The 72,089-nt window shown below is 35.2% G+C and overlaps 1 long non-coding RNA gene and 11 other non-coding genes across 12 annotated transcripts; 4 read left to right on the top strand and 8 right to left on the bottom strand.

Annotated features, from left to right (window-relative positions):
- Positions 1–13,924: 13,924 nt before the first annotated feature.
- Trnap-cgg (transfer RNA proline (anticodon CGG)) lies at positions 13,925–13,996 on the bottom strand. The gene has a single exon. It is a non-coding gene; the product is annotated as a tRNA-Pro (tRNA).
- A 1,145-nt stretch (positions 13,997–15,141) lies between these two features.
- Positions 15,142–15,213, bottom strand: Trnap-cgg (transfer RNA proline (anticodon CGG)). Its single transcript has one exon. It is a non-coding gene; the product is annotated as a tRNA-Pro (tRNA).
- A 4,762-nt stretch (positions 15,214–19,975) lies between these two features.
- Positions 19,976–20,047, bottom strand: Trnap-ugg (transfer RNA proline (anticodon UGG)). Its single transcript has one exon. It is a non-coding gene; the product is annotated as a tRNA-Pro (tRNA).
- A 127-nt stretch (positions 20,048–20,174) lies between these two features.
- On the top strand, positions 20,175–20,246 carry Trnap-ugg (transfer RNA proline (anticodon UGG)). Its single transcript has one exon. It is a non-coding gene; the product is annotated as a tRNA-Pro (tRNA).
- Positions 20,247–21,687: 1,441 nt separating this feature from the next.
- On the bottom strand, positions 21,688–21,759 carry Trnap-ugg (transfer RNA proline (anticodon UGG)). The gene has a single exon. It is a non-coding gene; the product is annotated as a tRNA-Pro (tRNA).
- A 129-nt stretch (positions 21,760–21,888) lies between these two features.
- On the top strand, positions 21,889–21,960 carry Trnap-ugg (transfer RNA proline (anticodon UGG)). The gene has a single exon. It is a non-coding gene; the product is annotated as a tRNA-Pro (tRNA).
- A 1,170-nt stretch (positions 21,961–23,130) lies between these two features.
- Trnap-ugg (transfer RNA proline (anticodon UGG)) lies at positions 23,131–23,202 on the top strand. The gene has a single exon. It is a non-coding gene; the product is annotated as a tRNA-Pro (tRNA).
- Positions 23,203–26,646: 3,444 nt separating this feature from the next.
- On the bottom strand, positions 26,647–26,718 carry Trnap-ugg (transfer RNA proline (anticodon UGG)). Its single transcript has one exon. It is a non-coding gene; the product is annotated as a tRNA-Pro (tRNA).
- Positions 26,719–27,555: 837 nt separating this feature from the next.
- On the bottom strand, positions 27,556–27,627 carry Trnap-ugg (transfer RNA proline (anticodon UGG)). Its single transcript has one exon. It is a non-coding gene; the product is annotated as a tRNA-Pro (tRNA).
- A 541-nt stretch (positions 27,628–28,168) lies between these two features.
- Positions 28,169–28,240, bottom strand: Trnap-ugg (transfer RNA proline (anticodon UGG)). Its single transcript has one exon. It is a non-coding gene; the product is annotated as a tRNA-Pro (tRNA).
- A 700-nt stretch (positions 28,241–28,940) lies between these two features.
- On the top strand, positions 28,941–29,012 carry Trnap-ugg (transfer RNA proline (anticodon UGG)). Its single transcript has one exon. It is a non-coding gene; the product is annotated as a tRNA-Pro (tRNA).
- A 17,575-nt stretch (positions 29,013–46,587) lies between these two features.
- LOC133518848 (uncharacterized) lies at positions 46,588–51,339 on the bottom strand. Its single transcript, XR_009799543.1, has 4 exons — positions 49,310–51,339; positions 48,955–49,014; positions 48,275–48,345; positions 46,588–47,029 (listed from the first exon to the last, which is right to left on the bottom strand). It is a non-coding gene; the product is annotated as an uncharacterized LOC133518848 (long non-coding RNA).
- Positions 51,340–72,089: the final 20,750 nt, after the last annotated feature.

The raw sequence follows: 72,089 nt of genomic DNA, 5'->3' as shown, positions 1-72,089 counted from the left end.
TTCATCGGAATATTGTTTATCGCCTCCATATTGTTTGTAGCTTTACTTCAGGCTCATGAGCATATTTAGGCACAGTACATTAAAATACAAATTTGACACTAAGTAAATAAAAAAAAACTCTGTAGCAGACGGATAGTTGGATACAGAGCTGATTCAATAATTGTTCCATTTTTAGGGTTCCGTAGCCAAATGGCAAAAAACGGAACCCTTATAGATTCGTCATGTCCGTCTGTCTGTCCGATTATGTCACAGCTACTTTTTTCCGAAACTACATATAAGAGCTACACTGTTCAAACTTGGTAAGTAAATGTATTCTATGAACCGCATTAAGATGTTTACACAAAAATAGAAAAAAACCGATAAATTTTGGGGGTTCCCCATACTTAGAACTGAAACTCAAAAAATCTTTTTTCATCAAACCCATACGTGTGGGGTATCTAAAATGGATAGGTCTTTAAAAATGATATTTAGGTTTCTAATATCATTTTTTTCTAAAATGAATAGTTTGCGCGAAAGACACTTCCAAAGTGAAAAAATGTGTGTCCCCCCCCCCCTGTAACTTCTAAAATAACAGAATGAAAAATCTAAAAAAAATATATGATATACATTACCATGCAAACTTCCACCGAAAATTGGTTTGAACGAGATCTAGTAAGTAGTTTTTTTTTAATACGTCATAAATGGTACGGAACCCTTCATGGGCGAGTCCGACTCGCACTTGGCCGCTTTTACTTTATTGTGCGGAATACCGGATATGGGATGGGATGGGAGGAGGTTACCCAAGCTGCCTAGGATCGGAGTCAGGGGAAGAAAATGGTTCGAGCCCTACACCCCAGCAGGGGGTAACAGGATGGAAAGAAGAAGAACAAGAATGCGGAATACCAAAAAAATCATAAGTATATCAAAACAATTCTAAACCTAAATAGAATAGAACAAACATTATTAGTAAAAAAGAGAGGACTCTTAACTCTTATGGACATGGGCCTCTGGGCTGCACAAATATGGACGTTTCATAAAGAATTTGGGAGGTATTTTCTCTACCTACCTACTATATACATTTAAGAAAACTAGTAAGTAATTTTCATATTTTTTTTTTACTTTTTTTTCATATAAATTAATTATATGCTGCTTAAAGCGTTATTGTAACATGGGCATGTTATTTAACTTAACCAAACAATCGAAAACTTTGACGTACTCGTACTATTTATATCATTTCGAACATCGGTCGTCTGAGATACTTCTTGCGTTAAGTGATAAATGCGTAAACAACCTCTAAGGCAAGTGTACATGTTTACAGGGCCCTTATTAGGTAAAAACACATTTTTTTTATTGAAATTAGAATACCGATGTCTTTGAGAAATTAACTTAACTTAAGCTAGGGAATGCGCCCTTAAAATTAAAGGAGATAAATAAATAAAACACCGTGAGATTAGATTGTCAACTGGACCCTAGGCTCGTTTAGGATGCAACCCGAAAACCGCTATGTTGCGGAGGAATACTACCTTGTTTAATACTTATCTAACATCTATCGATTTATACCGAATAAAATCTTTCGTGTTTTTAGCCAATTCCCAAAACTATATTTAAATCGGAACTGAAACAGACTTCAGTTAGTTTTATATACAGGTACTTCAGTAATAAAATACAACCAGAACGATAATTAATCCCATCATTGTGCCAAATTATTAAAACTAGATCAAAACGTACTTAAATAATTATTGGAAACTCGAAATTATTTGAACGGACGGAAATAACGGAATGGATAATAGAAACATAGTCACTCTATTATAGTGTGTGTGACGTGTTAAATGAACTAACAGCAACACTTTTAGCTGACGTTCGATGGACCTTATATCTTTTCATTAAAGTTTATGAGTTGTCACTTAACTGTGTAGACGATTGAACGTGTAGATGCTCTAACTGTTACCACTTAACGCCGTGACCAAATCTTTTATCTTTTTAGCGCCACGGCTTCCTAATTTACTCAGAACTAGATTTAAAACAAAGGTGCTAAGGACTACTGCTCGCGTCTTCGTTTGTGTTTTATATCTTCTTCCATCTCTGTCGCAAACATTGAAACAGACCAGTGAGGTATTTTCCTAACTTATATTATATTAAGCCACATTAAAGACGTAAACAGCCCGTGGTACGAGCTGATATCCTTGAATAGTTTCCAATTATCGCATATGCAGCGTTCCTCTAAGCAATCTGCTGATTGAGAATAATAGTTCAAAACGCTTTACGAGGCGCTAATGTGGGAGTTTACATCATTTGTAACTCGCTCACTGTGTTTCAGAGAGCAAATTGATTCAGAAACTTTTTAGAGACATTAAACTAAACTGCAATGGTAACAGAAACCATACACTATAAATAAAATCGTATAAATACACCCTTAACTGAGCAATGAGCATCAATCCTGTCTTTGCATTATGATTTTCGAATTGTCAGTTAACGGTATGGGCGATGGTACTGTCATGTCGATATGCAGGGTGGGGGTGCATCTAATGTCAGCTAGAATTATTCGTTTTAAAAACACTATACTTAAAACTTTAATTGCAATATTGGTTGTTCTTATGTTAGAGAAACCAAGCACACCACCATGTTTGTTATAATTTTATTGTTTAATTCTATTTTCGTTATTCTATTTTTTTTACATTCATAGGTGCATCATGTTAATGCCTATGTTGAAGAATAAAAAAATGAATTGAATTGACGTAACCATAGCAGTAAAGTAGGTAATTATGCCAGAATGTAAAAAATGTACGCGTAAATAAAATCGTCGCTTGTGTGTCGTCTGAGTGACTATTACTTTAGCGTACAAGTAAATAATCAAAACCAAATGTGAGTAGACGCTGATAAATCAATTATAGGCGGACAAAGTGGCGAGCAGAGACTTCGTTGCAAATAATAATAGGTACAGTACCTACTTAGTATCAATAGTAGTGGATGGGACTATGCGTCAAAAATATCTATTAACTGTACCTACTAATGCTAAACAATCACGATACTTTTGGACGCAAGTCGCAAATTATAGAGATAAAATCTCTATTTCTAAAATATTGGATGGAGGCATATACCCACATTTGGGTAATTATTCTATCCGCTACTATTGATGCTTATTCTACACGAAATTCAAAATATCAAGTAGATAAAATTATTATTCCTAATGCTTAGGTAAGCTTTAACCTAAAACGCCCAGAGATACGCGAATCACGAGACGATCTTTTGTCTCCAATTCATCCTTAATTTGTTTCAAGGAGACGCCATTTCCGTCAATCTTGTTACGGTTTTGTTCTATTCCACTTCCAATTGAAACTCGACCTTAATAACGAACGCATAAGGTCTTAAGTTAACTAAAGTAGGTGGAATAGTGAGGTTCATATCGAAGTGAATCTTAAGCAAGAAATGGAATAGAGAAAGCTAGGTAAGTATTTGATGTGTAACAAGTGTGAATGTGAATGGATTCATATACGCAATACTAATTTATTAATAGGGATCAATACTGAAGTGATGTATATACAAATTGTTGTGAATTTAACGAATCAGTATATGTTTTAGAATAATTTAGATACTAATATGTAGTTAGTATTTCATAATCTGTAACTAATTTGGTTTTATGCAATAAACTTTAAATATTATTTTACTTTATGAAACAATACAAAATGAGGAACAATTCAATGCCAATGGCATATCTACCATGAAGCTATATAGCTAAGGATGTTTTAAGGTTGAATCTTCGAGGATTTACTTCGGCACCGTTATGTAGCCTCCTGAAGTTCGGATACGGCCTTCCTCACATAACCGCTCATCCTTATATCCTAATCCATACCAATAGGCGGCTAGGCGTTGACATTCGCACACCTCCCCGCGGGTGTGTTAGGGTTATCCGTTATCCGAGATTAGGCCCTCTCTGTCTGGGGGCGGGGCCGCGCCACGCCCACCGGTCGATGGTGGCGCGCTCATTGTGCGCTTATCTATCCGAGAGGAGATCCGGCGCGCACAGATAAGCGGCGTGACGTCATTGCACAGGTGACAGCTCGGACTCGACCGCCACGAGCGAGATACGCGTGTTCGTCTTTTGTTTGTAAGAATTTTATAATTGGAACACACCTCACGGTTATTTTCTTTTCGTGCGATCATCATTGTTGCTATATATAGATAGGTAGGCACTCGCGAGAACAAGCTTGGCTAGCGCGTGGTATAGATTGATTTTTTTAAGAAGAATTGTTTATGAAATTGAACATTTTTTTTCAGGTGGATGACGTCACATCATCATGCAATAGCTTGATCTAACGGACAGTTTGGAATTATTATGTTCTTATTGAGTTCTATAGTAAATGCGTACATGTTACCATTTTAGATCGTCTTTTGTTTGTTAACCGACTTCAAAAAAGGAGGAGGTTCTCAATTCGACTGTTTTTTTTGTATGTATGTTACTCGATATCTCCGAGAATCGTGAACCGATTTTCAAATTTTTTTTTAATCGAACGGATCCCGATCGGTCGAATGGTCCTGTTGGCACCAAGTCGGGTTCTGATGATGGGATCTTGGAGAAATCGAGGGAACTCTTCAAATGTTATAGGTACATGTATGGCGCTTTTGGTAATTTCTGAAGTCATGGGTGTTTACTATGTTTAAGTATTATATTATATTTATCGGTGTCTAAGTACCCACAACACAAGCCTTCTTGAGCTTACCGTGGGACTTAGTCAATTTGTGTAAGAATATCCTTATGTCCTTATAATATTTATTTAAATAAATAAATAGAGGTTAATGCGCATCCTAATTTTCATAAATTAAATAATTTAGGTTATCTCATCTTCGAACCTACTTTATGCTGCTACTAAGGAACCAAGACAAAGGTGGGTGGCGGGCGGACCCCCCGATATGAATTTGTTATCTCCTCCGTAAAGCGATGGAGATTAATTCCTTTAACATGCGAATTTGTCTATTAATTTGTAGCAAGATGGTAAAGTTTAGCTGTATGAATACGGGGTTGTTAGAGATAGTTTCTTACACGTGTTTGTATACCTTACACGTGTGTGTGTACCCTATATAATTCCCTACGTTCAAATAAGTTCAGATAGAGAGATTTAATGTTATTGTTTCAATAACAGTTACTAAAAATGTTAATCAAGATCCTTTTAATTGTGTTACAAGCCTAGTCGGTAGTGACCCTGTGCACGAAGTAGGAAGTCCCAGGTTCGAATCCCAGTAAGCGTATTTATTTGTGTGCTTATCACGAATATTTGTTTCTGAGTTATGGATGTTATCTATTTATCTAAATAGATATTTATCTATATCGTCGCCTATTACCCAACGCAAGCTCTGCTTAGTTTGGGACTAGGTAGACCTGTGTAAAATCATCAAAAAAGTACCTAATCTTTCTTTTAAACTATCATTTATAAGACCTTTTGTCGTGTTGTTTGCAGATGCAGACTACCTATATAGACCGTCACCTTCATGGTGATGCGTAGTTCTGCTATCGGCACCTCAAAGAGAGTCTCAATGTTCCTTATTATGATATTAAGGCATACAAATACACTTATGGTTCATGAATGTTAAAAACCTAATCATCTTACTGGTTTGGAATAAAAAGGATGTTTTTCAACGGCGAAAAAGACTTAGCAAGGTTTCCGTTTGAAAACAACAGGTAGGTACTATACTTTCGTAAAATATACTAGAATCGTGATCATTGGCCACAGCATCTTTGCAGATGATTAGTTTATTAGAAGGAGGTATTTTGAGGAAGTAGTCTACAGCCTACACCGACTGCGATGACTGTATAGACCAAACTTTAATCTGTGAATGTTTACCATGCAATGTCTACACGTGACTACCATCAATTAATCATCAATGGTGTAAATACATTTGGAAAAAAACTCTATTTTTACTCTGCCTTTGATACTTTTGTATACATAAACGATTATCGGTTTATCAAGTAACCTACACATGTACTCTTCAGAATATGTTAAGAGGTTTAACTTTGTCTAGACGTAGTATTATGATTATTATGAATAAAGGCATCAATAGATACTGAATTTTAGTAAAGGGTGAAATTGGGTGGATACACTTTTTCTATGTACATATTCTGTAAATGGCTATGAAATAGTAAATAACTGAATTTTAGTAAAGGGTGAAATTGGGTGGATACACTTTTTCTATGTACATATTATGTAAATGGCTATGAAATAGTAAATAAATATAATTCAATTTTAGAGTTACCTCATCACTTTCCACGCCTATTATAGTACATTGCGGTACAAGTGCGAAAAATAGAAAATTCCTATTCGCACATATATCGTACTTGTACAGTCAGCATCAAAGGTAGCGGATGGAACAACGCGCCAAAATTATCTGATATTCCGGATATTTTTTCCAAATATAGATAAATTTCTAAAATTCGCCGTCAAAAGTATATCTTTTACAGTTTTAGTTGTTCTATATTAAAGACATCACTTTTTGTTAAGCTGTTACAGAATGGTAGATACTTATGAAACGTTATTTGATCCGCTACTTTTGATGCTGACTGTACGACCATAGCCATATATACTAGAAAACCTTTTTTACAGTATATATGGCCCTTTAAATTATCGACATATTAACGTAATGTGCTAATTATCGCACTAGTGCGGTAACGTACCATCTGCACTATAATAGTACATTACGATACAAGTGCGAAAAATAGGAAATTCGAAACGAGTGGCGATAAATTAAAACACGACCGAAGGGAGTGTTTTAAATCGACACGAGTTGCGAATTACCTATTCGCACATGTATCGTACAACGTTTTACAATACATATGGCCTTTTAAATGTTCGACACAGTAACGTAATATGCTAATTTTCGCACTAGTGCGGTAAAGTAGCACCATATGTATTGTAAAATAATTTAAATAACATTTCCAAAGGCAATTCAATCCTTGATTTAAATCTTCTATTGTTATACATATATTCACAAATCTTTGAAAAATTAAACGTAAAGGAGAAACTTAGAAAGGCTAGACTAGTCATCAGTGCCGGCGCGTCAAAAATATGGCGAAACCGGAAAAAGGAATAATTGGCCCACACTGCGAAGGTAATACTTATTCTAAATCAACAAACTCAACAATACCTTGGAGATTTTTAGTTACGATGTTGCCCCAAAACAGTCACAATTGAAATTATTTTGCTACTTGTTAGCCCACTATTCCAACCTAGAATACAAAACACAACAGTCAAGCAAGTTAAGAAGTCACCAAAACACGCCGCCTCAAACGCATCGTAATCCTATAATCATCAATAAACCTTAGTCACACAAAAAAGGACAGATACGGATTTCTATCGCAATACACAAAAGGATATTCATACAATCAATCAAAACTCAAGCAATCTTCGTATTAAAAGCAAGCAACATAAAGGTAAAAGTTGTTCGAATGTTTTTATGCGGCAAAACGACAGCCGCTTGGGCAGTTGCAAATCGCTGATCAACGTAAGGATTTTGAGATTAAAATTAATGGAACGTCAGTAATGGTGGCCTTTGGTTTGAGATTTTCATAAATCCTGATTACTTAGATATTTCATACATTTTAATTCATATTCCAAATCATGAAATTCTGCTATTTCGTATATGATTAAGTACTTTTACATAAATAATGTAAGCATGTACTAGTTTAGGCGGGAAAGTACTTGTCTTCAACATCATAGAGGTCCTGGTTCCTGACTCGAGCAACTTGTCAGGTTGTGCTGTTATTTTATATTTTAACACATGGTTATAACAATATTCAGCCGTTATATGACATATATATAGGTAATTAAACCTTTACCTTGACAAGTGATTTCGTTACGATACGAATATATTTACAATTATAGTAAAACCTAAATAAGAAAAAAAAATACTAAGTAGTACGGTGGATACCACAGTTAGTAGTAAATCTTTTTTTAGACCATTAGACAGCATTAGTAGCAGGGTTCTAACCCCAGCTCGTACCAATGAGTTTTTTGGAACTTATGTATGAAATATCATTGTTATTTACCAGTCGCTTTTAGGTGAAGGGAAACATCGTGAGGACACTGGTTACTCGCCTTTGCTCCACCATGTTTCGCTCCATAACGAGGAGCTTCAAATTCAACGATATTCAAAACGTCTGTCCAATCTTAGAAACTTATGATAATCATTTGCTCTTATCTGTCATTTTGATATTTCTGTTTGTTACGAAGAAACAAAATTTAAAAGAACTTTGTAAGAGGTTGCTTGCTAAGTAAAGTGTGTTAATTCCATTTAATAAGTTTGTTTAAAGTTGTCAAATCCCAATACATATGAAAAGGAGCGGCTCTACCTTTCGTTCGGTTACTTTAGTGAAAGCTACTAATGCCAATTAAGTACGTTATTTAAATAATATTTATGATTGTTTCCTCCAAATCCAATAAATCAAACAATAGGTTTAGGCGGCCAAGGTATGAGACGGCGTTCTTTACCTGCATTATTTTTTAAACATAATTTACTGGATTAGGTTGTTACATACAAACCTTACAATTGTTAGCTGTGGATAAAATTACCATACTACGTACTAACACTCGAATGTTTCCCCTTATTATGTATTATAAAAAATACAAGTGTAAATTCAGATGATGGCTATTAACCCTTAAATGCATAATGATGTATATATGCATCGTATATTTGATGGTCCGTGGCTCAATATGCATATATTTTACTCATTTTTCCCTCAATCTATACAACATGACACATCTATTTCAATTTATTAAAAAGTTATACAAAAAATCATGCATTTAAGGGTTAATTAATTAATTTTCATCTATCAATATAGTAGTTCTTATGGTATACAAATCATTAAGGATTTGTGTAAATTGGTTATCCCAGTACTACCACCATCTAATGCAAACAGTCGCTCACAGAAACGTGTAAAAATGCTTAAATCATATTATGAACTAATCTTTGAATTTACCTAATTTTATTTCATTATTTTTCTACAATTAATCAAACTGAAATTGCTTGCAATCACAACAGCTTCGAAAACTGGACTCCATCTAGATACAGTTTCTAATAAAAAGATTATTTTTCATTGCTCTCCAGTTCTCGAATGAATACATATTTTTTAAAACGTACACCAAAATACCTCAGTATTAAATCTATGTCTCGTTTGTTAATCTAATCCTTTAACTAACACCCCAACTAAACGAATAAAAAAATCTAAACCTAATAAATTCCAATTTTCTATCCCATAAAATCCATTTATACGAACCGAAACCGAAAGATCGGCGGTCAATCCGTAGTTTAGAATGCGACGAATTTGACAAGTCACTGATTTTTTACCCCGGACCCAGATAATCTGTTCTCTTTACCCCACTCGATCAATCTTATCGAGGCAACTATGAAGCTCGCCAACTACAAAACACCTTAACCGCTAATAACCATATCAGGTAAATATGAAACTTGTTAGTTCGAGATAAAGTACAATTTTGCATGTGGCAGGATAATGGAGATGCTTGAGCATTGTCGAATGCGCCGGATCATCGCCGGATTCCGGGAAATTCGCCCCGCATGAATACCTGCCCTTACAGGTAAGCAATAGCCAAAATAAATGTTAGATATGGCAGGACCAAAAACCATAACAACTATATTAAATATGTTTAAACATGTAACTCACATTTATTAAAGAGAAAACCAGACCCAGAGAGATTTGAGAATCCTGAATGAGTGACCCGTTGAAATACATTAAACGTTTACTCAATAGATATACGATATTGATTAGATGTCAGTGTCAAAAGTGACGGTTCTTCAAATAAAAACGTCTCTTTTGACACTGACATATCCAATCCTTATTAGAATATTTTTGACGTATCTTAAAGTTCGAATGGGGCCGTTACGTTAGTATATTTAATATGTCTGAATCTCACGAACGTTTTGTTATTAAAACATGTATGTACTTGGTAAATAATCAACAATTTTTTCTGACTTTTTTTATTTAAAAGTGACCATTGCATTAGATATGTCTTTATAGTCGATTCTGCTCATAGTAGAACTTGACAAGTTTATATAAATCAGATCAATTAAGAAAAAAATAATCAAAATGTCAAGTCGGAACTTCATCCGGACAATTAAGAAGAGACAAAATAGAGTCAGGCAAAGACAAGTCTGCAACGAATTTGATAGCACACGCAACACAAGTGTTATTGTAAACGTCCAACTTCGGCAACTTCTATGAAATGATGACGTATAAATAACATTTGCACTGGGTGTGCTATCAAAATTGCAACAGACTTATCTTGGTCTAACTGTAACCCCAACCATGAACTGGACCAACTTTTTAATAAGGCAACCTATTACAATTAGATTATATCTAACATAAGTTTTCGTTTCATATAATATACGATTAAATAATAATAAAAAAAGTACAAAAGAACTGTCCTTACGCAATTTTACAAGGCAACCTATTTGCAATGTGTTTCTTATCACAAATAAATAACAGATGAGGGTAGATATTCCCTATAACGTATCTTAGACCATTACTAATGCAGTGATATTAAAGTTGAATCCAAAGTAATATATATTCAGTTATATGTAGTGCCATTTCTCAATATTTCTATATTCTATGCAACACCTACAATAGTTATGACTTGCTGTTTGTGCATCCTCTGTTATTGTTGACCCCGCCATTTCTCAACGTAACAAAAAGCTGTACATGATAACAATATTACAGTCATTTTAGACTCTAACAACAGGCAGTAAGATTTAATTTGCTGTGAATTGAAATATGTAGATAGTGTATTAGAGTTTAAGAGGTGATATTTCTTGCCTCCATATAAACAGACATGCGAATATCTCGAAACGTGAAATTATTGCGTGTTTACTTAGCGCCCTTAGTTCTAAGAAATGCATCAAGATCACTTTGCTTTAAAGGTGTTAACATTGAAATAATATACTTCTATAATTATTTTTGATGTTCACAATTAATAATTAAAGAAAATGATTTGATTCTAGTACGATTTAAGATTTTATAACTACCACAAAATAAAAACTGTAGGGGAGTGTCGGCCATATTCTACCGCCCGTATAATAGTACCATCTCTAGATTTCTCATTAAACGAAAAGTTATGTTATTATTTACGACGTTTTATTATTATTTATAACGACAAACAATTTATTTAAATCTGACGCATTTCATCCAAAAGCGTTTCGCTCTGTTTCGGGTGACTGAATAACAAACACCCAAAAAGACCAAAATATAATTACATAAAGAGGAATTCAATAGAAATGGGAAATAATGTAAAAAAATAAGACATATTTTGTTAGCATTTGACGTATAACGTAAAAGTCTTACGATCGTTGTTCATATTCATACTCATATTACTTTATTGATAAAATTACAAATTTTACATGTCAAAAGGGTAAATACGAGTACATATAATTAGATCAGTGTCAATTGAAGTTCGATTCAGTAATGAAACAATATTAAAATAATCATAACAATTCAAATTTTCAATAAATGAAATTAAATCATTATTGGGACATGTCAAAAAAGTCATAATTATAATTATTATTACTAATAATCAAATTCAAGAAAAATAAAATAAAAAACAAAAATAATCAACCAATTCAAATGTCCAATAAATTAAACTAAATTAAAATTAAATCATTATTATATTATTCTGAGAGTTTAAGCTGCGCTTTGTTTGTAAATATTTATATAATGAAACTATTTTATATGTATTAGATACTACTGTAGGTATTCTATTCTTAGTCCAAAGACCGATCAAGTCAAACTAGAAGGCATTAGGAGCAGCTCAGTACAAATGCATATACAAATGTATATTGTAATATGCAAAGCATGGATACCCCGTATAATATTATAAAAAGTTCCGTTAGGAGCTAACATGCGTTTTAAGTAAAAAACCGGACAAGTGCGAGTTAGCCTCGTCCAACGAGGGTTCCGTAAAAAAATTACTTATTTTTTATTATTTACAAATTTTTAATTTTCAGATTTGAAGATTTCAAATTAAAGCAACAACAAAGAAAAGAATCAAAGGTTTGAAGATGACCCTGTACTTGAGTGTAAGACGATATTACTTGCCAAATTTGATACTTCGAGGTCAACGGAAAGTACCCTAATATAAATTTCGATTCCCTGTCAATGTACCTAAGTTTTTTGCGGCCTAAACGACCGTATGTATTTTTTTTAAGTGAACTTAGAACATTTTATTTTACGACTTTAAGGGACTATAGACTGAAATGAGCGTAGACTATAGATGAAATTTAAACCTTATACTCAGTATGGTTTTAATTTCAACTAGATACCTCCTCGCGTTCCCGAGATAAAAGACTTGACAGACAGACAGACGGACGGACGGACAACAAAGTGTCCTATAAGGGTTCCGTTTTTACCTTTTGAGATACGGAACCCCTAAGACGAGCATGAATATGTTCACACTGATTAATAATCTGCTAATCTACATACTTCATTTCCATATAAGCCGCATAAGAATCCATTAACTTTCTACGTATGAAACGAATGTGCCAATAAAATTCTCATATGTACATTTGTGCCTTTAATAGAATATTACGTTATCTGCAATTGTGGTACTGCTCTCTGCTTTCTTGTATCTACTTATATATGGTAGTCTTGGCGTTTGTGGCCCTTAAAGAAATCTAGGCACATTGTGCAGGTACCATACTTTTCACAAAAAACACTGCCAAGTGCCTGCTAAGTGGGGAAAGTAGTGGTTATTTAGAATTGGGAAATGGGTTAAGATGCGTAAGACTAGAAGCTCTGTAAACTGTGGGCCTCCACGAATCCCCATGACTGCTCTGCTGAAAGATTTCCAGAAACAGAATCAATCATATAATTATCGGCCCCATTCAGCAAATTTTACGGGAATCGGTCGAGCAATGTAATTCATAGAGGAGAACAGGCGAACACACGAAAACGTTTTTGTTTTTTTCAAGCTGAAATGGGGACGCTTCACTGAGACGTTGGTCGCCAGTGTGCCCGCACCCTACGGTATCAAAGTGTGTGTTTTTATTAGGTTTTTAGATATTTTATGATATGTAATATGCTTTAAAAATACGTACTTACCTATCTATAAAGAATTTTCATTTAAATTCAAAAATGCTTTTCATATATAAACAGGGCAGGGCACAGCCAGGAATCACACCCAGGACCTCTCACCCCAACCCATTGTACCACAGGGTGGTTTTATTCAATTGTATCATGAATTAGGATTTTATCCGGACTGGCGGGAATGTACAAATGACAGGGTTGAGTGGAAGAAGCAAGTGGAGGCCTTTGCCCACCAGTGGATTCGGATTCAATCTAGTCAATTATTATTGCTCATTTAATAACACATATTGAAAAAGTAAGTAATCAATTTCGGTAAGTAGCTCGTGATGTCATACTTTACTTCATTTAAATTTTTCAATTATCTGGGTTAACCACTTTTAGCTTCAATACATCTTAGAAACACAAATATTAACTGTGCCAAAGGAAACCTTTGGTTCAGGGAAAGCCGTATTTGACCTTTGTATGTCGCGTAAAAACGCAACTAAGTATATCGCTTAAGTAAATACGCAAGTGATAGAGAGGCAGATAACAAAATTTCCGATTTCGCGGTAGGCTCTCTGTCACGACAGTTTCTGACATTTTTGAAAAGTATTTAAAAGATTTTACGAAGACAATGATAAGTAACAAAAACAGGGTATGAAATGGATTCGAATCGGGAACTCTCGAACCTGAAGCAAGAATCATGTCTCTAGATCATCATGCCACCCGAGGGAGGTTTCATTGATTTACTTTATAATATAATTATATTATATTAATTAAGCCTATATACGTCCCCCTGCTGAACACAGGCCTCCTTTTATGCGTGAGATAGCTTGGACTAAATTACTATTATGAATCCAAAATTGTTTAAAATACAGCAAAACAACTGGGCACGACCGGGAATCGAACCCGGGACCTCTCGCACCCGAAGCGAGAATCATACCTCTAGACCATCATGCCACTCAGGATCTGCAACTAATTCGATCTAGCCACTTATTTGATATATATACAAGTGTTCTCGGAATAACACTTGTATATACGAGTATATTAAATAAGTAATAAATGATGTAACAAAGCAATAGTTGTACTCGTGATGTCACGCACTTTCCCATGTTTAAATGTATGATTAATACAGTAAATACCTCGGCAATAAAAACAAATTTGTCTCACAAAGAAGTACATAATAACACTAACCCCTGTCTCAGATACAGTCTGTGCGCACTACCACGACCTGTTGACTTGTGTATGAGTTCTACATTTGCAGAGTCCTGCAACCCAAAGTTTGTGTGGAAGAGACCGCTTTTTATCGATAAGCCTGCCTGTTGTTACCTGGTTCTATTTTCCTTTAAAATTAATTTGTCGTTTTACATGTACGTAACATTCAATTATTGGTGCAATAAAGGAAATGTACTAAGTTACTTAAAATGGCTGTGACATACATACCCACAGACAGACAGGATGAAACTATAAGGGTTTAGTTTTGTCATTTTAGCTATGGCACCCTAAAATGGGGCACGAAAGGGAGTTAAACCCTTAAACACAGATTAATGCCTCTAGACCTTCATTTCTCCTGTCCTGTGGAAAGTTTCATTGTTTTATTTTCATCATCATCATCATGGTGGCCTTTTGGTGATCCAATCTTGGATTTAGGCGTCTTCCCTCTTCTTCCACTCCTGTCAATCTTGTGCCAGATTCATCCAGTTCCAGTATCCGTGTCGTCGGATGTCGACCATCCAGCGTTGCGGTGGTCTACCGCTCCCTCGGTGTCAGGTGTTTTGGTTTATGAATCCAATTTTTTTTATATTAATATACGTTGGGATAAGATGAAATGTTTCTTTAATGGCATGAGCAGTGTTGCATTTGGACCATCGTAAAACGAAATAAAAAAAGTCTATAATAGACTTTCCATTCCATTGCTAATACTCTAGTAATACGGCATAAAAGAGTTCAAGTGGGGGTTGACCACTGAGCGACGGGGCACAACTAAATGGCAATTAGAACAATGATGCCAGCACTACAAATATTATACGTGCTTCAAAACTACGGTAAGTTGAAAACAGGGGAAGACTTTATCCCGATGCACCTTAAAGTTAAAAAAAAAAACTGGGCACGACCGGGAATCGAACCCGGGACCTCTCGCACCCGAAGCGAGAATCATACCTCTAGACCATCATGCCACTCAGGATCTGCTGTTAATTAGATGTAGTCCATTATTCGGTTCGACCTATTAACACTTGTATACATAAAATTTCGAATAAAATAATCAATTATAACAGACAAAGAAAAGTGACATGACACCGACATGTTGTGCAGTTTAGCTGTTTATGTTTTAATATCAGGTAATCGTGATCATTTTCAACGTTCAACGGCGAGGTAAGTCTTTCCTAATATTATTATTATGTGTAATCATTCACGAGGCTGTACCTAACCTAAGTAAGAAGTAAGGTTTAAAGCAAAGGTAGGTACTCTAGAAAGGGTCTACCAGGATAAGCTAACAAGAGTGGCCCCCTCGAGGGATTTGGATATACTTTAAGGTGGAGTAGTAGTTAAACTTAAAGACACTGTATGCCTAATAGCAGCCTTCGATCTTCTTATGTTTCCGAGTTATTTACAATAATGTTAAAAAAATCAAGGTAGTTTTTAAACTTTTATATTAGCTTAACTAAGCATGCGAGTGAAACCAAATAAATTCATAGCACTCTGAGCCAAGCCAGCTCTGCGGCGTATGCTCGTATCTCGGCGATGCAACCACCGGCACTGGTTATTAACCCGAGATATACAAACTAGCTCGCTTTTTTGTAATGTAGAGTGCGTCGGTAACTGAGAATATGTTGGCCCTGTATACTACCACTACCATTACTTTGGTCTTGGAATGGTTGATCTTTAGACCTCTCTAGAACTTTCATCTTCAATTTTCTTAAGAAAAGCCGCCATTTCGATATATCTCTTGTTATTATTCCCGTCAGGCAGGCGACAATATAGTAGCACAATTGGTTACAAGAACTTTTGTTCCAAGTCATATTAGCCCCAGCAGTGATCCAGGTGATTGTAAGCATAGCAACAAGTGACAAGAAAATTTTGCTTTACCCATTTACAGCTTGCACATATCCGCGGGGCAAGCGTTTCCGCGGTTCGCCACATTGCCAGTGGATCTCTGTTGCTCTCTCTCTCTCTTTCTATTTCTGGACATTTTTGGCACACGACATTTTTCAGGGTCTCGAGGTATTCGCACATCAATGTTCTCAGATTTATGCTGGCCTCCACTACATTTTGAGACGCAAGCAAATAAGTACTGAGCGGTTCAAGAGGAATTTCCTTCCGCGGACGCTCCGGCTGTGGAATGAGCTCCCTTCCGAGGTTTTTCCGAGGGTCTACAGTATGGGGTTCTTCAAAAAAGGAGTGTACAGGTTTTTAAAGGGTCGGAAACGCGCATGTAACACCTCTGGAGTTGCAGGCGTCCATAGGCTGCGGTGACTGCTTACCATCAGGCGTGCCGTATGATTGTTTGCCACCGTCATGGTATTAAAAAAAAAAGCAAAGATGATGGTCGCAACATTATCCAGTTATTTTCCTTTTCTCTTCCACCTTGAGGCCCCATGGTCATAGGCCCTGTGTTTTCGTTGATTAGTTAATTGTAAGTATTTCCATGACTGAGCATGCTGCCTTCGTATATGAGGCAATGTGAATTCACAATTAACAGGAATAAATCCTACTTCATATATCGCTCCCTCATCTTTCTTGACGCTGAATACTGAGGGTTACTCAGTTTCTTAAATCGGTGTGTCAAATAGTTTGTAAAACTGGCAATTCAGTTTCATTGAATTAATTGATATATATTTGCCAACTGTAACACATGTAATACAAAAAAATCCAGATTGTGATTCTAACACCAACTTGGAATAGTTAATTGTTAACACTCAAGGTGACCTTGAGTGTGAAATTCACGCCGATCATTTATCGGCGGCGGCGGCGTAGCAAAAAAGTCCGGCGCGACGCACACGTCTAAAATGAATCTTATAGTTGTGTTGTGTGGGAGCCACTGACATAAATGTATTAGACAGGCTATTGAGAACAAATTTTGTCCGTTGTTTTCGGCGTTTGACGTCTGTCACTAAGCTAAAGAATAGCGTAGCTAGCCAGAGGCGAAACTGTTATGACAACTGTTCATTTTCTGCCTACATACACACTGTAAAGAATCTAGATAAAATGTATTTATTTCCTTACAAGTATATTTTTTTTACATAAGTGACACTGGCGACATAAAAAATTATAAAAATAATCGACACGAGTTGCGAATTACCTATTCGCACATGTATCGTACAACGTTTTACAGTACATATGGCCCTTTAAATGTTCGGCACAATAACGTAATATGCAAATTTTCGCAGTAGTGCGATAAAGTAGCACCATATAAAATATTTAAAAAAAAGATATTAAATTATCCTTAGAGATGTAGAGGGTCTCCAAGGCTTGAATTCTTATATAAATAGTTAAAAGACAAAAAATTTAATCAGACAAGAACCGAATGAAGTGTCTCACGTTATAATGCCACTCAAAAGTAAAGTTACATACTTATAACATAACATGTAGCCCGTGTAAGCTTAAACAGACCGGTCTCCACAAGCAGCACCCGTTCACGAGTATGACGTGTATTTCAGCCATCGCCTCCCTCAACCTTCATTCGGGAAAGTGGCGACCCGATCAACGACGCCACCGTAAGTAAAGACTTTTAAGCGAGCATGACATGTTCAAGCTGCCGGATTGTATTAATATAAATATAATAAAAAAATTGTGAGATACAACATTTGTGCTTGTAAGTTACATTAAAGACGGCATAGCGCCACATAAAGCGTCGCGCTCTTTAAAGTTTCGACATATGCACGGAAAGTGCACATACCTGCACGCGTGCGGGAAAGTAGCACCATGTGTACTTTAAATACTATTATAGACTAATTAACGAGTCCTATACTACGAGTAGTTACTTACTGCGTTTGTATAAAAATCCATTAATAGACCGACTAATTGTAAGCTAACTCTGCTCCGAGTTTGAAGCGACAAAGACAAAGCGTGAAGTGTTTCTATCAACGTCAAATTTCCATAGGAATTTGGTGATTGGCGTGCATCTCGACAGTGCACGACTTTCACTTCATTTCGCATGCACCAACCAGCGTGAGCAATCTTCAAGGTCGTATCAAAATGTGATCGAAACCATAACAAATTTTATTCTGAATCGGGCTCCTGGCAGAGTCCAGGGTGCATAGCCAACGTGCCAATCGTTAATGCTCCGTAGCGAATGAAACGCAACTATCACTGTCGCACAAATATGTAAGAGTGATAGAGAGAGATGACTACGCTACGCTACGGAGCGTTAACAATTATAACGTTGGCCACGCGGCCAGGTATCGCCAATACCAGGCGTCAATTTCCACTGGTAAAAAATAAAATAATTTGACGAAGAAAATATAAGGTTGAATTATTTGCGCATGATTAGAATATTTTACACCAAGTGTATATCCACATAACACACATGTGCTTTTAAACAGTGTGTATATACACATGACGCGTGTAAGATATATAATTTATTGAGTAGCCTAAAAATACTAAATATATCTTAGGTTTTCTCCGAAAACTGACGCAGAAACCACCAGCCAAACACGATGTAGGCGTAATTTCCGTGATATACTCACTTAAGCCTTTTTCTATTTGCAATTCATTTTTCCTAATACGTTTTATTACGCCTCATTCGCTGTACTTCACATACGAATTGCGTTTAAAAGAAACTTTATTATTTTCCAAAGCGAGCTTCAGAAGCGAGACGCAGATGTGCCCGCGTATAATTTTCAGATACGGCGCTATGAAGCGATGTAGGAGAGAATCTAACGTATTTTATGTGTGTAAATACGCGACTGAAATTTTAAAATAAATTCTCATCACGAGCAGCAATAACTACAAATTGAAAGACTTAGACTACATTTCTTTAAGCTCTGCTAAAGTTTACTATATTAGCAATTTAGCAATAAGAATAAAACCGAATACCAGACGGAGGAACAAAATTTTTAGTGGCCACAAAGCAATGGTAAGGATTTCAAGGATAAGTCGGGGACACGGTCGTGGTACTGAAGTCACGTTGGTAATCTATTAAACCTACTTATATATATTTTTTAATATATACTGTATATTTTTATAGAAATATATCATGTACCCATATATACCCTTAAAGCCCCGTAAGTTCGTATTCTTCTCACTCTTACTTAGCGTAAACGTGAGCAAAATTTTGAATTCTAGTTAGTACCCGTACTATGAGTCACTGACAGTGTCAGAATTGACATATACACTATCGAGAACGTAATTTACTTTCTATACATCTCGCACTTATATGCGAGTACGAGCGAGATGCATACAAAGTAAGTTACCTTCTCGAGAGCGTTAATGTCACTGCCGAACTGGTGGTAGCCACATAGTTGTATAGGTAAAAAACTTAAGTAAGTCACCTGTTGTATGTAGTTGTGACGTGTTCGAATATACAATACATTTTTAAAAGACACACACTACAAAACAAATGTCTATTCGAACACGTCACAACTACATACAACAGGTGACTTACTTAAGTTTTTTACCTATAACTGTTTTAAGTTAAAAAAAGTTATCGCTGTTCCCTCCGACATTAAAATTTCAGAATCAACTATAATTACTTTTAGCTTGTGTGCATAATTGTAACAATTTTTAAAGTGCGTTTTAGACTGTTTTTCGTGATTTTTTCCATCAAGCCTAAGTAAAAAAGCCAGGATTCAAATAAATAAAGTCCCTCGAGGAAATCCTCAAGTTTGCTTATTAAAATTTCGGCAACAGTATTGTTATCTAAAAAAGCAGTAAGAATTTTCAAAAACTTCGCTCTCTGAACCTACGGCACCATTATAAGCCGTCACAGAGACAAAAACAGGGCACGACCGGGATTTGAACCCGGGACCTCTCACACCCAAAGCGAGAATCATACCGCTAGACCATCATGCCACTTGAACAAGGCTTCCTTAAAAGCCTTTATGAAAGAAAATTTGTGACGTGTTCATTTGTTTACCCAGTTGGTATTATTTTGATCACTGAACACGTTTCTCCATGTATTTGGTAGGATCTTACATGCGGCATGATGGTCTAGCGGTATGATTCTCGCTTTGGGTGTGAGAGGTCCCGGGTTCAAATCCCGGTCGTGCCCTGTTTTGCCCTAAAGACTTTTGACGTGCATAAAATATGTAAGTATCTATATGTAAGTATAACAGATATAAAATGAGATACGCATTCACATTTCAGAATTTCTGACATGAAGTTTAATTTCACCTAGCCTGTATACTCCATATACAGGAAGAACGGTTTCAAAAACTAAGTATTTAACAAATACTAAGTATATATTTTGTATATATATATATATATAAATTTAAACTCCTCGATTGAAATCGAACCAATATTCTCACGAAGCTTCTTCTTGCTAAGTAATAGTTACTTTAAAATACTTATAGTGCAATAAAAATACTTACTTTTTAATAAAATATCTCGGAGAACATACCTTGCTCATAAAACATATAAAAACTCAAAAATGCGCGTTTGCCTAGAAATAAGACCTAGCTAAAGCGGTTTTTCGCCCCCGAAAACCCCCATATAGCAAATTTATATATATGCAAGAATTGCTCGCTCTGTTAAAAGTTGTAAGGATAAATGTTATGAGTTATGTTAATATTAAAAATTAATTTATATTATCCAGGTATCACTGTTTCCTATAATTGCATACCAATGTCTTAAATTAATAATTATTCAATAACACTCAATTGAAAGTAAAAAACATTATAACGACAATTCAGTCTTTTAAGTGTCATAAAATACATCGTTATTTCGAAAATATGTTTTTAACATTAAAACGAAGTCGTAAGAACCCAGTCACAGATCTTGATCGGCCCTTCAAAGGAAATAATCTGTGACTGAGATGCATTAAAATATAAATATCGTCGTTAGCAAATCATTAGCCGGTACATTTGCCTCAGACCACGACGGTTCCTATCAATCGAGGGCAAACAGAGGGATGGTACTGCGAACTTTTTTTGGAAATGGAATCGACAAATGAACTTACTAAAACACATATAGGTGCTACACTCGTAAATACCTTATTTAATAAATATAACAATACTAATGGCGTTATTCATATTCGTCTGTCAAATCTAACAAATGGTTGATAATCGGTTGTCCCTATCCGTCATTCTGACATTTTAGCTTGTTGGAAAGAGACAACATTTTAAAAAGGTTTGTGAGAGGTTGCTTAATTTAATGCTTCGGGGGGTAAATATTTATCTTCATATTTATTTTTTCTTCTCTTGCTTTTATTTAAATATGTACTATAAATAACAAATAATATTAATCAAACAGACATTAGTCAACTATTGATTCTTTTTAGAGATACTTGCTTACAAGCACTGATATGCCGTTGGAAACATTCCAAAACTGCGAAATTTCCACATAGAATAATTTTGGAAACTTATCATATTTTGTATGGGGATTGAAATGTTTCTATCCAAAATTAAAGTTTCCTTTATTTCTTATTAAATTTTCCTGATATAACTTACGTGTGTTTTTGTGGCTAATTATATAACGTTTAATTGATAAAAACAGGGCACGACCGGGATTTGAACCCGGGACCTCTCACACCCAAAGCGAGAATCATACCGCTAGACCATCATGCCACCTGAAGAGAACATAAATATAGGCCATTTTATTTATACCAAAATGACGCAATCTGATTTGTTTGTTCAATTGTTTTCAAGGAAATGAGTAATTTCAAGAGAAAAGGTTTTTAATAAATACTTACAAGCGGCATGATAGTCTAGCGGTATGATTCTCGCTTTGGGTGTGAGAGGTCCCGGATTCAAATCCCGGTCGTGCCCTGTTTTTGTTGCTTTGTGATTAACAAAGAGAAAATAAAAAATTAATATCTTTTCTGTTATAATTAACCCTTTAACGGGCAAGACTGGTAAATCCTCAGTTTAAGCCTCATCGCCAATCCTAAAAATTCTGTACAAGAAAAAAATACAAAAAGATGGTGTTATAGTGTACCCTATAAAGAAGTAATTGATGCGATTTACGGTACCTTTACGACTACTATTTTGTGTTTGGAAGGTCGCCTTTTTGTTTATTTAAGGCATGATCATTTAAATGTAAATACGATTCCTGCATATTTCTTTGACTCAAATACTCCTCCCGAATAATCGTACATGACAAACCCATAAAGTGATATAACGCAACTCTAGTCACAAATTAGCCAAATAAAATAATAATTAATAGTGATAACAGGGTATAAAAATTGCCTTTTTGTTTCAAACTCGAGGGAACCCTGCACATCTCATTTTGTCATCTCCAATAGCTATACGTACCACGATTAATATACCGTCCCCACAGATAATTTAATAACCAAACCTCTCAATGGGCCCAGATGTCGATTGGGTTTATTATTGGCCCCCACTCGTTTGGAACGCACTTTACCTGATTAAATGCTTTGATATCAGTTGCGGTTTTTTCATAAGGTCGGCTAATAGAGAGTAATGACTTCTGAAGAGGTTTTGAGGGAATCTTGTAACCATCGCACATGATTACTATGTAGTAAGTACGTATGAATGTATATGGAAATTAACACCACACTCACTACAATACAAAATGTTATTTATACAGTTGGGGGGCTACTCACTTTTCTTGGTAAGAAATAGCATGTTTTTTGCTCTTAATAATTTATATCTTTGTGGTTTAGGATAAAGTGATTAGAGTTATGTAATTATCTTGATTATATAGACAATTTGGGAACGTTAAAACTAGTATGTACTATGCCTTATTGCAATGCATCACGGTGAAAACTGTATACGTATTTATGAACTCAACTGTACAAAAATAACTGAATTGCTTTGCATAAGTCGAATAGGATCATATAATGTTTATTATGTTTTCAGTTGTATTTACTTAATAACATTACACACGGTGAACGATCGAAACAACTGTTTAAATGCTTTATAAGTTGAATTTCAGCCACAAGTTTTAATAAACATTTTATGGAGCCTCAATTACGCGGCATGATGGTCTAGCGGTATGATTCTCGCTTTGGGTGTGAGAGGTCCCGGGTTCAAATCCCGGTCGTGCCCTGTTTTTAACATAAAATAAACTTAATTAGCCACATACGTTATTCTTATAAAGGCCCTAACAACTCTTCGATATGTATTTATGAGGTTTTTGAAACAGCGATTCCCACTGCAACGTGGTTCCATATTTACACTACATGCTGCGTTTTCACAGCCTGCAAGTCGCGCTATAAAATAGCCATTCTGCTAAGGCTCTAAGGGCCACTTGCTCGGACGAGGGTTAGCCAACTAACTCGGAGATACAAGGTTAAACTGCACTGTATAAACGCGTATAAACTCCAAGTTAGTTGTTAGTTAATTCATTTAGGGATTAAATAAAATATGAACGTTGTAAGTCATGAAGGTCATAACTCTTAATATCAGTACTGACAGATCATACCTTCTGACGACAGGTATATTTACAGTAGCGCAACTTCGGTCAAGAGGTCACGCCCGCCGTTACGCTTTCAAAAACCAATTTATTCACTTGGCAAAATTCTAATCTCCCGAAACAGACAGAGCAAATTTATAACCGCAACTTTAAAACTCACTCCGGACATTTAAATGTTCAGCATCAGGCGAGTTCGTTGTTGGAGGGAGCGAGAATCATCTTAATGCCGGTAATTATACGGATTCACCGAATTACTTGGTCATAAGTAAATAAACGGAATGCCCTATTTACAATCGTAAATTTCTGGGGGCGTAGGCGCTGGTCGTTGTGTGATAGCGCTAGCATGCTGAGTGTCTCATCCTGTTTTTTTAGTTAGTTGTGTTGTGCACAAGAAGCGTAATAATATTTACAGATTATATTTTATTAAGGACTGATACTCGTATAATCCGCTATTTTTATACTTATGTAATTTAGCTATTATAAATACTTAAATACATAGTAACACCCATGACTCGGGAACAAATATTTGTGCTCATCACACCTTACCAGGATTTCAACTCGGGACCATCGTCCGACAGGTCGTAGATAACGCGATAAAGGACAAAAAAGGATACGAATTATTTTCTTCATTATAAACGTACTATAATAAAGCGAACATACATTAATAGGATGTAATAAATAAAATAAAACTAATAACATATTCTTTCCTCATTTTAAAAAGAAGACAGGTATCGTGCTAGCGGCCCGCAGGCGGGTTGTAGCTTCCATTCTTCTGTATTGTGTTCCTGCCCGGCAAAGCCTTCTTTGCAATTCTTAAGTCAACTTCACTCCATGGAAATAATCACACTCTTCTTAAGGGATTCCTATGGCACTTTTAGGTTGTACTTGATTTAGAATTTTAATTAACCTTTTTGGCTTAATTTAGGTACTTTGCGATTTTGGTTTAGTTTTTCATTTAATTTTGAATTAGAGTCTGTTCGGAAAAAGAAGAGTCGTAGAATGTATTAGGCCCCATATATTCCACGACTCTTCTCTTTCCACACAGACTCTACAATAAGAATTGAGAATAAAACTTGAAATTTAAGAAAGGTAAAATTAAAAATTATTGGAAAAAATCCCCCAAAAGGAGAAATTTTGTAATGAAACGTGTTTATATTAATACGATAAATTTTATCGATTATAAGCTATAGGGGTTTACGTAAAACAAAACTTTTTATTTATTGTAATACCCATTTGATTTATATTTTTAGTCCACATTGTCATAAAATGCTCAATTTAGCTGAAACGTTTAGAAAGCATCATTGTTTGCACCCAGAATTAAGTGACACACAAAACAATTAATGGAATTCAAAACCACTTCTTTCTCATTCAATTTAATAACCACGAAGATTAATGGATTGTTGACATTAAAAATATAATTAAAGTGATATCAATCAGAACTGACAGTGGGTTTGCGGCACAATGGTTTCTTAAGCCTCCTTTTTCCGTGCTTTGATGAGGAAAATATTAATTTAAAAATATAGTATGTATTGCGAAAAACGTAATGATTGCATTGTCAATACAGCTGAAGAGAAAAGTGAGAGAAAAAATAGAGAAAAGCTATTTCAAATGGAAGTGTTTTTGTATAAATAATTGGATAATGAAAATAAGTTACATAACTTTATAGGTACAGTAAAATCCGTAAACATGTATACGCATTTTCCCGGAAACAATTGGGTTATACCCATAAAATCTTTCTGGCTTGATTGATTGAATTTTTCGGTAAAGTTTCCTTCAGTTGTTCTTTTATTGACTAAAACGAAGAATTTCAAAAGCAACAAGAAGCTTCTGCGATGGCATCTCAACATAAAAATGGACAGATCAAGGCAAGTATTCTATTAACTGTGCTATTACGACGTAACTTGGTACCAAAACAGTAAAGGACGGATTTCAATAACGAGTGGAGCGTATTAATAAAACTGATTCTAATTATTATATAATATATTTTTCTTTTAAATCTAATATTACATACTCCTAAACCTATTATAACAACTTTTATTAAATTTGATCTGACATTTTTAACAAAAACCTACGGAAAGTAATAAGTTACCTATTCAATGAAACGAACAGTGCAAATCAACGTGTAGAATATACTTCACAGAAGTATTGGCTGGGATCCTGCATCCATTAAAATACCGAAACTGGGTTTTTTGTATGAGAAGGATCCTAACCGAATTTTTCGGTTTTTTTTCCTGATCTATACAGCACAACCGGGGTTTGAACCCAAGATTTTTAACCACCACACACAAAGGTTAATACGCTCCTATTTCATAACCGCGGTTTTTCGCTAACCGCTTCGCTCGTACCCGCGCCCGCAGCCGACAATACAGCTTGTGAGCTAAATGGCATCGCGCTCGCGACCGGCTAATGAAATAAGATCCCGGCTCTGAACTAAGGAATAGCGGAATTAAAACTACATAAATGAGCGACCGCACCGAACGGAGAAATTTAAACGACCCTTGCCAAATGGATTCAGCAGTAGCAATGTTAAACGCTCGGGCAATAACTGTAACGTTTATAATTAAGTTTTTATAGATTTGAAGAAGTCATACAGGGTATCTATTTAGTCACCTGCAGTAATTTATGGCGTGAATGTATAGGTCATGTTGAGCGACTTTACTATGAGACCAACACCGAAATCGCGAAAAAAAAAATTACTCTCCCATACAAAATTAAACAGCCAAAATGTATGAAAAAATCAATTTTTTTTTTCGCGATTTCGGGGTTGGTCCCAGAGTAAAAGCTAAGTTGGTCCTATATATTCACCACGTAAATTATTCCAGTGACTAAATAACCTGTATATAAACCTAAAAGGTTAAAAATAAAACCAGGTAAAAGATACTCTTATTGGGATATAATGATTTTTCTTTTTCAGCATTTTGCTTTTAAGAATATTTATATATATTTATAACAAAGTACGTAACCAAGTCCATTCCCTTCCAAGCGAGAATCATTCAGTCAGAAAATCACATCACGTTACTATTTACAAATGCGAGTGTTAATAAGTTCCTGAATTAAAAACTACTGAAACAAAAACAGGGCACGACCGGGATTTGGACCCGGGACCTCTCACACCCAAAGCGAGAATCATACCGCTAGACCATCATGCCGCTTGTGTAGTTCCATCAAAATTATTTTCTCGTACAATAATGTTATTTGAAAAACTTGAATACATATATTTATTTCGAGTCATATTCAAAATTGCGAATTCAAGTACGAGGTATGATGGTCTAGCGGTATGATTCTCGGTTTGGGTGTAAGAGGTCTCGGGTACAAATCCCGGTCGTGCCCTGTTTTTGTATTAATTAAAATTAGCCTCACAAGCTGTTAAAAGTGCGCCTCGACAGTACACTACCCGTCTCATTCTAATTTTAACATTTTGAAAAATAAGTTATGATTGCAAATCTCGCGTTCGAGATACTGTTGCAGCGCACTTGTGATCAGAACTATACATTACCCTTAAAATATACGAAGCGCGCTTACAGTGCTCTGCGTGTCCAGTTCAATAACGGCTTCAGGATGCTGTTGGGGCTACCACGCTTTTGCAGTGCCTCGGGCATGTTTGCGCAAGCACGAATGGACGATTTTCATGCAATTATGAGAAAAAGAATCGCCTCTCAAATGCATCGCTTGCGGGGTAGCACCAACAGCTTGCTGGTAGATATAGCGGAGAGATGGGACTGTCCATTTTTTTGTCACTGGGCGTCAGCTCATCGTCCTGTGTACCAAGACCCCAAATGAAGCCGTGAGACCTAGGTTAAGATGTACTAACACTAGTATTGAAAGTCTGTATATAACTAACAATCTATGGGCAAATTGGCCTGAAATAAAGAAATAAATTAAAATTAAATTAAAATTAAATTAAAATTAAAATGCAAGCACACTTTCGTATTAAATTTCAAACTTTACAAAAATTGATATTTATAAAATAAAAATACTATAAAACAGGGCACGACCGGGATTTGAACCCGGGACCTCTCACACCCAAAGCGAGAATCATACCACTAGACCATCATGCCACATGAAATGCTTCCTCATAAACCTACTTTGTCGAAATTATTAAGTTTAAAACACTTGAACAAACATTAGTTATGCATAGAAGTTTTTATCCACAATTCTATCTATAACCAAAATATAAGACTGAGCGAATATGCATGATGGTTCCCGGTGCGGTTTGATCCCGATTATATATAATGAATGTTGTTATTAGCAATGAGCTTGTGATACATGTATAGGTTATGTTAGTTATAAGTTTGTAAAATCCACTATATTATGTTAAATAACTTTGTAAGTTACTTAAATTGTTTTGTATTTGCTACACCCTATTCAGGGTCCATGTGATACCGTAAGAAATGTGTAACTACTACCTAAAAATGTACCATGGAAGCAAGAAATAAATGAATACTGAATACTGAATACTGAATACTGGAATAGATTAATGAAATCGATGTAATTAAAACACATAAGGGGCAAAAACAAGATTACGACAAGAACAAGACACGATCATGATATTTATGAATATATTATGAAGCTAATTAATAATACTTCACCTTAAAAACAGGGCACGACCGGGATTTGAACCCGGGACCTCTCACACCCAAAGCGAGAATCATACCGCTAGACCATCATGCAGCATGAAATGCTTCCTCAAAAGTCTATTTTCCTGAAATTTGAAGCACTTGAATAAACATTTTTATATAATATCATATAAATTGCTGAACAATTCATAATCAATTGGTGTCTACTGAGAACTTAATTAAGCATGAGGCATAATGACCATCAAGGTAGGTGTGAAAGGGTCCTGGGTTTCAATCCCGATTGTGTTCTGATTCTGTTGTTCGTCAAAATATAACTATCTAAACTATAACTAACAAACTATCACAAAAGGACAAGTTCCAGATAGATACCAGATACCTCCCAGACCACATACCTTACTACTTATTCATTAGCATATGTAATTGTGGCATATTTAGGAGCCTAATAAACATTTAATTTTAGTTTCCAGTTTCCAAGTCCTACATTTTTTTTTACATTAATTCATTATTTTGTCGGTAAAACAATAATTAAAGCGCTCCGTCACAGGTTATTATTATTGCGAAGGGAAAGATGAAAGTGAGGGCTTACGAAGCCCTTTAAAAGAAGTCGCCTGTGATTGATGATGGACACAGATTTAGTATGTTAATTCACCGACCACCAATAATGAAGGTGAGATGACAATTGCAAAGATTTGTTCTAGAACATGAAAGAAAATATGACGTGATGTTACACGTTTGTTTATTTAGCTGTTTTAGATACGTGTTGAGAAATGTAGTTTTAAGGTGACTTTGCCAGTGGCATGATGGTCTAGCGGTATGATTCTCGCTTTGGGTGTGAGAGGTCCCGGGTTCAAATCCCGGTCGTGCCCTTTTTTTTATTTCAATTTTGTTAAGGACATTTATTTCAGTTTTGTTTATTTAACTTTTGGTTTGTAAAAGCGGGTGTAGAACCCCCCACTAAACATTCACGATAGCCAGTCAAAATCCAAGCTTAGGATTCACGATTTTTAAGTAAAATTTTACGGTGTTCGCTAGAATGTACGAGCTTACACCGTTAACATGCGTCTTATATGTAGTTGCTCATGTAAGCGTATTTAGACGTTTAGACTTCAGGTGTGAAGGGTCGCCGCCAACTCGCCGCTGCCAATCCAGCGTGAACACAAAGCGGCCCGGAACGGCCAGCTCTACAATAGACCGATATCGACGCCGATACCTAGTTGTCGATAAACTTGGGACAGCCTTTGTTGGCAAGAAACTGACGTGGGCTACATTTGCGAGATAAACCTGCTGATTTTATAGATAGGCGGCGATGGTAAATAGGTCGAAGTTGCCATATATGCAAATTTGTGCTTTTTACTTATATTTATTTTAATACTTTTAGTCCTTCGTGCGGAAAATAAATGAAATTGATACTTATCATTTTAGACATTCGTGCGATGAGAATCCTAAAACATTGACGATCAAGAGGATTACCTTATAAACTTTAGCAGATCTTTATAGGACAAATAAAAACTTTTCTAGATATTTTATTCCGGAAAATTGTTTTAATGAGAGTACAGTACTTAAATGTATAATATACAGCGTGTATTTTTGATACGAACACATAATCAGAGGGCAGTTAGTTAAGGCTGTAATTAACACACTTTCATAGGTTTTATAAAAAATGGACATTTATTTTTCATACAAAATTATTAAAAAGCAATGTATCACTACTTTGTTTTAACTAAAAACATCTCATTATTGACGCAACGTCACCACTGTCACAATTCACAAGTGATCATGATGTACGAAATACATTGCAGCTCGAATAAAATGCAAAAATTAATTATGCTCTAGTAGTGAAGACTAAACAAAAAAAAACTTTCAGAATTGTTTTATAGCACTAGACGTAGGTTGTCTAGTTTAAGTTTGAGGTTATATCAAAAATACGCAATGTACAGTCGGCGTCAAATACTTAGTAACAACCAAAGTAGCCAAATAGTTCGGTATACCATATATTTAGTATGGTGTACCGAACTATTTGGCCACGTTGACTGCTACGGAGTATTTGACGCTGACTGTACATAGATGTAATCCTTAATTTTCATATTATGTACGGACAGAAGCCAAATCATTTCAGGTACCAAAACAAAATCTCACAAGTATTTGTATATTGCCCAAATTGCTCAGTCGAGCTAACTGGATTACTGTAGCAAAAATGTACTCAGACACAATTAGGTTGGTTTCGTAACGGCATGCGAGACGCGACACGAGCTTCCTGTGCGTTCAAAAACTCGGCAAATAACCCTATTAGCGGAACAGTGAGGCCTGATCTAGTTAGCTCCCGCTTCACCCGGCCCACCTGACAATTACCTTGCCTCTAAATGATTCCAACCCTTGCCCAACACAGATAAGTTTATTTTGAGCCGCCCGAGTGTTCGTTCCTCATTCATTTAAGTGCTTCTTTTGTGACGAACATTCCGCTGCGCCGCTCTCAATTAACCCCACTGGAAGCTCAAAAATTAAGTTAAATACACCGACTTTGCCTCCGTATTTACTTATTGGCAATCGACGTGGTTGCCTGTAACTTCGTAAATTAAAACTCTGCTGGTACTAATGTAGCCTTCAAGTTTTACGGCGGCGGCGCTTTCGTTTTATTACGCTGATGCCTCGCCAAAATCGATACGGTGACATACAGCACTTATGAAAAGTAATGCAAACAAATAGGTATTGCGTGATGGCACTGCAATATACTGTGCAAATACTTAAGCGACAAGATATTAATGGTATTACTGATTTAACATTAACATGAATATGACAATAACTAAATATTAAAGAAAGCAGAATTACGATCTATGTATATTTCTATCAATAGTATTTCATATGATAAAGTACTATTTTTATTAACATCAATAAACTTGTATTTTTAGGCATTTTTTAATAACACGATTCATATAATTTTTTTAAACATACATAATATTAACTTTTCTTAAACTACTTCAGAGTATTTAAAATTAATCTTTTTCTTATATGTATGCTCAACAACAAAATACAATAATGCTTACATACAAATATGAACAGCAACTTATCTCACATGTAAGTAGTAAAACTGTCGAGTTTAACTAGGCTTTAACACTAAGTAGCGACATATTTCACACGGGCTCAGCTACCTGAGATATCTTTCCAATCGCATAACAGGTGCTACTCGACAAAAACCACTGTAACTCTGACCACGAGATCTGTACTACTCTGCCTAATCGGAGAGCGCATTTATGCTGGTTTCTTAGCATTAATTCTCGAATGCGTTCAGCAACGTTGAGAATATCACTTCTGGGTCTAAAACAATCAAACTACCACTTGGCACAAGCAAACAAGAACTTAGCGCCGCTTAGGTTTAACTAAATACGAAGTGCGGCTTAAGTTAGATAAGTTAGATCCCGAACAAACATAAGTGGATTCCTATACGTCGTAACAGGTGGGTACTTTGGGGTAAGACAAACTGTTACGTAGAGACTTTGTGTAAATTAATGTGACATTATTTACAGCATGTCATCTTCTTTATTAATGTATTAATTCGATGCGTTGACAGTCTTTGAATATCAACACTAAGTATGTTTTTTGGGGTTTTAACTATTTTGTGTGGCGATGATAAATTATTTGGGATACAATTGGAGGCTTGAATAAATTGGACGCATATTATGTATAAAATGAGCTACATTTCTTGGTACATTAAACATAAATGTACATAGATTCGGTACCAATATTGATTGAGGCTAATTAAGTTTTCTTTTTATATTGAATAAACAGGGCACGGCCGGGATTTGAACCTGGGACCTCTCACACCCAAAGCGAGAATCATACCGCTAGACCATCATGCCTCCTGCTGAAACTACACTCAAAACCTTGTATTTAAAACAACAGAGACATCGTAACTTTAAACAAAAATGTTTGTCCAAGTTTTCCAAACATGAGCAAAGTAGGCTTGTTATGACGCAATTTAGAAGGCACAAATGGTCGATATGATTCTCGGTTTAGGTGTGAAAGGTCCCGGATTCAAATCCCGATCAAGCCCTGTTTTTATTAATTCATTTTGAATTATAATTCTCGAAAGCCCGCATTTGGAGGCGCAGGTGTCACAGTAGGTTAGCGGTATGACTCTTGCTTTGTGTATGAAAGGTCCCGGGTTCAATTCCCGGTCTTGCTTTTGAGGCCAATTCGATCTTGCATTCCGATATCAAAATTATGTAATTTTGCTATCATTGGCGCGTCAGTTTTGCTCGTACATGTACATGTCTTAGCGTGAGCAAGATGCACTAACGTATGATATCAAAATTACATCATTTTGACATCGGAATGTACATAAGTTAGAATTGGCCTCCAGTTTTTATTAATTCATTTTGAAATCATTACTGACATCGTTAAAGATAAGTTATTTTTTCTTGACAACACAACTTAAATTAATTAATTATTTTTTGCTGCTACGAGTACATCTTAGGTGTAAATTAAATGAGAAATTCTTAATTAATACTTCTTAATTATTACATTCGTACTCAAGCCGATTGTTACCTGCAAAGTTATGAAAATTTTAATTAAGTTATCGGAGGTAACTTCTTTGTTGATAAATCACAAGAACTTAGTATTTAGCGGACTAAGTATTGCATCGACAGTCAAGTCGTTAGTGTTAATTAGGTACACACAGAGGTATTATTTTTTAAATTGGCTCTGTATAACTATCTAAAAAGTTTAATGTATCTTTAATAGCTTTTGGAATTCCTTGTATAAATAAATAAGTAAATAAAAATAAAATAGAATCGTATGCAATTTACCAGATAACTGTCATGAGGAATAGACAATATAGACTTTTGTCCAAACCTAATATGTATATTCTTATATAAGTTTTCATGAATCTGGGAGCACGGTAGTGCCCTCGCCAAGACGAGCCAAGCGAAGCGCAAGGGCACTACGTACCTTTTCTCGAAGCGCTTCGTCGTTTTCTGAACGCTCATAACTTGAGTTTGGATTATCCCAGATAAACAAAATTTTCGAGATATGATGTCTCATACTTTAGATTATAATGATAACTAAAAAACCGCGATTTCGTCACTGACTCACTCACTCACTCATTCATTGATGATTGTTGCGTCTAGTGCCTAATTCGTGTAGTATGTCGAATCCAGGATATCTAGACTGCTGAATAAAACTATAGCGGACTGTATACACTAATTTTAATTACTGGTAGTTACAAGGTATTTTTATGATTATTTTCGGCGCGACGTTATATGTGTGCGTTCCGCGAGCCGTAATTTCGATTCTGACCGTCCCCCCGCGGACCGGCCCCGGTCCCCGTCGCTGGCTAACCCGTCCGGTGACGTGACGGTGGACGTCATCGCTGTTGCTGTGGAGTTAATTCGATGCGGCGGCGGGCTTGTCGCCAACATATACTCCCGGCGTTGAAGAGCTTGGGTCTTCAAGATCTTGTATGGGTAGAGGACAAATTGTATTGAAGGCCCGACGAATTACTCCTTTTTTCGTCCTTATGTCGGCTACTCTTGCGACGCCATCTCTGCCAGGCAGCACTTGAACGATGCGGCCGAGGAGCCACATAAGCGGCGGTAAGTTCTTGTCCTTGATTACCACCATGGTTCCGACGTCGAGGTAGCCCCTTGAGCTCTGCCATTTGGTTCTCTGTTGCAGGCCAGTAACGTACTCGTTGGAGAACCTGTTCCAGAAGTGCTGTTTCAGAAACTCGATGCGCTGGTACCTGCGGGGGCTTGTCGCCAACGTATACTCCCGGCGTTGAAGAGCTTGGGTCTTCAAGATCTTGTATGGGTAGAGGACAAATTGTATTGAAGGCCCGACGAATTACTCCTTTTTTCTTCCTTATGTCGGCTACTCTTGCGACGCCATCTCTGCCAGGCAGCACTTGAACGATCCGGCTCGAAGGACCATATGTTGCGTCTAGTGCCTAATTCGTGTAGTATGTCGAATCCAGGATATCTAGACTGCTGAATAAAACTATAGCGGACTGTATACACTAATTTTAATTACTGGTAGTTACAAGGTATTTTTATGATTATTTTCGGCGCGACGCTATATGTGTGCGTTCCGCGAGCCGTAATTTCGATTCTGATAGTCCCCCCGCGGACTGGCCCCGGTCCCCGTCGCTGGCTAACCCGTCCGGTGACGTGACGGTGGACGTCATCGCTGTTGCTGTGGAGTTAATTCGATGCGGCGGCGGGCTTGTCGCCAACAATGATTATGAAAAGTCTTAAACTAGCGGACGAGAATTTGTATCAGCTTTCCGCAAATTTTGATGTCTAAAAATTGATATATGGAATTATGGGATGAAAGATTGTCATAAGTAACTTACAAAAAGAAGTGAAATCCCACCAAAAACATTTTCATGTAAAATGTTGCCAAGACGAAACCATGAGGCTCGCACTGGCAAAAAGTTAACAGATCTCACGTAGAGCCAAGCTTCTAATTTCACAAGACCTAACTTCTCAAGCTCTACACCTTAGTCGAAATATGTGGCTTGGCCAAACGGCCGCTACCGCCACACAGGCGTAAGGCGAAAAATTTATTAACTATACATTTTTTCAGGGTTCCGTACCAAAAAGGTACAAAAGGAACCCTTATGGTGCGACTCTGTCCGTCCGTCTGTCTGTCTATCTGTATGTCATATGGCTAAATATATCAAGAACCACTTAAGCTATCGATTTGAAATTTGGAATGTTTTTGAACAACGCTAACCTGGACACATCGAAAGTATTTTTTTATTGAATGTGGAAAATGCCCAATTTGAAAAGGGGGCAAAGATTCAAAGTCTAGTCACTAAGTGCAAGCGGGGTATCACTAGAAAGAGCTCAAGTTGTACATTCCAAAACAATTTTTTTTACTTTTTTGTCATAATAAAAAAAAAAATTTAAGGAAAATGTGAAAAAAATACCGTACCCTTCTCTTATCTCCAAAATTTTCGAATGAAAAATTATTATTGTTTTACATAATATTTACATTACCATAAATTTTACAGAAAAAATATAATCAGTCTATCTTGGTAACTCTTTTTTTAATAAAAAAAAAACTTTCTGATTTGGTTTGCAATTTAACCGACTTGTGTTTATTACTCTTGAAATTTCTAAAACATTACATTAAAGCTATTTTTTTCAAACAATGAACAATTTTGAAATCGGTTACCATGATTACCGGTCGAATTATCCTCGAAAAACCAACATACGTGCATTACATCGCGCAAATTAGACAATTTGCCGATAGATGACGCTGTACACAATTATACTTAGTATAGGTACTTCTGGTCAAAAGTCTTTCGCCTTTATAGTTACCGAGATAATTTAAAGTTTGTACGGAACCCTCGGTGCGCGAGTAGAACGAACTCGCACTTGACCGGTTTCTTTTTTTTATAGGTTCCTACAATAGTTCATGTAACGAAACGGTCAAGTCTCATAGAGAGTTTCTGAAGTTAGAAGCTTGGCTCTATCTCAATCTGATAACTTTTTGACAGTGCTGAGCCATATGGATTCGTATTGGCAACATTTTTTGCTGGCGTTTTTGGTGGGATGTATAAATGATAGATACTCTTAATAGTAGAGTAGAAAAAAATATAAAAATCGATTCGTCTGTGACGAAGTTTTGGAAATTCTAGAAAAAAAATGTATTTTAATAAAATCTCTCACTCTTAAGCTCGTAACCCTCTCACACTAAAACTCCTCAAAAGATGATGATGACGAAAACTTGTGTAAAATTAATAACTTTAAAAAATTATGAACCTTTTATACTTCCTGTTTTTTATACAAAATAAATTATATCGCAATTCAATGTACGCTAATATCATTGTGATTGAATTTGCTTCTCACAGTTGTCACGCTTTATACCTACATAACAAAATTCGCAAAACATTGCATCTTAGAATAAACTTTAAAGTGTACTAAAAATCAAAACCAAGTTTATTTAATTTGCTGAACAAATGTTGGTCAGTTTGAGGACTACAACCTACAGTTTATTGCTCCTGTTACAGGCGACACTATAGAGATAAAATTATAAAATATAGTAACATTAACACAAGTGTTATTCATCAAGCGCTGCTACAACAGTTGACAAATCTGTCTAATACGGCCACAAAAAAAACTCGATTTTAATCCGCAGAATAAATAATTAGGGGTACTTAAGCGGCAATCTTCGAATTGGCATTAAAAAATACATTGATCACGTCCCGCTAAATTGGGTGCCTGCCTCCCCCCGATTTATTTAAGAATGTTATGTAAATTTGAACACAAGTCTTTGATCGTGCGCATCAAAAGTCCTAGCAAAAAACTTCGTCTAGAGTGGAAAAAACGGGAGAAGCTTAAGAAAAATAATGATTTAATCTTACTTCCCGCTGCCGCGCATATAAAACGGGCGGGCGGGCGCGAGAATCGTTTTTAATCTTTGCTTTGTAAAGGTGATTATAAGGGATTATAGGTTTGGAAGTATGGCTGAAATATCGCGGCTGAAGCGGCCCCTACTCATTCATGGCATATTTTTTGGGCGCCAGGTGGGGTTGCGGTCGCACCCCCTCCGATACTTCTCAACTTTTCCTTATTCCTAGAACTCTTCAAAGGAAATGCTTTATTACGTTTTGTTTCGTCTTCGCCGATCCGCGTTTTTGCCGCCATAGCATCTTAAGACCTAAAGTTCACTAAAGTTGCATTATTCCATACATATATTGATGTAACGTACCTAACGAACTGCGTAGTAAACGAATGGACGAAATACGATTTGGACGAACTGCGTATTGGACGCACATAGCTGTGTACAAATCCCTACAAATAGTTCCTAGCTAAGATTAAGTCCAACTATTCCCTGAAAGGGATAAGTTCGCCTTTGTACAAATAATGTATATTCTGTCCTGTTTTATGTTTCTTTCTGTAAAATAAAGTATTTTACTACAACTACTACTATTTAACTTTGAAATATTTATGTAGGTATTTCGCTGTACATTTAGCATTATACTTATACATCAGTATGAGTGACATTGTTAGATCACAGTTTGTTTACGCAGGTGGGTTACAAGTAAACATTTTCAGAAACACTGTCTTCTACATATGTAATTTATAACTTAACTCCTATATAATTTATAAATAACGTATGTGACTAATTAAAAATGTTTTACTTGTTAAAAACAGGGCCAGAGCGGGATCTGAACCCGGGACCTCTCTTACCCAAATCCTTCTTCAACAAATTATCAGTTAAAAAAATAGTGGACTTTGACATGACAGTAAGCAAGCGTACGGGTAACCTGCCTGTACGCGAAACCGTTGGGACATTTTATTTTAACACTTAGCTGTCGCAGGGAAATGATGAATACAAAGATTTGACCACTTCTCTTAGATATTTTATCATATGTCTGATTTTTTCTAGGAAAATGATAAAATGGATTCGCCATTTTTTGCGTGAATTGATGCCCTTAGAGATTTGGTCATTTCGCTGCGACATATAGGTACCTATTTGGCGTTTAGCAAGTGAAAACGAATGAATTATTATGAATAACCCTCTTCGAATCACGCTTCTATGTCTGCAAAGTTTTTATATCGATTTTTTAGGCACATTATGTGCTAAAAGTAAAGCAGTGTTACCTAAACGTAGTAGGTATTGTAACTCCCACCTCCCGAAGGTAAGCCCCCATTGGCCGATCCAGCCTAAGCCCCGTCGAGATAGCGAGGAGTTTTGTCATTTTTCATTACGTGACCAGATCAGGTTTGTCATCTCCGAGCTAGCCTTACCAACCTCCTACATAATGAACACAACGACCTACGAAAATACAAAGAAATTGATACCTTAAAACGCGTGAGATAGAGTGTGCTATCCATTGGACAATTTTACGTTTTAAGCCGTTACAGAAGTGGAAAAGTTTAAGTAAAGCATTCCTTGCTAGACGAAGAGTGGTGCTCGTGTAAGACTTGGAATTTTACTATGAATACTTAAACGCAGACGTTGGATCAAGGCTTGCCTAGGTATAAAAGGTATTTATTTAGCAAGCTCGACTGTTAGGGCCGGTACAGACGGACTGCAACTCGACTGCAACTTGTATGGGAACTGCACGTCGACGTTGCAGTTGGAGTGCAGTCGGCATGCAGTTCCCATACAAGTTGCAGTCGAGTTGCAGTCCGCCTGTAGGTACCGGCCCTTAAAGTACCTAGTAGGTACCAAGCTTGCTAATGCTCAATTCATACAAATAAACAGGCATAATTTTATTTGCTGTACCTACGCACTAACATGGTTAAAGGAATTTACCCAAGTATGAAATCTAATTAATTAAAAGTTGACAAAAAGCCAATCAGAAATATGTGTTATATGTACACTAATTAATTAATTTTGGTTATTTCACTATGTGTGTAAGTTCATTTTGTTTGGAACTATCGCAAATGACTTCTCACCTAAAGTAATATTACTGATAAAATTGAATTGTCTTTACCTGTTTTTTGAAAAAGCATTTGAATTTACACTCAGACTCAATGAAAACGGCCTGTTTATGGTTATTTTCTTACAAAGTGACCCGTTTCAGTGCTCTTGCGTGTATTATGCTACGACGCATGCTACGAGAGTTCGTAGCGGCGTAGAACTTGGTTAACTATTCTGATAGTAATTTTACTGATTTTGCAATAAAATTATAATTATAATCCTTAGATAGGACTTAAATATTTAATCAATATAATTTATAATAATTACCTATATGTTTTCGTATGCGATTTTCTATTAATGTTTACTGAGCAGTATTTGCAGAAAATTACATTTAGCATTCTATTCTGTACAGTAACAAAATTGAATGACCTTTAACATGCGTGGGTTTCTCAAGCGTTACAAAGGACGAACTGCAAAGCAATTCCATGCGAGACAACTTGACTTTATAAGTAGAGAAGAAGTAGACATTTAATAGCGGTACTTACCGACACGGGATAGGTAGCTGAATACTTATGAAATGGCGACTTAATTATATGGCTTGATCTGTGCGGGGCGGTCGCGGGGAGGGGGGGCGTCTCATCTCAATCGCAAATCGGCCATCTTGCGCCCCCGGGATCGCCCCCGCGCGCCTCTCTACCCCCTCGTCCATTATACTTTTTAAGCTCCAATCTCGTTCATTTAAACGGTTGGCTTTAGATGGCAATCGCATTTTTCCACTGCAGGTCACGTCTCGACCCGTCTCCCGGCCGGGGGCTTAAATCAACAAAAGAAAATAATAAGATTCGTTCAAATTAAAAGTGTAATGTCGCGAAAGTGCGCGGGCCGGCTTAATCCTGCCACTGCTCTTCATTAGGGCGCTAAGGCCGCCGGGGCGCTTAAAAACGTCGCCAAGAATTTTTCTTTATTCATAACGGAGATTAAGAGAAATGCAAATGAAGCGAGGCGTGGTGGTACTTAGCTGTGTCAACAATGTTCAAGTATTCGGGAGCGAATCGGTATTTTTTCGCGTCTCGCCGCTCCGGCCACGTGGCGGTTCACACTGATTTACTTTATTTTAATTTCGAATCAAATTACACTCACGAGTACTGATAAATACGCTGATTCACATTTCATTGGTTACTCGAGGAAAGAATTGCGTGCTTGAATAATTTACTTACGAAACGAACGCGTGTACTGCGTACTTACAGTCGAGACCATAAATATGTGATTATGTATTTTTATCATATCGTACTTTCTAAGATTTTAAACAAATACAATATCAATATTTACTTACTATATTTATAAATAACTGGGAGACCGAGCTTTGCTCAGAAAACATATAAAAAACTCAAAAATGCGCATTTTTCCAGAGATAAAAAAACTACCTAGATCGATTCTATGCCCCCGAAAACCCCCATATAGCAAATTTCATCGAAATCGTCTCAATTTCCGAGATCCCCAAAATATAAAAATAAACAAGAATTGCTCGTTTAAAGGCATAAGGTAAAGACAAAGAGCTTTCACACCTTGTTTCTTAAAGTAAATATCTAATTACATAAGTATAACTATCTTCAATTTGCAACTTGACGCTTTATTATATAATAAAAAATATGTATAACTTAGGTGAAACGCCCGTTACACCGCAACACTAAACTGGGAATGAAGGCAGCTCGTTGGTGCGATTGAAGACTACCCTACATATCATATTTAATAACATACATATACAAAAACAATTCGGCAGAGGGTCAAGGAGGTTTTATTTTAAAAAGCGATCTCTTCCAGACAACTTATAATTAACAATTATTTTATTCATTTTATTTATTTATACAAGGAATTCCAACAGCTATAAAAGATACATTAAACTTTTTAGGCAGTAATACAGAGCCAATTACAGGAACTCGCAAATAGAAACTGTCTATATAATTACACAGTACACACTAGATACCTACAAAAGCACACGTGATACAGGATATTATGTAAGATATTATGTTACGTTTTATATTATGTTTTATTATATCTAAATAAAAAGAAAAACTTCGAGTTTATCATTGGTTCTCATACATAAATACTTAGATACATAGATAACACACATACCTCAAGAACAAATTATTCGTGATGAACACACAAATAAATGGCCTTACCAGGATTCGATCCCGGGACCCCCTGCTTCATAGACAGGGTCACTACCGACTAGGCTAGGAGGCCGTCGTTATCATTTCTCCGTGAAATAGGCGCCTGCTACGTTGCACCGATACGATACCGACGACGACGTTTTTGGATGAAGAAATGTCACTTTTAACACTGAAAGATCAGTATACTATCGGTGTGACATCTTATAGACTTCCCGTTCAAGCGCCATCTTGATAGTCACGCCTCGTAATAATAGTTAATTCCTTTGTTTTTTGCTCATTTATATTGTTTAAAATGTTATATCGATAGCTTATTTATTATACTGTAAACTAATGCGATAGTGTGCAGTGAATGGAGAATTCATCTTGAAACGCATCTAAATAACTAACTAATAAGCTAACCACCATTTTGGAGCCGACGGCCGGTAATCCACGTCCTGTTTGTGAATTCCAGCTATCGCTTTATGAAACCTAATAAAATCACCGTACGCTGTCTTGTACTAACCGTAGAATTTTAGTCGTATTTAAGGCTCCTAATACCTTGACACTAGTGAAATTGTCCCACTAGACTCAAGCCATTTAATTTTAAAAGAATGAATGAATAACATCTTATAAGCATTGTTTGAATTAGGCCGTATAGCAAAACAAAGAAAAATCACAACCACTTCGATATTCCTCGAGGCTTTCCGTATGTTTTATTTCAGTATCATCGCACAGTCAATGATAGAAGTCAATCATTAAGTATAATCCTATGTAAGTAGATACGGAAAGTAAGATTTAAGCGTATTTTCGCAAACAATAAGGAGATAGAAGGCGATTCTAAGACAAAGAGGCCGAACAAAGGACAAATTTCCGATAATAACGTCGGAGTAGGTATTGTAGAGAATTGCGTTATTTTGTAAAAGCGATCGAGCGGTTCATTTATTTGTTCATCCGGTCTTAACGTTTATGCGGGTCGCAACTCTTTCGCGGGAAGCCCTGCGCTAGGGATGTGCCAGGGGCTATTCGATGGCACAACACGCAAAAACTATGACAATAGCGCTCGTGGTTCAAAATCCACACTTTATGCTTTTCTTTTTCATTTTTCTTTGTAGTAATATAATAAGTATTACAAGATTCAAAAAAGTATGTAGTGTGTGTCTCTTCTTCTTTGTCGTTATACTCTTTGCAGAGTGTCGTGGTCAACTGCTGACATCCCGCACAGACTTCTCGCCAAATGTACAAATGTGTGTGTGTGTGTGTGTGTGTGTGTGTGTGTGTGTGTGTGTGTGTGTGTGTGTGTGTGTGTGTGTGCGAGTGCGTGCGTGCGTGCGTGCGTGCGTGCGTGCGTGCGTGCATGCGTGCGTGCATGCGTGCGTGCGTGCGTGCGTGCGTGCGTGCGTGCGTGCGCGCGTGCGTGCGTGCGTGCGTGTGTGTGTGTGTGTGAATGGTTAATTAATCCATAGCTGTTTTTACTGACAAGTATTGTTGTCTAATTATTCCTTTGAAGTGTCTTCTAATCTGTTATGTAAATATCGCGAAATCTTGTATTTTTTATGTAAGAATTTCAACTGTCTAAGTATCCTATTTTATTTTTATCTACAAATGACTATAACGAGAGATGGCCGTTCCTATAAGGTGCCGTAGGTTTCGAAAGTTTTAAATAAATCGTCCCGCTTTTTTAGATCGCAATACAGTTGCCAAAAATTGAATTATCAATCTTGAGGTTTTTCTGTATAAATTACTACATTCGAATTCTCGATTCGAAACCTAATTTTTTGACTTTTGCTTTATAGAAAAAACTCACAAAGATGGGTTTAAAACGCACTTTAAAATTTGTATCAATTTATGCACAATAACTAAAAATATGAAAAATGCTTCTAAAAATGCGTTATTTTATTTTATCGATTACTTTTGTTACGACTTACAACTTACAACAGATTAAAATTCAAAACATGATATCCGCGTACCCAAGCACGCACATCCCTCTTGCTTATGCTCAATGAGAGAAGAACACGAACCTACGGGGCCTTAATAACACTTTGAGTTCGTAAAACTAAACGCAGAATTTGTAAAAAACAAAACACTCGATACCTACGCGCCTACGCGCACAACCCTACCCGCGCCGTTCTACTCGGCCGACAGTATTTTTATTCGGAATTTATATCTCGCAGCGAATCCCACATTATTGTCTTTGAGCATTTATTTTGTGATGGGCATTAAAACCGAAACCCCTTTTTCTTGGAGAAGCGATTTCATTTTAGCTGGGTTTAAGGAATTTAGGGCGTCTTATAGGGCTCCGATATTACGCGGCCCTCGGGGTGGAATAATTAATTTACTCTATTATTATTCCGTTTTCTCCTTCTGATAACGTTTATACACTAGCGGCAAATATTTATGCTACTCTTGCAAGGCTGGTCTGGCAGTTTCGCTCTCGTGGTATACTTTTTTGGTCTAGAATTAAGTAAATTAATCTTCAACAAGCAGAAACGTCTGCTAACGATGCTGTTAAGCTTAGAATACATTTAAAAGTGGAAAAATTACTGTCTTGGGTGAGACTTGAACTCCAATCCAGAGGCCGTGAGTTCAAGTCTCACCCAAGACAGTAATTTTTCACTTAATTTTTTTTTTATTCTAAGCTTAGAATTAAGTAATTGGAGTATAGATACCTACTTACTCTTATGTAAATGTTTAGGTAAATAGCTTTAGATGAATATTTTGGTAACGTTTTATTTCGAAAATTTTAATTAAATAATGTTAAAGTTGCTTTCATATGTATGTAAGTATCAACCTATCAACCACCTACACCGAAATCATAGGTCATAACTCTGAACCCTGATTCAATCAGTAAAAGTAGGCAACCTACACACGCTCTATTCTCTTAAACATAAAGTTGGGTTCAGTTATTTTCGAACACTACCAGTTGTGCCTGTCACTTTCGCACTTACATACTTGTTAGAACGTGACAGGCATGGTGACAGGCGATAAAAATGCGTCCGAGCTACAGCCGCTGCTTAGGAACTTTTGCTACGGAATCTTAATGCGTTTTACAGTACATATGGTGCTACTTTACCGCACTAGTGCGAAAATTAGCATATAACGTTACTATGTCGAACATTTAAAGGGCCATATGTACTGTAAAACGTTGTACGATACATGTGCGAATAGGTAATTCGCAGGTCATTGTAACTAGACGCACTAGCAGTTCTAGTTAACATATAAAAATAATTGGCACAAATAATCGGTCCATATCATTTTCATAAACTAAAAACCTCAATTATTATGTTCCAATATTAATCAAAATACTAGTAAATAGTATATATATATCTAATAAATTAATTCCGTAAGTTTAATGGAATGGAAGCAAAATATTCTCACGAAAAATTCTAAACAACAAAGACTTTAACTAAATCATATTTCGTAGTGGGTCGTTACTCAGAAAAAGTGATTGGTACTCGAGTTTAAAAGGTAATAAATTAGTCAAACGTATAAGGTAAAGGCATCAGTGCTCAGACATGCATCAGTGTGCCAAAAGTAGGTGTTATTATAGATTAATAAAGTATGAATTGAAAAGTAACTTAATTTTTAAAATAATTGTTTAGCATAAACCACAACACTACTTCAAAGAAGTGCTGTCTTCTGACATTAAGGGATATGCCATATGCGCCATTTTTTTGGAGCGTCACATGGTATTTTGATCAGACGTTAGCAGCCGAATTGTGATATTTCTTTAAAAGCAGTGCACACATTGCTTCACGTAATTAATACCTAATTTATCTGGAAAAAGTAAAAAAATTATATAAATCCATATTAAAGTAAGCCCTGGCCGATTACTGGGTTTGAGGCAGTAATTTTAAAGGGGTTGTAGACCCAGAGGACAGCCGATAGAGGCTGAGCATAGGTTTCAAGATTTTTTATTTATTTTCAAATGCAATGTAAGTCGTTAAATCAAGCACCTTAAAATATCTACATTATTATGACTTTATTTCATTGAAATACATCAAATACTCAGTAGTCATGCTGTGGCTGACCACTGGACACTGAGATCACGGAACTTGGAATCCAATAGCCAGGCGTTAAAATGGGATCGCTGTGGATTGGGTGCTTAAAGGCTGTGTCTTGGTGGACAGGAGGCTGATTACTGGCAGAAGGGCCCTTGCATTATATTTAATGAAATATTTCCATAAGCTAAATTAAATTACGTTTTATTCTTTGTAAAAATTAAACTTTATTAAATTATTGATGAGTAAATACATTCATAATTCTTATTGATCAATTAGTGGGCAAATGAGACGTTCTTGAATATAGAAATTTCGTGGAGGGGTTGACTATTGGTGCCTTTGCCCTGCGATAAGTACGAGAGACGCGTCTAACACGTCTGGAGCGTTTGCCGAAGGTTATAAATAGCTCAGTTTTAAGCCAGGACCGCCATTATATTTTTGACCGTCGGATTGTCACTTTCGCTGGCTTATTCGTAGACGTAAAAACAAAGGTTGTTATTTTGACGATTGAATGCTTGACATTGCGTAGCTACTATGCTGCTCTTTGTCAAACTGTTCAATTGTTATTTTAGTGCCAATACCTACTTATTTTTGTGGATTTTTTTGTATTTTAGAGCCAGTTCAGTGTCAGGTTGCATGGTCAACCTACCGAGTACACCTAACCTGACGGTGACAAGCAGGTTTACTCGGGAATCCAGTAGAGAGTTAGGTCCAGGTCGCGAGAGGGGCCTGGCGTCAGCCTTTTTACCAACACAGGTGACGATTATACCTCTTACGTTCTCTTCAAGGTCTGACAGAGGGATATGAGGGTCTCACGTGTGGACCATTAGGAGTAATCCTTACTCATTGAAATCTGTTGGTAATTGAAGAAGCGTTGTCTTGTTAAATATATTTATTTATACACATTATATACATGGTTAGGGCGCCTTATTCATCTGTACCCAGGCTTCGGCTAACACAGATGGAGGGAGGCAATCACACAGACACTAGGGTTTGCTATACCTCGGTTTTGTCGGCCGAACGTTTAGAGCTTAAATTAGGGTCCCTCACACACACTCCTCCCTGTAAAAATAGAGGTTCGCCTCTAGTTTTACACACATTAGAATAGGTGAATTTGGGGTAGAGTTAGGGTAGAGTCATTATTTGGGTGTTAGGTTTATTTATTTTCTTTCACATTTAGTTTGATTGTATACAAAACTAAAATCATTAGAGTTTTAACTGTTTTTAATTACAAAATAAATTAAAATCTATCTTCAGTAGCATATGGATGGGTTACTGAGGCTCGTACATTAAATATGATTGAAGGTTTATATATTTTTACATTGGGTGAGATAGGGGAACAAAGTTATTTGAGGACATACTAAATAATTTTGTTATAGGGAGCTAGTGACCGGCGGAGCAGTTCACTAGTGACAATTGAGCTTTTCTATAACTGGGGAATTAAAGGGTAAATAAAGTCATATTTAATAGACGATTGTTTTCAGTATTCCATACATTGATACAACATTCAGATGAGTTTCTTGGCGTTTCTTCTCGTCTGAGATTAGGTTACGAAACGTTGGTAGAGTAATATTACATAGTGCTTAGGAATACCTATTAAAAATATAATAGAATAAAATGGGTATTAATTAGCTTAGAGACCCGTCTTCATCCGGGCGTGACAGTAGATAAAGTATGTTTGTACGTGCTATTCTTTGCAATATTTACTTATGGTTACATATACATATTTTCCTTTAGCTAGCTAGGTTATCGAAGAGATATATTAAAAGGAAAATATAAGTTTTTAAATTACAAACAAAAAGGGCTTACTACTGTTCACGGTAACTGGTCACGGTAGGGCCCGGTAGGAGATAAATTCTAAAAAATATATATTTTTTTTTTTTTTATTTGTCTAACAATAGTGTTAATAAAAATGTACAGTAGGAGTGTTTACAAATTCAAAGGATATTTAGGGATAGTTTTGAAAAATCCAAATCGTATCAGTTTTCACATAAAAGACGAAGGGTACTAAGGTTCACAACGTAAATACACTAGACGATCACATGGCCAAAATTTATTTATTTTCCTATTTTTATTTAATCCTGGTTGAATTTTAGTTAATTAGTTTAGTAGTAGATGGGGTAAGGTACATTTTTGGTGCCGGAATGACCAGGATTATATATATAAATAGTTTATTACATAGAGTAGCCTCGTCGGCTACATTTTTGCTGCCGTAAGAAAACTGGAATGTGAACAATATGATTTGGATTTTTCTTGAATTTTTTTAAATTATATCTATATATTATAATATTATCAATATAATTTTTTCTCCTCTTGGCTGCACTGTACCGATGTAACTTGCATTGTAGGGACTAATATTACCTGAAACAAACACAAAAATACATTAATATAAATAGTCAATTAAAAATTGCTAAAACTAAAATGCGTTATGCGAGTCCAAACAAAAAGATAGCGTGCGATAGTTTCGTTTTCATTAAACAAATGTACATATATGTATTTGTACGGATGTATACATATACGTTTTTTTACCAACATAGTGTAGAAATCCAGTGAGTGTTTAAAAAGTGACTAAATTATATTTTTAGTTTATAAAATTAAAAATTCATGTATAAAATAAGTGTTAAATAAGTGTGTTTAATAAGTGTTTATATAAGTGAAAAAAAAGTGTTAAATCAGTGTTATAAAGTGAATAAAATTATTAAAAATAAATAAACTGGAGAGGGCCACAAGGAAGCGAACGGCCGCAGCTAAATCAAAATCTACGCGTCAAAGCATACAACAAGCTACGCCATCTGTCGAGAGAAGCATTACTAAACGTATTAATCAAAAAGCACGAGTAGCTCGTGGAATTATAAAAAAGAAATCTGATGTAAGACGTGGATTGTTCTATCACTTGCTGAAACAGACTGAACAGAAAATGACAGAGGGGCTTAGTCAGTTACGGAACGAGCTTGCAACGGCAATAAGTCCTGTACAAGTGGAAGCTATAGAAACTGCAGATACAACATCACAGCAACCATTAGAAGATACACAGTGTACTGAAATAGTTTCAGGCAGTGAAAACGAACTATCTGCTGAAGAGAAGAAGACTATTATATACAATATTAAAAACGCAAATATTGAACGTCCCAAGTTTAATCAAAGTTTTAGACTGATTCAATTTCAAATAGGGGATTGGGTTAAAATAAAAAAGTTAAATAAATCAAATGCTCAGCAAAAGATTACAAAAAAGTTCGAATCAATTTATGAAGGTCCTTATGTAATTGCAGCAATTCCCTATCCAAACGTATATATTCTAGTTGATCCATACACGAATTTATTCAGAGGGAAATATAATGCAATTCATTTGTCAAGATATTATAAAGGTAAATTGAGTAAAAATTGCTGATCCGGCGAACGTAATGTTTGACTGAAATTAATGATTATAAATAAAAACATTTATACTTCGTATTGTTGTGGTTCAATATAAAAAGATTGGACTAGAAAAATAATTGTTAGAATCAAATAATAGTTATAAAATAGAATTAATATTAAAATGATAAGTGTATTAGATATTAAGTCATATTTCTGTATCCTTAAAAATAAAAGTAATATTTTTGTACTTACCAAGTCTAGAGTAGAACACTGGTTCTTGGGGTCGCGGGTCGAGTGTAGAGATGCTGAATGTGGTAGTTTAGCTGAAATTGTTAATATTTTTATTATTATTAAGTGTTACCAAAAATGTTTACAAAAGTAATATTGTTATAGAGACTTTTAATAATTACTTATAAAAATAAATAACAAACGACAAAATAGGTTTAAGTTTTTTTTTTAATGTAAAATTAAATAGGTAGGTTAGAATAGGGTCTTCAATCCACATCCGGCATAATAGTAGTCTGTATGTGTGGAAGTAACACTATTCATATATACAAGTCGCTTCATTCAATTATACATAGAGTAGGAAATAAAATGAATGAACTTGATTTGTGTATTGTTCATAAAAATGGAGTGTATTAATCATAAAAAATACATATATTACCCTATAAGCTTGTATATTAAAGAGTTGGGCTACTTTATGTTACCCGAAGGCACAAATAGCGGTAGTGGAATTTTCGGAAAAAAAAAATTATATATATAGTTTCAATTAACAATTTATATATTTAAACGAAAGAGAGACTAAGACTAGCAGTAATGATTTTTTGTTCATAAAATGATTTAAAAATATATATTAATCATACATAGTATCATATTACATAATATTATCTGGAAAAAAAATTGTGTTAATATCAAGTAAGCAATTTAATTACCTCAAAATAAAATAACAGGACAGCATTCAATGGCACTCGATACCTCGTTACTTGGAACATCTGAAAATTGGGAAGTATCCAGTTTAAACAGAGAACAAAGACGTTTTGTATTTATTTTCGTAGATTAAGATTTCAATATATCATAAAGAAACTAAAATTATCAATACAATTTTAATTATATATATGAGAATATCACTTTTTGGAAACAAAAAAATTTGGTTATGCGGAATTAGTTTGAAAATAATTACAGTAAATATTTGGTTATTGCGATGAAATTCATTAAATTTGTTTTATTTAATAAATAAATAAACAAAATGAAATAAAAAAACTGCTAGGTTAGGAAAAGTATACTTACTTATAAAATGTCGTCATAATATAATTAGGAGGACTAATTACATATCAGCTTACTCAAAAACGCCTTACGTATCTGAAATCATATTTAAGCAAAAATTTGAAAACCGTAAAATTAATACATGTGTTAAAAATAGCTGACGCTCAAGGCGAGACGCGTTTGGCCACTTAAAGGGTCGAAAAAAAAGGTCGCAGGTACTCCTTAATACGTTTTGTTTTGTGTTATCAAATTTCATTCATATTATATAGGCAATAGAGTTCACTTAAAACAAGTAAGTAGGCGTAACAACACTTTCTTATCAGTATCTATAGTGCAAACAGAACAGACTTCAGAAGAAAAAAGAATAGATTGTAGGCCAATGAGTTAAATTTTTTTCATCATACCTATATATAATGAACTAATAACATAATGGCAACAGGATAGTATTATAGCATAGATATAATCTAAATATGTAGTTTAAATTAACATTACGGTAAACTAATATATACTGAAATAACTGAACGTGTCCTACCTAGTTGACATTTTTAGGAAAAAATGTTCTGGAAAAAAAGAGAGTAAAGAGAATAGTGTATTACTTACCTAAAGGGTAGATTCAGGGTCACCCAACTCATCCAGCGACCCGGATTCATTCATTAGAGCCTGAAAAATTAAAAAGAAATAAGTATGATTAATTGAATGAATTATAAATAAAAAATATTAATCATATGCTATCGATGAATTAATTAAACTTATTGAAATTTGGTCTTGATGTTCTTCAACAATGATGTCTGCGTAATGGGAGGACTCAGTTATATTTATACTAAATCGGAAACATTTTCTTTTGGCGATTTAATTTTTCTGTATTAAGAAATGTTTTCTTTTAACATTAAAAAAGTTTTGTAATAATAATTAAAAGATTATTAAAATAAAATAATTGACAAAACATACATATAATTGTAGTTATACCTTAAATCTGCGAAGGCGATCCTTGAAATTTCTTATTTTCATAGTCAAAATATTTGAATTAAAAAAAAGTTTTACATTTTTGCACAGTTTTAATAAGACCTGGCGAGCTAGTTCGGCCAAAAATTTATCTCCATAGTATATAATTCGTTACTATCCCAAATTATTGGAAACTCACAAATTAAAAGGTCAATCTTAGTAAGTCTCATTTTAAAGAAAAATAATGTACACGTCACAATCACAACCTAGCACTTCAAAAAGAGTTTGGCTTTGTGTATAACAAATTGACCTATGGTTTATGCTAGGGGGCGCCACTAGCGCTATACTCTAGCGACGCCATAGACAAAACAAGGGAAATACTCAGTATTTACTGATGTTGCCAGTAAAGAAATTAATTGAAATAAAATATTAAATACAATTCATTGTACAAAAAAAAAACATTTACCGATATATTAATAATGATCTTTGATTTATTACTGAGATTTTTTTTTAAACTTGGGTTTAAGTTAATGGAAAAATTCATTAAAACAAAAACATGTTGAAATAATAAAACTTAGAATGTTGCGACCGTAGCGGCCGGTGATAAAAAAATTGAGACAATAGACGCAAAAGTTTAAGGACAAGTTGAGTGCACATGTTCGGGTCTCTAAAAAAAAATTGTCGATGCGTCGAGGGTTTCTCTACCTGGACTGTAAAGTGCGTGGTGGTTTTGAGTACAAGTAAAGGATAGAATGTTATTTAATTGACCTAGATAATACAAATAACACAAGTATTTGATAAAAATGATTTGAATAGTGGTAATGGCCGAATACTGAATATTCAGCAAAAGTGGCCGAATAGGTCAAATACCATATAGTTATCAAATGTTTGTGGCATTTCTAGTATTTATAGCATACATGAAAAAAGAAAATTAAATAGTCTAGAAATAGGTAGTAAAATAATAATAAAATATTACTCTTGATTACTTAAAAGTTAATTAAGTCGTTTAATAAATACACTTGTTACATTATCATAAAATATGATAAGTATATATTAGAAATTTATCTGATACTGCAAAGCAAGAGAGGATAAAATTATAATATTCATGGTATTATTCGAAGATAATACTAAATAAAAAAAAATTAGGCTAGAATTGGCGGAAAATAATAATTTAGCATAAATGAACAAAAATTACCAATTTACAAGATTAGAAATAAGTAATACATTCAAAACTTACCAATTATTTTCTTCAGCAACAAAAATTATTACACTTCACAATTACATTTCACTTCACGACACAGGGTGAAATTCAAAACTGAGCCAGTGACAACGGTCAGTTTGATCAGAGAGAAGCTTAACACATCCCCTCTGTCACTTCCGGGACGCTTCATTGCGGGGATGCCATGATAAAATATTGAGTTTTAGTGTTGCCATGATAAGATGTAATAACGTAACCTTAAATAAAACGGTACGGTATTAACGTTATCTTAACAAACAACTTTAACTTAAATATAAACAGTTTTGTCAATACATATTATGTTTGATATTGTTATACAATATATAGGAGGGAGCTTGGGGTTGTCTGAAATATTGGTTTTTAAAGTAAGTTTTATTGGATGCATTTTAACTCTGGTTGCATATCGTGACTTTGGCTATCTGTAGAAATGGTCTGGGATAGATTGAGTGAACTGGGAAATGAAAGCCAATGAAAGATGATTAACTATTTAATTATAAGAATAGACTAGTGGGTATTTGATGTTTTTGCAAGAAGTGTGTGAAAGTTTGTAATATTTTTGTATATATGGATTTTTACAATTAGACAAATGTCGGATTGCAATCAACCTGGATTTGTTGATATTTTTATTACAAAAAAATACACAAAATAGTCAACAAATTCTTATCAGTAGGCTAAAATCGTATGACGATTCGACCCATTTTCAAAGGGTAGTTTTTGTTGACTATACACTTCACAAGAAGCTAAGACCATGACTAATTACACACCTCATAGTGAATGAGATCTTTGACAGCAAAATACGATGATGACATGTCAAAGAACATGCATTATCACAATTTTATATTCTCAGGAGATATTAATGCATTATTTTTAAATAAATTTTATCAAGTTATTTCAAATATGGGTTTGAGTGTGAAATGGTTATATGTATTTAATTATTAAATAGAAAGATAGATAATAGTATTAAACGGTTAAACGGTTATAACGGTGTTCACAAGTAAGACTTATTTTCATATGTTATAACGGTGAAGTGTTTACAGTAGTGTAGATAATTTTAAATTTTATTATTTTTCAATGGTTCGTCTGGATGAATATTTATTTATTTTTTTTAATTGCAGACATTACATAGTATTTTTAATTTATATCTATGTTATGTTTGTAAAGATAATGTTTTGATACAAGTATCAGGATGTTATCAAGGTATAATTTAAGTTTTTTTTTAACATTTTACTGTTAATATGGAAGTCAGTCTGAAGTCAAATATCTGGTTCATGTATGAGACATGCTCCAAGAAAATCTGATTGGAAGGAGTGATTGGGTAATAGAATTCGGATTGAGCTTTGACTAATGGAGAATGAATATCCCAGTACTTATACCAAATGTTTTTCCTACTTTGTGAAGGGAGGTTTTGTTGGTTCATCTATTAACCGGGCAATGTGGTTAAGTCGCCGGATAGAAAGATCCATAGACTAGGATGAAACCATGAGATCGAGCTACTAGAGCTTATTGGATTCACGACCCAATATCCTGCGCTGGTAGGAAAATCGTGACGAAAAGATAATCATGATACATTATTAAAATTCAGAGATCCGAGTTTTGTACTGAATCAATCACAATCAATGAGTATTGGTTTAAACACACACCATACACCACACGTTTACATTTACACAAGGGGGGAAGAAAGGGGAAAATATCAACAAATTTAGGATATAATTTTCAGTTTTATTGGAATAAGGGTTCGAGAATTATACATGTATGTGTGGAACAATACAATGCTAATTCTCGAGGGGGCGATTGTAACTAGACGCACTAGCAGTTCTAGTTAACATATAAAAATAATTGGCACAAATAATCGGTCCATATCATTTTCATAAACTAAAAACCTCAATTATTATGTTCCAATATTAATCAAAATACTAGTAAATAGTATATATATATCTAATAAATTAATTCCGTAAGTTTAATGGAATGGAAGCAAAATATTCTCACGAAAAATTCTAAACAACAAAGACTTTAACTAAATCATATTTCGTAGTGGGTCGTTACTCAGAAAAAGTGATTGGTACTCGAGTTTAAAAGGTAATAAATTAGTCAAACGTATAAGGTAAAGGCATCAGTGCTCAGACATGCATCAGTGTGCCAAAAGTAGGTGTTATTATAGATTAATAAAGTATGAATTGAAAAGTAACTTAATTTTTAAAATAATTGTTTAGCATAAACCACAACACTACTTCAAAGAAGTGCTGTCTTCTGACATTAAGGGATATGCCATATGCGCCATTTTTTTGGAGCGTCACATGGTATTTTGATCAGACGTTAGCAGCCGAATTGTGATATTTCTTTAAAAGCAGTGCACACATTGCTTCACGTAATTAATACCTAATTTATCTGGAAAAAGTAAAAAAATTATATAAATCCATATTAAAGTAAGCCCTGGCCGATTACTGGGTTTGAGGCAGTAATTTTAAAGGGGTTGTAGACCCAGAGGACAGCCGATAGAGGCTGAGCATAGGTTTCAAGATTTTTTATTTATTTTCAAATGCAATGTAAGTCGTTAAATCAAGCACCTTAAAATATCTACATTATTATGACTTTATTTCATTGAAATACATCAAATACTCAGTAGTCATGCTGTGGCTGACCACTGGACACTGAGATCACGGAACTTGGAATCCAATAGCCAGGCGTTAAAATGGGATCGCTGTGGATTGGGTGCTTAAAGGCTGTGTCTTGGTGGACAGGAGGCTGATTACTGGCAGAAGGGCCCTTGCATTATATTTAATGAAATATTTCCATAAGCTAAATTAAATTACGTTTTATTCTTTGTAAAAATTAAACTTTATTAAATTATTGATGAGTAAATACATTCATAATTCTTATTGATCAATTAGTGGGCAAATGAGACGTTCTTGAATATAGAAATTTCGTGGAGGGGTTGACTATTGGTGCCTTTGCCCTGCGATAAGTACGAGAGACGCGTCTAACACGTCTGGAGCGTTTGCCGAAGGTTATAAATAGCTCAGTTTTAAGCCAGGACCGCCATTATATTTTTGACCGTCGGATTGTCACTTTCGCTGGCTTATTCGTAGACGTAAAAACAAAGGTTGTTATTTTGACGATTGAATGCTTGACATTGCGTAGCTACTATGCTGCTCTTTGTCAAACTGTTCAATTGTTATTTTAGTGCCAATACCTACTTATTTTTGTGGATTTTTTTGTATTTTAGAGCCAGTTCAGTGTCAGGTTGCATGGTCAACCTACCGAGTACACCTAACCTGACGGTGACAAGCAGGTTTACTCGGGAATCCAGTAGAGAGTTAGGTCCAGGTCGCGAGAGGGGCCTGGCGTCAGCCTTTTTACCAACACAGGTGACGATTATACCTCTTACGTTCTCTTCAAGGTCTGACAGAGGGATATGAGGGTCTCACGTGTGGACCATTAGGAGTAATCCTTACTCATTGAAATCTGTTGGTAATTGAAGAAGCGTTGTCTTGTTAAATATATTTATTTATACACATTATATACATGGTTAGGGCGCCTTATTCATCTGTACCCAGGCTTCGGCTAACACAGATGGAGGGAGGCAATCACACAGACACTAGGGTTTGCTATACCTCGGTTTTGTCGGCCGAACGTTTAGAGCTTAAATTAGGGTCCCTCACACACACTCCTCCCTGTAAAAATAGAGGTTCGCCTCTAGTTTTACACACATTAGAATAGGTGAATTTGGGGTAGAGTTAGGGTAGAGTCATTATTTGGGTGTTAGGTTTATTTATTTTCTTTCACATTTAGTTTGATTGTATACAAAACTAAAATCATTAGAGTTTTAACTGTTTTTAATTACAAAATAAATTAAAATCTATCTTCAGTAGCATATGGATGGGTTACTGAGGCTCGTACATTAAATATGATTGAAGGTTTATATATTTTTACATTGGGTGAGATAGGGGAACAAAGTTATTTGAGGACATACTAAATAATTTTGTTATAGGGAGCTAGTGACCGGCGGAGCAGTTCACTAGTGACAATTGAGCTTTTCTATAACTGGGGAATTAAAGGGTAAATAAAGTCATATTTAATAGACGATTGTTTTCAGTATTCCATACATTGATACAACATTCAGATGAGTTTCTTGGCGTTTCTTCTCGTCTGAGATTAGGTTACGAAACGTTGGTAGAGTAATATTACATAGTGCTTAGGAATACCTATTAAAAATATAATAGAATAAAATGGGTATTAATTAGCTTAGAGACCCGTCTTCATCCGGGCGTGACAGTAGATAAAGTATGTTTGTACGTGCTATTCTTTGCAATATTTACTTATGGTTACATATACATATTTTCCTTTAGCTAGCTAGGTTATCGAAGAGATATATTAAAAGGAAAATATAAGTTTTTAAATTACAAACAAAAAGGGCTTACTACTGTTCACGGTAACTGGTCACGGTAGGGCCCGGTAGGAGATAAATTCTAAAAAATATATATTTTTTTTTTTTTTATTTGTCTAACAATAGTGTTAATAAAAATGTACAGTAGGAGTGTTTACAAATTCAAAGGATATTTAGGGATAGTTTTGAAAAATCCAAATCGTATCAGTTTTCACATAAAAGACGAAGGGTACTAAGGTTCACAACGTAAATACACTAGACGATCACATGGCCAAAATTTATTTATTTTCCTATTTTTATTTAATCCTGGTTGAATTTTAGTTAATTAGTTTAGTAGTAGATGGGGTAAGGTACATCGTGTTTTAATTTATCGAAACTCGTTTCGTATTTCCTATTTTTCGCACTTGTATCGTAATGTACTATTACGAAACAGTGTACGAAAATCAGCTGATATTTACCAGTAAATTTTCGGTGGAAAAGGAAATCTGCAAATGTCAACGAAGAAATTCAAAGGTATAAGTCTTTACTCCATATTGGGTTATGGTTGGTTGGGGAGGGTACTAGCCTAAACCCTAATGGGAGAGGTCGCTGTGTCCAGCAGTCGGCCGTATTGATCTAAGAACCGACCACAATAATACATTACGATACAAGTGCGATAAACAGGACAATTCGCAACGAGTGGCGATAAATTAAAACAAGACCGATGGATGTGTTTTAAATCGACACGAGTTGCGAACTACCTATTGGCACATGTATCGTACACCGTTTTACAGTACTTATGGCCCTTTATATTTTCGAAATAATTACGTAAATACATAGTGCGGTAAAGTAGCACTATACTCGTATGTACTGTAAAATACATTTTATCTACCAGAGCCCTCTAGTTAGTATGTCTTATTAATTGTCGTTTTTTTTATACTACGTCGGTGGCAAACAAGCATACGGCCCGCCTGATGGTAAGCAGTCTCCGTAGCCTATGTACGCCTGCAACACCAGAGGAGTTACATGCGCGTTGCCGATCCCAAATATTTTCCATTCTCCATGGTTTTTTAGTATGTTATTAACACACTGAAATATAAGGTTTATATGTGTCCCTTCTTCTCAAAATTTGCAATACATTTTTGTTCAAGCGAAACCTATAAACCTAAACATCGAAATAAAAGTGATTTGTTAAGATTTTGTTAGTGGGAAAATAAATGCGTATGTTTAATAAAAAAAAGTAAGTGGAAAATGTTTTCTCCCGAAATGGAATTTCGTGGAAAAAGTACCGTTATTTCGCTAGGCATATGAAGGGTTAAACAATATATGTATTTATAATATTTACTTTATTATTTATAAATATAAACAAGGCAGTCACTAATTTTATATTAATTTATTTACCGTTTCGTACCTTGTCACATTAACCGCCGATACAATAAGGTATATAAAAGCCGAGAAAGATTGAATACACTCTAACCACGCTAACGTTACACAATCTGGGTACTATGGCACTACGAATGCACAATACATATCCCTATAAGATCCAAACTTGATGTAGCACTTGGCATGAAAACTTAGCGTGGTCGCCTTCATATTAGTATTATTGCCATTGTGACAAGATGCAAAATGGCACACAAATCAACCTCCTTGCCCATATTTTAAATTGGTTAAAAAATCATAGCATGCAATTTAAAAACTCACATTTCTGGCACTCAGCTGAAAAGGCGTCCACTTATCCGTGAGCAAACAGCGTCGCACCGAGGTAATTAATTAATTTGATTAAAGCCGTTAATGTGGAGAGCTCGAATCAAAGCGCTTTTGTTTGCTCTCGTTCATCCTGACTGGAATCGCCGCAGTATCCACTCGGCGACGTGTTATGGAGACGGAGTCTCTCAATTCAATTTAGCCCTACAAAAGGAAACAATTTACTTTTTATTTTCTATAGACCACGCAAATAAAGAATACAAACATACTGTCTTACATATAAGTTTTGTGGATATAACCAAAAAAAGATCCAATTACGAAAATCAAGAAGAAAGCTTTAAAAACACAAACTTGCAACGGTTGCCATTGCCATGGGTACCAAGTTGCCTTTGTAAGTCCAGCCATCCATCCTTTGTAGTCCAAGTATAAGTGCTTCTTGTTTTAATAGACGTTTATGATTTTTGGAATTGCATCCCTATTGGATGTATAGATTTATTAATGCAATATATATTGGATCAACAAATATTATATACGTATTCATCCAAAAGAAAAGGAAGGAAAGTTCATTCATGATGGCCTCGACGAATGAATGATGAGTCGGAACCATCATCGGAGCATTAAGAAATTCATGAATGTTTCTTAAAAAAATATGTTTTGATAAAATTACCTTTATTAATTATATCATCTTTAATATCAGCTTATAATTCATACAGTTTAAAATATTGGGGCATATTCTTTCAATAACAGAACACGAGAACCGAAGCACCACAATGGAACATGTATCTATTTGACATATGACTGACAAAACCACAAACCACAGTGTAAGCGTCATTCTATTTTAGATCTGTGGACCACTGACATAAATGCACTACGTACTAGACACGCTATCGAGAACAACTTGTGTCCGTCATTTTCGGCGTTTGACGTCTGTCACTATAAGTCTGTATCTTTAGGTATTTAAAAAAAGGTAAACAAACAATTTGTAAATTTTCGGGTAGTTTTAATATTTATTGGTTAACCAACCAAATACAAAACCGCCTGGATCTGTCACTGAACGACCTGACTTTAAACCTACATTATTTGATCATGTAATGTTTTCATCTACCCTCAGCTACCTTAAGGAGCCATTTGAGGGTAGATTTTGTTTACCTTTTTTTAAATACCTAAAGATACAGACTTATAATCTTAAGAATAATAGCTAGTAAAAGCGAAACTGTTATGACAACTGTTCATTTTCTGCCTAAATACGTGGTGTAAAGAATCTAGATAAAATTTATTTATTTCAATTAAACTGTAATGATTTTTGTTTCTTTTGTGACACTGCCGATATTAAAATTTATAAAAATAGTCTTAAAACCTTTGTTTGACTCTCGTACTCGTAGCAATTTTGATCAAATCGCGCTTATAACATAATATATTCTTTAAATATAATAAAAACATATGTAATGAGGTGTGGAATCATTTTGTTGGAGATGCCGACTCTAATACTATACCCCAATGATAAAACATCAGTTAATCAAGTTCTTCATTAGGTGTGTTACGTTTTCCATATTTATCTTATATTCCTTTGTAAATGGTTTACTCGTCCAAGTTTGTAAGAGATGAGTTTTATTATTTTTGTTCCAATTATCAACCTGCCACTGAGAATCAAAACTCGGAAAAGCAACAAATTTAAAAAAATGTAGGTACGAAGGATTATCCTCCCATAGAAAATTTAAATTTCGCCCCTTTGTCTACTGACAACATTGTTTAACAGACTATATTTCATTGTGTTAATATTTTATTCTGGCAATAAAATGTCCTAGAACAGAAAAGCGCTACTTTGATCCTTCCTAGCAGAGAAGAAGAAGCCCATTTCCGAATAGGTAATGTGAAAAGAGTATTGTATTGTACCCAAATATATTGTGAGTATTATGAGAAACTCCGCAACATTCACATCTGTAGTTAAAGGTACAGTTGGAACACGAGATCCGAGCAAAGAGTGTAAGTGGATCCGAGGATGCGAAATATCATCCCGTTGCTCCCCCCCCCCCCCACGCACCCGTGCCAGATACCCAACCGCAGCGCAAATATAATATACCTAGATGTATGTAGTAAAAGTAATTTTTGTAACATGCTTTTAGTTTTTTATGTTAAGAAAAGTATAACCTTTTTACTTTAATAATAATTTATCGTTTGCTAGTCAGCCGTTAGCTTCCATATTAAACTATCCACACCAATTTGATTACCGGCCACAGGACTGAGTGTGCTCGATGGGGTGGACAAACTTTGCCGGCAGTCGTACAGGCTAGGTTAGGATGAGCTATGGCAAAACCACGAAACCAAATCACACGTCGAGCTCCTTCAGTCAACCACAAAAGGTATATTGTTGCGTGATACAAGTAACCACTATTTGTGGTGTTGTCTAAACAGATTGGTTAGCCTGAGGCATACCTACGTAAAGCCTGAGAGCCGTACAGGAAGTATCGCCTGATTATTAAAAATATGGACAGTTATTATGTTTAAGAAACCATTATTAATGTATGCTTTTCAAAAATGTACTATTTGTATCTAAGGGGACTTTTGTCAAAAATATAATTTAGAAAACTAAGGCAATGCCGACAAAAGAAGAGAAAAAAACCTTAATTTTCTGTCCATGCTTGCTTTTCTTTTTCTGGTCAAGACCTATTTGCACTTATGATACAAGAAGCTAAACAAGGTTTTTTCCACAGTTTTAAATGGTCTCTTTCTAGTGTTGTTAAAAGACTAGTCTTGAAGACTTTGAAACCTTAAAGACTCGCAAACCTTGAAGGTTCAAGCTTTGAAGACTTAAGCGTTGAAGGTTTGAGCTCAAAGACGGTTCAGAACCTTAACGGGTCAACTATTTACGTGCTCTTAAGAGTAAGTTTTTAAGACCCGGGCCTTAAAAGTTCGGGCCGGGAGAGTTCAGGCTTTAAAAACGGGCCTATTGAAAGCTCAAGCCCCCCGAACCTCGAAGGCCTGAGTCGAGTGTTAAGAGCTCAAACAATGAGCGTTCTATGCAGAAAGTATTATTGTGTGTTTTTTTTTTAAAGAATATTATGAACCTCCATCCAGTCCTCCATGTCTGGGTGTAGTTATTAATCTGCAGTCCAAATAAATCTTTAACTTTACGTTTAGAGGTATTGTTTATCCACTCTAATTGATATTTTACAAACAAAAATGTGATAAAGTCCAAATATTATTTTTATCTTTTCCCCTATTTGACAAATATTAACCCTTTCTGTACGGGTGACAACCAGAGTTGCCAATTAGGCATCATCAGTGTAGTACGGGTGTCAACTATAGTTGATCGAAACAAGTACGAAGTTTGAAATTTTTTTCAACCAACTTAGACCTTATATGTTGGTAATAACGATGATATTTAGTAGTAGCATTAGTATAGATTCAAAGAAAAAAATGGCAAAACATTCTGGTAGATGGCGTTAAAACAAATATTTATTTAAAAATCCCGCATTTTTTCTGTCAACTGGGGTTGACACCCGTACTCCACGAGTGCAGAAAAAGTAACTCAATATGGCGGCAAATAGTGTTGTTTTATATTTCATCGAGTTTTAGTAGTTAGGCTAGTTGCAAGTGTTATAGTTGTAAATTTCGTGATTTACAGAATAATTATAAAAAAAGTTATAAAATTGGATTATATTACAGTATATGGTAATAAATAATAATAATATGTTCTTAAGATTAAAATAGTAATGATCTCTGCTACACTTTTTTATTTTTACCCTTGAGCAGTATAGATAAATATCGACAACTGTATCGATAGGTGCACATCACTATTTTATTCATATTGCAGTCGTGTTTTTATGTTGCGTTAAAACGGTTGATATTTTTGCATTTTGTTAATAATTATTATCATTTCAAGGCCTTGTTCTATTCAAAATATCATAAACTAATATTTACAAAACTAACAATAGTTAAAATCGCTTGTAGTAACTTACATTTATACTTTTATTGGTGAGAGATATTACGCGTGAAATATAAAGTACTAGTGATTATAAGTGCAATAAGTGAGTAGTTATCAAAAGTGCATAATGTTTTTAATGTGTGTACAAAATTTCAACCGCACAGCTGTTATATTTCAGAAAATACACGTAAGTGAAAATATGTCTAACCGCCGACTCTCGCAAAGACATGCCCGTATTGAGGCGTTGCTAGGCGTTCCAAGTCCCCGTACAGAAAGGGTTAAAATAATATTTTTTAATTCTAATGACCTCAGGATTACGCTGTTAAAATCGCTCTGTTTCCTCAGGGGCACCCAGTATAACTATCAAATATGGCATAGATTGATCTAATTTGTAAGAAGCTTTTACGACTTAAATGCTCCAAACCTTATAGACTTAAACCTTCAAAGCTTAGGAGGCTTTAAAGCTAGAAGCCTAAAAACTCGAGGTTTCTCTGATCGTAAGCAGCAACGCGAACTTTGAGGCTTGATTTGAGGCTTATACGGTCGAGACTTTAAGGTTCAAGGCTTCTAGACTCGGCAGTCGCGACTCGAGTCTTGTAGTTTACGCCTCGAAGCTTAAATTCACAACACTATCTCTTTCTCTCAAGTAACAATAGGACCACGGCTGGTAACTAGAGCTACCATAAGCAAGAAAGTGGATATTTTATTTACAAAGCGGGAAAACACTAATAGGATCGGCTACGATCGTAGCGCTACGAAAACGCTGGCAGTAAATGTGTTAAGAAATGAGTTTTTTGACAAAAATAAAAACATTTTTGATACAAGCTTTTATTGCTGTATGTACTTTTCTTTCAACAGGCAACTGAGACAATTCTAACAAAGCTGTTTTATAACAGAGTTCCTATGGCCACCTCCTGTCCCCATCATCAGATCAGCTCGATGGTACCTTAATTGTCACTCAACTTGCATATGTATGTGAAGTTTCAGCTCAATTAAATAATGGGAAGTGGGTCTTATTGAAGCTAGCAAGATTTGACCCGAACAAATATTGCAAGTCAAATAAATAATCGTTAATAAAAGTAATTTTTAGCTCTCTAAGTAATTTAGTAGCTAAGTAATTTCTGGGTGAAGAGAGGAGTATTATTACCTAATGGGCTTGGATAAAAGTATAATTATCAGGACTCGGCACCGTTTTTTTGTAAAAACCCCGAAATAGCCCAATATTTTTAAATATCATCCATATAATGCCTGGACCAACTGACATAACGAAACTAACAAAGCAAAAAACTTCGCTTAAGAGTTTAGGCTATGAAACCGTATCAGACAAACCAAACGACGAAACGTGCCGAGTAAAGATAGGCACTGCCTATTGCCCTTTCTCAATATCAACAAATCCGGAATAATGTATCACAATAATGCTTGCTAACGCCATCTATTTGTATTGTCAGGTATCTTTTATGCCTCTAAAGTACTGGTTAAGGAAGGTTGCTGTAGAGATTCAATAGATGGCGTTTAAAGCAATGTTAATGTATCACAATAATGCTTGCTACCGCCATCTATTGGCAATGTTCTAAACAAGAACAGGAAAAACAACGTTTGTATTATTTGAAAAGTAATACAAGATGGCGCTACTAATAGAAAATATTGTACTTTTCCACAAGCTCATAGATATATAAAATTTTGTTTAGTTTCACCTGTCCCATTGTGTGTTGGTCTGTAATCAAATCTTGCATGTTAAATTTGAGTTTGACCCACTTCCCGGTTTCTGATGAAGCTGAAAATTTGCATACATAATGTAAGTCGGGTGACAATGCAGTATTATGGTAGGTACCATCGAGCTGATCTGATGATGGAGACAAGAGGTGGCCATAGTAACTCAGTGATAAAACAACGTAACCCCATTGTGCTTGGAATTTTTAAGCTTGTCTTAATGAGTATTAAGTTTCCTATGGAAAGAAAAGTATAGTCAGCTATAAAAGCCTGTACCAAAAATGAAATTTTGGCCAAAAACTTATTAGAAATCAGTTTTAATCATTCAATAATAATAACAAATACTGTCGGGATAATTTTACACAAATCGACAAAGTCCCACAGCGGGTTTAATAAGATATATATTAATATATTGTGTAATAACTTTGCTTTCAAATGAATATGAGCACTGATAAAAGTTGGGTAAGTCTCCACACCAGTAATGCTCGAAATTACAATTTCGATTTGAAACAAATATACAATTTATAATTTTTCCTTACATACGACGCAGTGTTTTGATGAGACGGGACGACAACTGTTCCGTGAAAACCGTGTTCAATATCACCACCAAGCAAAGAGCAGGGGGCAGACCTCCGGCTTCCTGGCGATCCACTGTCATGAAAACTGGATGCTTAGCCAACGAACGAACGAAACGCTACGAGTCATCTCTCTCTATCACTCTTCCATATTAGTGCGACAGTGACAGTTGCGTTACGCTCGCTACGGAGCGATAACGATTGGCACGTTGGCTACGCTTAACATCCCACAACAAGGGACAGATTGTTCTGGTGCAGATGATAACAAGGCCAGATCCTAAATTAAGTTGGGAAAAGGGCATAATGATGAAAATCATGATGATGAGATTGATGAGCCACTGTGCCTATTTACTGTAATCATGTTTTGTAAGTCAGTATCAGTTATTTGCTGTTATTACTTTAAACACCAGACAAATCTAGTTATGCTATAACTTTGAACTTTTATCAGTGGTAACTGACTATAGTTCTAGTTTAATCTGGTTCTGAATATTGATCTCATTCATACAACATTTGTGAGCCAGATATTTCTGGCTATACAATTGTCAATAGGCTGATACCACTATTTATATTAACTTAAGTAAGTACCTATTATAAGATATTACTGAGCGGGCCTAACGCCAATTTATTTTATTAGGTAGGTCCCTTTATTGTCATTAAGAGGGAAGAATAATAGCTTTGCGATCCTAGCGATATAACGGTACTTTTATATAAAAACGCTTTCCACTAATAACTAAATCTTTAAACCTAGCATATATTAATGCTAGGTTTAAAGGTTTCGCTATGATGAAAAAATGTGCTGCAATTTTTGAAAAAAGGTAAACCCAAAATCCTAGTTTATCATTGTGTCAATAACATACAAAAAAATCATGGAGACGAAAGTCAGTACGTGGTAAATTTTAAATACATATTTATTTTATATTTTAAATTAAAGTTATTAAATAATACAGAGAAGTTCCAAGCATAGTACTGCATAGTACTGATATATTATAATGATATTAAAAACGAAGGCCAGTTGTGGTAGCAAAAGCAAACGAAGATAACTTTTTACTAAAGCTTTATTTACATATAATTTTAATTTGCCACCAAAGATAATAAATAAATATTGCTCCTTGTAGCTTGCAAATTTAAAATATACTTAGTGAAAAAATATTAATTGAGCTCGGATGAGCAAGAGCCTATGTTAAGTGGCTTTAATCCTGGTAAGGGCATTTATTCGTGTGATGAGCATGGATATTTGTTCCTGAGTCGTGGGTGTTTTGTTTTCTATGTGTTTAAGTATTTTTAATGTCTCATGTGGGTAGAATTTAACAAAAGGGGCAAAGTTACACTCTATCTATACTAGTTCATCTATTGGCATCATGACGTTGAATATTAGGGTACTTGATTTTGGTTTTATACTAGTTCATCTTTTGGGATTAAAACGTTCAGAGATAGGGTACCGTGTTCATCTTCTGGGCAAATTGCCCTATTTCGTCATATAATATTTTTTTATAAAAATACTGAATTACTATATGAGCATTTGGGATAATTAATTCTAATCTAGATTATATGCTGAATCATATTAAAAAATAAAAGTTGTTAAAAATAAGTTGCAACATATGTAAAAAAATCTAAAGTTGGGGTAGTCGCTTAACTGTTCATCTTTTGGTGAGTTTTCATCCTATCCAATTTTCCAGTCGTTTTCATAGATGGATCGTTTTAAGATGTCAATGAACGGATGGTGCCAATATTTTCATTCTTTTACAAAGACTTAAAGCATACTAGTACAGTCAGCAACAAAAGTAACGGATCAAACAAGGTGTCAAAAGTTTTTACCATTCTGTAACTGCTTAACCAAAAGGTGATGGTTCTATGTGTAGAACAATTAAGACTGTAAAAGATGTACTTATGAACATGAATTTTAGAGATTTATCTTTGTTTAGAAAAGTTATCCAGAATATCAGATACTTTTGGCGCGTTGTTTCATCCGCTACTATTGATGCTGACTGTACTACCAATTTAATAGGTACCTAACTTAAGTAGCGGGATCATGCTTTGTTTGGCCCCGAGGATTCAGGTTCTTTTATCAGTCTCACTGAATGTGTGAGCGTGATGGTTGCGCGTGCCCGGCATCGCCGACAACATATTTTAGAATTTAAATTTTCTGTAAGTTTATAAAAAATCTATGACTTCGTGCAAAAATAAAACAGCGTATGTATAAAAGCTATTTTCATATTTTTAGCTTTTCTGCAAAAATAGTTACAATTTTTTAAGGAGCGTTTCAGACCTATGTTTGTCATTTCTTCTATCGAACGAAAGTAAAGAAATCAGGTTACAAAGATGAATTTAATAGAGAAAGGCGACACTATATTACTAATTAAATTTTTGACAACCATATTGTGATCTAAAAAACTTTTTTCAAAATCTCTGTTTGCAGAACCTACTGCACCTTTAATCAGTAAGTAGTTATCACAACTCTTTTAAAAACATAACCGGTTTCCATAATTGGCTATCCATAACTTACCAGAAAAATCTAGTTTATTGTATGTTAATGTTGATACTCTGAACATATTTAATCTGGGTCATTTTAATCTTTTTATATGGAAATTGCTGTGATATTACTATTTATAAAATTATTGATACTATTTCAAAATTAAGTGCAGGTAGATACAGTCAACATCAATACTACAGGATAAAACAATACAAGATAAAAGCGGCCAAGTGCGAGTCGGACTCGCCCATAAGGGTTCCGTACCATTTATGACGTATTAAAAAAAACTACTCACTAGATCTCGTTCAAACCAATTTTTGGTGGAAGTTTGCATGGTAATGTACATCATATATATTTTTTTAGTTTTATCATTCTGTTATTTTAGAAGTTACGGGGGGGGGGACACATTTTACCACTTTGGAAGTGTCTCTCGCGCAAAATATTCAGTTTAGAAAAAATGATATTAGAAACCTAAATATAATTTTTGAAGACCTATCTATAGATATCGCACACGTATGGGTTTAATAAAAAAAAAAAAAAAGAGTTTCAGTTCTAAGTATGGGGAACACCCAAAATTTATTGTTTTTTTTTTTGTGAAAATCTAAATGCGGTACATCTACTTACCAAGTTTCAACAGTACAGTTCTCATAGTTTCGGAAAAAAGTGGCTGTGACATAAACGGACAGACAGACGGAAATGACGAATCCATAAGGGTTCCGTTTTTTTCCATTTGGCTACGGAACCCTAACAATGTGTCAAAAGTATCTGCCACCGTGGAATAATTATCCAAACAGAGATAAATCTCTACTGTTCGCTTTTAAAAATATCTACTACATCCCAATTATATTATGCATTATCCTACATAAGTAGGAACGACCTGGAGCGAGAGTCGAGACCCCTCTCCTGCAAGCGCCGCCCCAGTTCCCCAAGAAAAGGTTTCGCCTCCAAAATTAAAGTATGGAATTAAAATATATATTTATTAATTTAATTTGAATAATTTTATTTATTCCATTATTGTAGAATTTTATTGTTGTATATTATTTATTCAATTTTTTTTATTATTAATAATTTCGCTGTTTTTTATTTTTTGGATACGAGTATGTACTAATATAGTCTAAGGAATTGTAACTTACATTTTTTTATGGGCCCTTGGCCTGAAATAAACGAATATAATAATAATAAATAGAAACATATCTCTCTTTTCTACGCTTCATTTCTCATTCTTGTTTTGTTGTTCTAAAAACGTGCAGAAAATGATACGCTGCACTAGAGCATTTAACTTTTTACGTACGATTTTTTAATTTTTTTACGATAAGCATTCGGGTTTTAAATGAATTTCTTATACAACATGATACTTTTACCTAAATGGTTAATTGAAAGTACCCTCGAGAAAAGTTATAAAAAACTAAACTTAGTCATGTTTATGCACATGTGTTTCCTCGTATTCGAAATTAAAAGTCGAGTGTTAATTTCAGCCTTGAAATTTTGGGAGACAATATTAGCAATCCAGTGGGTATATTTAAGTCCAGTGTTCCAATTTTTTCACGTTCTCCTTCATTCATATTTTTCTATGACTATGAAAAAAAAAAACAAAAAAATAGTTTGGGATATACAATTTGAGCTATTTCAAATGATACGCCAGTTGACCTAGTCACTCGACTTTGAAATTTTGCCCCGTCTTCATATTGGGCATTTTCCATAGTTAATAAAAGAAAAAAAAATACTGTCCGGGTTAGTGTTGTTCATAACTATTCCAAATTTCAAATCGATAGCTTAAGTGGTTCTCAAGATATTTACTGATGTGTCAGACAGACAGACGTTTGACGTCAGACCACCTTCTGTACCTATTTGGTACGGAACCCTAAACAGATTGAATGTACCTTTGACTGTACTGAATAATTCTACTGATGTACAGTAACACGTGAGCAAATAATTAAAAATAGATTGTATTCCTCAAACGATGACACTTTTGGTCAGTACATAGGTAACTTTTAAAAATTATGAAGGCTTTAGATTTCCTATTTTTCATAAAAATTCGGTGCCAAATATTATTTTATTCCATTCGGCGTCGATACCCTTGGTCCGTGGAGCCCTAGCGCCCTGAGCCTCTTCAAAGACCTGTTGAAGAGATTCAGAGACGCCACAAGAGACCGAAGAACCGGCAGCTTCCTCGCTCAGCGTATTAGCTTAACAATCCAGCGAGGAAATGCTGCCAGCTTTTCCGGTACTATGCCGCAAGGGCCTTTTTTATTAGAATTATTATACCTACTTTTATTTTAGATTTATTTAGTCTTATTTTAATTTTTGTGTATTATTATGTTATTCTAGTTTTAATCATAGGTAATGTTATGTTATTAGATAGATAACTTGAATTTCTTATAATAAATAATAGTTATTTGTACAACAAGAGAGCAAAGTTTGATATTTCTTCGAGTGCTTATTTTGAGTCCCGTGCAAACGGAAAATTCTATAATAGATTCACGAGCGTAGCCAGTGAACCTAATTTAGAATCTTGAGCGTAGTAAGGGACTCAAAAGCTCACGAGATGTAAATAACGTTGATCTCGTGTATTACACAAAAAATTTCACGTCGGCAGTGGGAACATATTTGGAAGGTAAAAATACAACCTGAAAAATGTAATCCATCTTCATCACTATTTCACTCATGTTTTCTGAAGGTATTCTAACAATTAACTTTAAACAAAACATCAAACATCGTGAAAACATCGTGAGGAAACCGGACTAATCCCAACAAGGTCTAGTTTACCATCTGGGTTGGAAGGTCAGATGGCAGTCGCTTTCGTAAAAACTAGTACCTACGCCAAACCTTGGGATTAGTTGTCAAGCGGACCCCAGGCTCCCAGGAGCCGTGGCAAAATGCCGGGACAACGCGAGGAAGAAGAGGAGATTCTAACAATTAACTTTAATTACCGCAATAAAACAAAACGAAAGAAATTTCAATAAAATAATACGAAATTGATAAAATAACAAACATCAATTGACAGATCAATCGACAACTTTTTTTTGAAAAAAAAAATTAGTCAGATACGGTCCGAATTGCGGATACTACTTTTGTCAACTATAAGAGTGATCGTTAAAAGTAAAATTATTTTCTTTGCACAAGAGATGCGTAAATTTTTATAAGTTCATTGTTTTGATCGTATAATAAAATACGTAAATATGGTGTTTTTATTTAATTTTAAACTTTTATTACGAATGAGGACTCGTAGGGTGTCTTGGAACAATGCGGTCTGACTTATTTCGAGGGCCTATTATTAACCGTCAATATACCGTCGAATTACGTGTGAAATTTTTTGTCTCTTTCGTTTTGCTAATGACGTGAAAGGGACAAAGACAATAGAATCCAAATATTTCGAACTTGTATTAGGCCCCGCACTCAGTGAGCAAAATGTGATTTTACTCACTGTTTTTAAGCAGCAAATTACCCTTGTTCGAGCTGCTGACGTGAAAAAAAATAAACGGGTATACATGGGCATGTAGGTATATTTTGACAACGAATAGTTTTAATATAAATATATAAGTAGATAGTTTCTTCTATAAATTACGAGAGAATATATTTATCATATCATACTTATAAATAATTTAAAATATTCTTTTCACCACCCCAGCTTGTAAAGGCTCTCTTGATTGGTCTAAAACTGATGGGAAAATTTGCATGTTATCCACATGTGGAGCAAAGTAATCAAATGCAATTTTTGAGTTGTTTTCCTTATGTTGGCTGGTTGACTTTTAAATGGGGATTTTGAATGATAAATATTTAATAAAATTCATTTTGAATCGATTTACTCAGTGGCAAAATTTGTTTAACCCGCCTTGAAACCCTCGCAACGCCCTAGAATCCATTTTTCGCACCTCTCGCTACGCACGTGGTTTAATTTCGCAATCTTTCGCTTGCTCGGGTATCAATATTAGCACGAGAGGTAAAACAACAACTTTGCCCCCTTGTAAAACAAAAAAACTATTTCTGAAGTAGTCATAACATAATATTTTTTCCCATTTAAAAAGTTAGTATAAGTACTGCAGCGAAATAATCCAAAGTACTTAATCCTAAAGAGAAATATTCAAACCACGCAGGTAGCTTTAAAACGTTAGTGGTAGTGGTATACAATATGAATTCATGTTATGGACAACAATTCACCGTTCATCGAATTCAGTTGAATGCGATTGTCCATCAACGTATAGGTACGAGTTACCGCGAATGGATTCCTGCCTGTTCACAATAGTATATACATACTTACCTAGGAATAGTTTAAATTCCATCATTACTTAACCTATATTTTTGTTTTGTGTTTATTTCCTTTTCCTTTCCTTAACTGCTGACCGAAGAACTGGCGGTTTTCTCGCACAACGTAGGCAGTATTACGATACAACGAGGAAACGCCGCCAGCGTCCTTGCTACAATGCCTAAAGGGCCTCTTTTAGATTTAAGTTATAGTAATCCTCTGTAAAAAAAATCTAGAGTCTACGCCAATTCTAGGGATTAGTTGCCAAGCGGACCCCAGGCTCCCATCAGAAGTGGCAAAATGCCGGGATAACTCGAGGAAGATGATAGTAACCGTCTGTATATATAAACTATGTATATTGTTGATAAAAATAAAATGTTTCCTCTAGAAAGTCCCAAAGCGTAGTTCTACTTAGAGAGAAACGGAGGGGGACCAGAGGACCTAGCCGAGATGCCGTTTGCGCCTTAGCGAACGAAACAATCTCTCTCTATCACTATTCCATATTAGTGCGACAGAGAAACATTCACGTTTCGTTTGCTACAGCGCAAACGATTGGCATATTGGCTAGGCACCCTGATGACATGAAGAAAAATATTTATACCTATGGAAAATTCAGAAGTAAACTGCTAAAATCATAACTCTTTTTTTACTTACAACACAAAAAAAGTGAAAGTAGGTAAGTTCAGGTTTAGGTACCTATTCGCATATATTATGGATTACATCAATAATTTCAACATCACTGAAAAATCACTTGGCACATAGGTTAAAGGTGTCTTCTTGTTACGTCGAAATGATTTTTCAAAATGTGCTGCTGTTATTTTATAAATAAATTATTTGCGTCAAGCAAGGGTCACGGGATCACAAATCCAAAATATTTTTATGCTGCTCATTCAGCGTAGTAGGTATTTGCACTTAACAAACACAGTAACAATTGTGTCACGCCGTATCATTTATAAATGATTTATATTTTAGTGTTGTGTTCCTGCCAGAGCTCAACGAGGGGGGGGGGGATCGGCAACGCGCATGTAACTCCTCTGGAGGTGCAGGCGTACATAGGCCACGGAGACTGCTTACCATCAAGCGGGCCGTATGCTTGTTTGCCATCGACGTGGTATAAAAAAAAACAATAATGTGTAACATCTACCAACGGCACTAACGCAGTTATTATAAATGACTCTCTAAAAACTTAATTCCCTCAGAGAAAGGTTTTAATTTCTCATGCACTGAAAGCTGAAAGTGGCTCATTGTTTACCTTTGAAGCGGGTTGAAATGAAAGTGATACGTTTCGTATGTTACTAGAGAGTTTTACTTTCCAAGTATTTTTTTACGATTAGCAATTTAAATTTGGTTCAAAATAGATTCTTCGTGTAATTTCCATTCTGATATTCAATATATCTGTTGAAAGCAAATTCCGCCTTTTGCAAAACGCGTCCTCATTTTACAAACGTGAAACGTTGCAAATTCCCGAAGGCAAATTTGTAAAAAATCCTTTTTTTGAATACAATTTTCCGCGGCATTTTGGTCGAATTTGTGCTTTAACTTGCCACGTGTAGCGCTACACGGGCACATCAAAACTGTAAAATGCTGGGGTGGACACACTGTGGCATCAAATCTGGAGTTTGTCGGACTTATTCC

This window comes from Cydia pomonella, chromosome 6 (genome assembly GCF_033807575.1).
Source record: "Cydia pomonella isolate Wapato2018A chromosome 6, ilCydPomo1, whole genome shotgun sequence".
Lineage (NCBI taxonomy): Eukaryota > Metazoa > Arthropoda > Insecta > Lepidoptera > Tortricidae > Cydia > Cydia pomonella.
This window is presented reverse-complemented; position numbering and strand designations above follow the sequence as displayed.